Source organism: Glycine soja, chromosome 19, assembly GCF_004193775.1.
Source record: "Glycine soja cultivar W05 chromosome 19, ASM419377v2, whole genome shotgun sequence".
NCBI classification, from domain to species: Eukaryota; Viridiplantae; Streptophyta; class Magnoliopsida; order Fabales; family Fabaceae; genus Glycine; species Glycine soja.
The window spans coordinates 33,473,484-33,545,572 of NC_041020.1; the positions used below are offsets into that span (position 1 = coordinate 33,473,484).

General features: G+C 32.9%; 3 protein-coding genes across 3 annotated transcripts; 1 reads left to right on the plus strand and 2 right to left on the minus strand.

Moving 5' to 3' along the window:
* Nucleotides 1-16,065: 16,065 nt before the first annotated feature.
* On the minus strand, nucleotides 16,066-18,372 carry LOC114398760. Its single transcript, XM_028360914.1, has 2 exons — nucleotides 18,058-18,372; nucleotides 16,066-16,194 (listed from the first exon to the last, which is right to left on the minus strand). The coding sequence occupies exons 1-2, from the start codon at nucleotides 18,370-18,372 to the stop codon at nucleotides 16,066-16,068; spliced, it is 444 nt and encodes a 147-aa protein (XP_028216715.1).
* A 1,584-nt stretch (nucleotides 18,373-19,956) lies between these two features.
* Nucleotides 19,957-27,823, plus strand: LOC114398115 (probable metal-nicotianamine transporter YSL6). The gene is made up of 7 exons (XM_028360263.1): nucleotides 19,957-20,625; nucleotides 21,810-21,982; nucleotides 22,851-22,948; nucleotides 23,175-23,312; nucleotides 24,960-25,149; nucleotides 25,801-25,927; nucleotides 26,564-27,823. Exons 1-7 carry the CDS (start codon nucleotides 20,262-20,264, stop codon nucleotides 27,496-27,498), a joined length of 2,025 nt encoding a protein of 674 aa, XP_028216064.1. The 5' UTR covers nucleotides 19,957-20,261; the 3' UTR covers nucleotides 27,499-27,823.
* Nucleotides 27,824-50,763: 22,940 nt separating this feature from the next.
* LOC114398761 (replication protein A 70 kDa DNA-binding subunit A-like) lies at nucleotides 50,764-51,956 on the minus strand. Its single transcript, XM_028360915.1, has 5 exons — nucleotides 51,810-51,956; nucleotides 51,456-51,693; nucleotides 51,269-51,365; nucleotides 51,064-51,185; nucleotides 50,764-50,918 (listed from the first exon to the last, which is right to left on the minus strand). The coding sequence occupies exons 1-5, from the start codon at nucleotides 51,954-51,956 to the stop codon at nucleotides 50,764-50,766; spliced, it is 759 nt and encodes a 252-aa protein (XP_028216716.1).
* Between the last annotated feature and the right edge of the window lie 20,133 nt (nucleotides 51,957-72,089).

The following is a 72,089-nucleotide window of genomic DNA, read 5'->3' on the forward strand; positions in this document are numbered from 1 at the left end:
TTTGATGGTTGTTATGTTATTAGTTGTTCTCAATAAAAAAAATGTTCTCACATAAGTCGTATTGGTGATAGTAACAATAGCGACGATGACAACAAAGGTCATGGTGGTCATGGTGAAGGTGATAAGTTAACAATAATAGAGAGATTTTAGAACGTGATAATTGAAATCTTTTATAAATTTAATTTTTGTTTCGTGAATCTTTTAGAGATTTTATAGTTATATAATATTCTAATTTGAGTTTTTAAATATTTTAATCTAAGTGTCTATTATTTTTAATTTTTATTTGATGATTGTTATCTGTTGTTTTCATATTCTCAATAAAGAAGTATTCTCACAAAGTTATATTGACAATGGTGATCACAACGATGACGACAATGATGGTCATGGTGATGGTGATGTCGATAAGTTTGAGAGATTTTAGGACTTGATAAAATCTTTTTATAAATTTGATTTTTTTAAAATCTTTTAGAGATTTAATGATTTATATTCATGATTTTTAAAATCTGATTTGACCAGACCAGTCGGTCCAACCGCTTGACCTGGGAACCGGCTTGTCATCCGATCCCCAAGACCCTTGAAACCGTACATCACAAAAACTGATTTGGAAACCACAAAACTTCTTCTGTAGATCCTTTCAAAACCACAAAAAAAAACAAGTTGAACTAAGCTAAGTTTTGTTTTTGTAGCAGAAAAAAGACATCCAACGTTTTTTTTTTGGAATTCAAAATCTCATTTTGATGAAGATAATATTAACAAATATTATGAAAAATATTATCTAATGTTATTATTAATTGATTTTGATCAATTAATTTAATTAGAAATGATAAAATCATCTCATGTAGTTTGCTAATTAGTGTTTTTAAGTGAATTAGCCTTTAGATTGTTTAAATTGAGTGGTTAGATTTAGTGTAGGTCTAATGTTTTACACCTGAACACGGATATATATATATATATATATATATATATATATATATATATATATATATATATATATAGTTTTGCACTTGAGACAATTTTGCTACTATAAAAGAATTAAGTTTTTTCTCTGGATATTTAACGTAACTATGTACGTAAGACTCAAATTTTAAATTACTAGTTAAAAATAATATATAAATATTCTTCAATATTAATATTTATTTTATCTAAATAAAGATAAATAAATAAGAACTCCTTATTACATAAAGCTCTTTAGTACAACTCTTAAGCACAATTTGAGAAAAATCATAGTTGAATAGGCTCACTTTGGGCGATAAAGTTCCTCTTCCAAATATTTAATATAACTACATATAAAAGACTCAAATTTTAGACCACTAATTAAAAATAATATAATATAAAACACTCTTCAATATTAATATTTATTTTATCTAAATAAAAAAATAAGAACTCCATATTACATAAAGCTCTTCAATATGACTCTTAAACACAATTTGATAAAAATCAATGTAATGCCTTAAGCATACATGTAAAGGCAAATATAACAATAAGGAAGGTGTTGAATTGAGCCTTTAGTAATTTTTAAAGTCTTTTTCATGAAAAACAAACTCATTATCCAAAGAGAAACTTTGTAAGACAAATAACATATTTTTGCAAATACACTTTTAGACAATGAAATCAGATTTTGCAAAGCAAACAGAGTTTTCAAAATAAAATCAAATTCAAATCCTAGGTCAGTTTAAAGCAGAAGGGAAATGAAAACATATAAGACATAGAGATTTATACTGGTTTGTCTTGATCACTGATACTATGTCCAGCTATTGGCTAACCATCAAGTTCAACCAACTTCAATAAGTTACAAGTATTAATCACTACCACTTGTGGCTCTACAACTCTAGGTCTACCTAATGCTTGTTACAACCCAATATTCTTTGTTTTACCAAGCCACTACTATCTCTATACAAATTCAAAAAAAATTGTTGTTTGTTGCACAATGACTAACTCGTAATCGTCTTACAAACGAATATACAATCTTAAGTCTTTTCTCTCAAGGTGTTTTGAGAGATTTTTCGAACTTTACAATAATTTATAGAAAGCTTTTTACAAAAAGAATTTGAATGAAAGTGTGTAAGTTTGTAACCATGTCTTCAAAGCTTCAAGTATTTATAGGCCTTCTTCAAAAAGTGTTCGTTGTCTCTAAACGAATATATTTCTTCCCTTGAGCTTATGTCTGAAGAGTGTGGTCGTTGGAGCATTTAATGCTTGCATTAAATACACGTACTCCTTCATACTGAAAAACCTCTCTTGTGAGCTTTCATGTTGATCACTATAGTAGAAAACCACTTGCTTTAAGTCAAAGCATGTCTATCACTAGCAAAGCATGCCTGATGATGATGTTTGGCAACTTTCAGATCTTGAACTTCATTTATTCTTCATAGAATTCCACAAATCCTAGGAGAATCTCTTTGCAAAATGAATCCTAGACATGGAGCAATAAACGAAATCTTAAATTCCATCATTTTAATGTTGTATCAGATCATGACATGTCTCTTTTATTATCTGATAAAACAGACAGAATTATGAGGCATGGTCTGATATCGCATAGGATGCAACTTTTAACTTTTTATTTGCATCTAATCAAAATAATTAAGGGTCCTGATTCGTCTTAAGACACAAATGTCTTTTGACTTAATAATATCTTCCTTTTTTATGATGCCAAACAAATACAAAATTAAAAGTTGAAGACAAACTTACAAGATATATCAATAAGAGTTAGTTAGTCTTATTAGATGCAGAAGAAAGATATAACATGTGCATCATAAGACTTTGAGATAAAGTCTTATCATATCTACTAAAAACATCTCATTTTATTCATAAAGAATTTTTTCAGATCAAGGAGATATGTTTTTCATAGAGAATAAAATGTATCAAGGAAAAATAATAAAGGCATTTGGGCATAAATCTCTCTTTGAGATGATGTTTTCTTTATACTTTTGCTCCCCCTCAGATGATGCATCCAACTTCAGCTTTTACATTTTCTCCATCTTTTGTTTGATAGCTTCTTCATCAAGTTTCCTCAAAAACTCATCATCAGATGTGTAGGGAATACGAGACTACTTAAAGGAGTAAGAGTTCTTCGAGGATTCCATCCAATGATCTTCTTGTAAAAGTGAATAAGATGCCACTTCATAACTTCTTTATCAGCATAATTACAATCTTCAAGAGCCTATGGAAGTTCTTCCCTCGTCTTAAGTAGTTCAGCCTCTATTAATCTGACATATTCCCTTGAAGGAGGAGGATCATATACTTCTACAGCCATAGCTAGCATTAGGATCAATTGCAGCTTCAACATCAAAATCCAATTTTTCAATGATAGGTTGCACTTGATGATTGAAGATGAATATGGAATGGGGCTGATGCACAACAAATGAGAATGTGTGATTAGACTCAACAGAGAACTCCCTTGTCCATGGGTAGACCATGTTGAAAGGAGTTTCCTAAGTAAAGCATGAATGGTTCAGAGTTTGATAACAATGCCCTCTCTCATGATGAACTGCGTCTGCAATGGGCTTCTTATCAGGTTCCAGACTAGAGCAATGAGCTTTAAGTATGTAGAACCTTTTTATAGTAGACCAATCTAGACTCGTAAGCTTGGTCTTATTCATCAGAGCTTCAAGCTCATGCTTAAAGATCCTTTTCGGGCAAGCCTTCATATATCTAGTTGGTGGAGCATCTTCATCTTCTTCAATTAACAACTCTTTGCCTTTGTAGCAATTAACTTGGTATAAAATTGGCTTGTAAACTACTATTTAAAATCAAGTGTCTAGAGTAGCTAGGTAGGAGAATTGTGACCTAAGCATGAAAGGCATATGAGTGTTGAGTTTTTCGATCCTTTTGAATGAAGCTCTTCTTGATCTAATTTCTTCCTTATAAGCAGATAATTTCATTCTAAGCTAAGGGCCATAGTCTGATTGCTCCTAGTCATTAAAGCTTGGACTTTCCTTAGGTGCTTCTAGATTAATGTCCTCGGTCTGAAAAGTCTCACCAGAATTAGTATGATCCCAAGGAAGAACACCATTCAGGGCACAAATGAGACCCATCAATTGTTAAAGATCTAGGGGAGTAGAGAAGGACATCTCAAAATGTTATGCTTACCTACATTTCTAGACAATGGTGTTAGGAGGATATTCCTTTCTTGTTATTGACTTATGCTCAAAGACAAGATTGTTTGGGTTAGGAGCAACAATCTATCTAATGAGGAACTGTTGAAAAACTGGTTCTATTTTCCCGTAGCACCATAGAGCATCTACCTCTTCATCAAGGTGCTCTTCCCTAATGTAGTTGTAGGGATAATTGAAAGGACCTATCCCATGGAAGTCTTCTTTCCATAGGTTTAGCAGACTGAGCTTATCTAACTCCACTTCTTGCATTTTAGAATGCAGAATATGAGAACCAACCACTCCTTTTTCTTTCCAAACTTTGTTGCAAGTTTTCCATTCTAAGACTTTGTATCCTCTGAAACCATGATATAGTCTGGTGTTGAGGTTGGGATGTATAGATACACTTGGTTGAGTTTGAAAAGGAGGTCTTGAAGGCAAGATCCACTCTATTTCTTGTTGTTTAGTTGTCCTCAACAATCGTTTGTCAAGTATGGTGAGGAGATCTGTCAATTTGATTGGCTCCTTAGTGAGTTGTATAATCTTCCTCTGTTCTAGACTTACAATTATAGCCTCTATAGACATAGACTCTAGCACTACATAAGCTTTTTCCATGAGCCTGAGTATGTCTTCATCCAATACATCAGACTGTGTAGCATCAATGATCAACTCATCAACTTCAGTCACTTGTCTTGGATACACTTGTTATGCACCAAGGTTTGTATGTACTATATCATCATTAGCTCTTGCAAGAGATGCTTCAATAAGAGACTGAAGCATGGCCTCCTCAAAAGCATCCTTTCAGTAGGATCCATGTCTTCGGGAATAGTGACAACTTCCTTCTTCGTTAGTTTTTCTACAGCATATAAAGACAAAGTGCAATTACATGCTCCTTGGCAGATTGAACTCTTTTAAGTTCCTCCATCTCAACCCTTTTCAGCTCTTGCTCAGATTATGCTTGGATTGATTCAACAATTACAACTTCAAGCACTAGCTCACCATCTATATCCATCGTGGTGGCCCCCTCAGTAGATTTTCTTAAGGCTTCCTCTACAGATAAAGTCATCAAATATTCTAGAACAACCTGTGGAAGCAAAGCTTCATGATGAATCAAAAATGATTCAAAGGAGTTTTGATGATAACAATGATGACAACAAAAGATGATGACAAAGGTGATGAACAAAAAGCTCAAAAGATCAAAGAACAACTCAAGTGAATCAAAGAACAACTCAAGTGAATCAAAGAACATCTCAAGTAAATCAAGAACAAGTCAAGAGTTCAAGAATCAAGAAGAATTCAAGACTCAAGAAGAAAGCCTACAATCAAGAATCAAGGTTCAAGATTCAAGATCTCAAGAATCAAGATCAAGATTCAAGACTCAAGATTCAAGAATGAAGAAAAGACTCAATCAAGATAAGTATTAAAAAGTTTTTTCAAAACATTGAATAGCACATGAGTTTTTGACAAAACCTTTACCAAAGAGTTTTTACTCTCTGGTAATCAATTACCATAGTGTTGTAATCGATTACCAATAGCAAAATGAGTTTGAAAAAGTTTTCAAACTGAATTTACAACGTTCCAAATATTTTCAAAAGGCTGTAATCGATTACAATGTTTTGGTAATCGATTACCAGTGTCCTTGAACGTTGAAATTTAAATTTAAATGTGAAGAGTCACATTGTTTCACTCAAAAGCTTTGTGTAATCGATTACACTTATTTGGTAATTGATTACCAGTGTTTGTTTCTGAAAAATCTAAAGATGTAACTCTTCAAAAAGGTTTTGACTTTTTCAAATGGGTTTTAAGTTTTTCTAAAAGTTATAACTCTTCTGAATGTCCTTCTTGACCAGACATGAAGAGTCTATAAAAGCAAGGCTTTGTTTTGCATTTTCAATCAATCTCTTACAATCCTTTACAAGCCTTGAATCTCTTTAAACTTCTTCTTCTTCTTTGTACCAAAAGCTTTCTGAAGTTTTCTGGATTTCTAAACCTTGAAAACTTGTGTTATTCATCCTTTTCATTCTCTTCTCCCTTTGCCAAAAAGAATTCGCCAAGGACTAACCGCCTGAATTCTTTTTGTGTCTCTCTTCTCTCTTTTCCAAAAGAAGGAAGGACTAACCGCCTGAATTCTTTTGTGTCTCTCTTCTCCCTTGTCAAAGAATTCAAAATCACATAGTCTGAGAATTCTTTTGATTCTTCCCATTCCCTAATACAAAAGCGTTCAAAGGTTTAATCGCCTGAGAATTCTTTTGTATCCCCATTCACAAAGTATCAAAGGTGTAACAGCCTGAGATCTTTGTCTTAACACATTGGAGGGTACATCCTTTGTGGTACAAGTAGAGGGTACATCTACTTGGGTTTGACTGAGAACAAGAGAGGGGACATCTCTTGTGGATCAGTTCTAGTGAAGGGTACATCCACTAGGTTCAAAGAGAACAAGGGAGGGTACATCCCTTGTGGATCTTTGCTTGTAAAAGGTTTTTTACAAGGTTGAAAGAAATCTCAAGGACCGCAGGTCGCTTGGGGACTAGGGGTAGGCACGGGTTTGTGCTGAACCAGTATAAAAATTCTTGTGTGTTTGTTTTCTTCTTCCCTACTCTTTTACTTTCCGCTGTGCATTTAATTTTCGCTTTTACTTTCTGTTAAGTTTCTCTTCTACTCCTCATTCTCTTAACAATTTAGTAAAAGCCTTAAAAGAGTAATTTTAATTGGTAAAGTTTTAGGAATAATTAATTCAACCCCCCCCCCTTCTTAATTATTCTGAGGCCACTCGATCCAACACAACCTCTACTAGATTGTCTTTAGACTCCTTCCCTACTAAGGCAGCAAGTCTTTCTTCTTCTGCCAACTTTTTCTTATGCTTTTCAATAAACAAAGTTTTAATGGAGGCAAGGACACCTTCTAGTTCCAAGGCTTCCTTCCCTTCCAAAGTTTCATCCAACTTGACCTTATTACATGCTTCTTCCAGAGACTTCTTCTTAGCCTTAGCAAAGGCTTCAACTTTCTTTTTGTTAATGGGAGAAAGAGCAGGTTTAGGTTGGGTTTAAGGAGGTGGGGACTAAAGTGGAAGGGCTAGAGAGGGTGAGTGTTGAGTGAAGTACATGAAACACTAGAAAGAAGGGTTGAACAGTGTGATGGATAAAAACTCAGTCATTTAAAAACTTTGAAAGCTTTTCTCAAACATATATCAATGAATGACGGGTTTCATCCAAGTAACTTATAGAAAAGAACTAGTTATATAGAAGAAGTAAAAAAAACACAAAGGTGTTATACTGGTTCAACCCAACTCTTGGGCTTCAAAACATGAAAAGTTCCACTAATTAAATCTTTGATTACAACCAAGTATTCTCTATGCCACTTTTGGCTACAACGAGTAATCTCTACGCAACTCCTAGTACTGCCCTTAATCTCCCCCTGAGATTAAGACCTAAGTATTCATTGTCACTAAGCCACTCATAGCTTTCACAAATGATATATGTTTGATAGAAAATATATTATAATCACTCGAAGAGTGTTTACATAGTATGCTCGAATACAATAGAAACTTTCTAACTTAGCAGAGCTAAGGTTCACTCAATTCGCTCAAGTTTCTTTCGTCCAAGAAAACTAACAGAATTACTACACTTTATTCGTTTTGTCTCAAATGATTCTCTTGTTATTCAACAACATTAACACAATAATCTCCAAGCTTTATATAGACTTTAGAGCTTCAATCCATTGAGAGATCTCAGCTAGTCATTGTCTAATAGCTTAGGCGCATTACATCAAGTTGTTACTGTGCAGAAAGAGTATGGGGGCCACAAAATTTTTTTGCAACATATCTTCAGAGAAGTACAACTTGCCAGTGTCGCCTTGTGCTCAAAGCTAACTTTTAGCAGACATATCAAATATAATGTTAACAGCATAAGACAAAGTGAATTAAGAATGTCAAGACAAGACAATTTCAATTTTCCCTTTTGTGCGTTATGGCATGAATTGCTTATTGAACCTATGGTGTTACTTTTTGATGATTACTTTCAGTACTTGAGGATTGAATAAATATTACATTGCCTTTATACTATGTGCCAAGTGTTGAAGCACTTGTCTTCTTGGAACTGGGTGCAGAGGTAGTATCATCCAATGATTGATACTTTAGCTATCGTCCAAAGCATTTCTACTCATGCTTTCTGCTTGTATCTTATAGAGATATATAAACCTGTAGCTTAAGCATGAAGGGTTAACACATAAAATTTATACTTTGTTAACATCAAAAACTTAGGGATTTAATTGTTTAGTATAGTTCAATATAACTTGGACGCAACCAAACTTATCAATCTCCTTTTTTTTGGTGATGACAACCAGTATAAATTTTGATACCAAAGAAAATAAGATGAAGTGATTAAGATCAAGATAACATAAGTGTTTAGAGTGTACTATCTTTAACCACTTACCCTTTGTTTGTGTATCTGAAGAATATAAATTTGATGTACAACAAACTTGTTAAGCATCAAAGCATAAGGAGATCTTTCAAAGACGTTATTAGAGCAAATATGTTATTAGAATGCATAAGCAGATTACGTTGAGATAAATAGGGCACTCCTTGAGTTCATTAACTTATGCATGTATCAGATAATATGTATTAATCAGAGCATGCATAGCATATTTGTAGAGAAATTAAAAAGCATGAAAGCACATATATGTGACCACCAGAACACTTGTTTTATTAAAAAGGCAGGTAAATACAAGTGTTTACAAATCAAAATTCCTATTCTACTTTATCCCCTATTGTCATTATTAAAAGACTTGGGTTTGAAGAGAAAAAGGAAATGACTTGACCATCATCGTCAACCTTTAGTGGACAGAGGTTGAGGAATGGGAGGTGGTGACTTTGGTGGCAAATGCGGAGGCACGAGCACAAGATCAACAGTTATTGCAAGTGTAGGAACCTCAGGATGAGGTTGTACAATAGTAGTTGGTGGTGACGGGGGTGTTTGGATGAATGGAGGCAACCTTTGTTCCACCATCAAATTCATGTTAAAGAGCACAAAATCATTGAAGGATTTGAGTGAAGACTCCAAAGTGTTCTTAATCAGCAAATTAGTCTCCATGCATTAAGCTAAGGACCTTTTTTTCATGGTCTCTTCTAGGTTGTCCTGTTGAAGGCACACGAATTCTCTCTTCAGACAGACCAGTTGGAGCAAAGGTGGTCAAAGGAGTGATCTCGCGAGGTGTATTGGAAATGCTGATAGTTGCTAAGGTATCTTCAACAATTTGTGGAGGTTGTGAAGTAACTTCAGTCAGCGCAGGTTCAACAACATCGACCTGAGGTCCAAGATGTGCATGAAGAATTTTGAACAACTCTTCAAATTCAAGCTTTTCCTATTGCTGTTTGGCTTTAACCTCTTTTTGCATCTCCATCAATTGATAGTTTACTTTGTCTTGTTTCCTCTAAAGTTCAACCGCCATTCCTTGACCTAGAACCCAAGGGTTCTAATCAAGAAAGAATGGATGCTCTTTAAGTGTAGGAAACCTTGCCCAAGCAATGACAATGGCTTTTCTCATTGTAGCTTTAAAGTACTTATGAAAGTCAAAGACAAACCGAGAATGAATAGGAGGAGTATCTTGGATTAAGCATTGATAAAACTCATTGTCTCCTTGCCTCAGGAAGCACATCTACTAATCATTGAAGTGATAAATCTTGGCTGGATGCAAGATCGGCACCATACGCATTTGATTGAAGTTGTCTTCCTTATCATAATCTGATATGGACGCAAGACGATAGTTTTCATACATGTCTTTAAAATAAAAGAGCATGGCATTATTTTGATCAAACTCAACACTAGACTTTAATGCAATAGTCTTCGTAACAACATCCCTTGTAAAGTACTTGCTTTAATCATAAGGCAACATTGTCTTTTGGGCCTTGATGAGGCATAGGCTTGTTGTGAGGAGGAACCTCGCCTTTCTTCTTTGTGGGATCCAATGGTGGCAACCTCGGAGCTATTCGATCAGGCATGAACTTGATGGTGGTGGTGCGTCTGATGTGAATACCGGGAGGATAGCTTAGCCATTGATCAGTTAAGCCACATTGCATCATTGTCATCCTAACATTATATTCGTCCTTGGTGAGAGGGAGAACTTAATGGCCATAGGCTAATGGAATGAACTTGGACATAGGGGTGAATAGTTGGATGTGCTTTGGACGCAAAAAAAATGTGGCAGGAAATCATTAGAGGATGGATCAATTTGTTGCGCGTCAATCATGCGAAACCATCCAATGATGTCCTTGTCATGGCTCACCTTTTCTCTCCAGGCCCCAGAAGGAATCTTGTAGATATTTTTACGTTGAGCCATGATAGATGAAGGCTTGGATACCTTAGGGTGAAGTCGCTTCCACTTTGGTGGAGGAAGAACTTCGATCCTTGTAGGTGGACCCAGCTTAGTAATGGATGATGTAGCTTGAGAATCATGGTGTATAAACGGAGGGTAAGTGACTTCTTATTCTTCTTCTATTTCAAGAGGAAATTGTGTCCCATCAATTGTAGGTTGGAATTCCGCATCCAATTTTCTTTGAATGTTGTAGGCATTCTCAACAAGAAAGGCAATGGGAAAACGGAAACTGGTAATGTCTTCGGTAGTGGGGTTGAGGTCTACAGCAGGTGGGCGTTGATGTTGAAAGCGATCAAGGTGAATGGGAGATGGAGGTGTTTCATACTGAACTTCATCATCTATATCGATAGTGGATTCAGTTCTCTTCTTCTTCCTAAGATGGATTGTCTCAATTCTTCACAGGCTTCTCTCAAACTGTTGAACAATTAAAGTCTGTTGTCAAACTGATGGAATATCAGCTGGTGGAGGATTGTTGGTAGCATCAGTGGCAATGGAGGATTCTTCACCCTCTGGATGTTTAGGACACTGGGATTCTCACTTTTCTTGCTTGTTAGTACAAGGTTGAGTAGGATGGTGTAGGTTGAGGTTGAGGATGTTTGATCATAATGGTTGGCCTTTTGGTTGCAGATCTAGATTCTGATTCAGACTTAAATGTTAGAGCCTTCCTCTTTTGAGATGTTATAGGCTCTTACAACTTTGGGTCTAATGGAGTTGTTTCTTTGAATTTTTGGCTTGGTTAGAGGGTTTTAGTTCAGATAATTGATGTATAAAATATATTAGACATGCACACAAAGGCAAATGTACCTCACGCAATAGTAACAGTGGACTCAAGAGTCCGAATATCTAACCCAAAGGACCAGTTGTATTCCCAATTAGTAAGCTTATTAAACTAACAATATAATTGATTTAAAAAGAGGTTTGAAATACTTTTGTAGTTCTAGTTCTTATAATAAATTAGTTAAATGAATATAAAAAGAGATTTAAGTGATGATAAGAATGATCATGGGTTATGATTCACTAGTATCAATTTTTCCTCAATCCTAGTCCTAATGAAATTCCTTTCCATATTAATTACTAATTCCCAAAATTAACTAAAGTCTATTATCAAGGTCATAAGATGTTCTTTGCCTTAAGTCAATGCCCTAATGATTACGTATCTATCAATTTAAGTCAAAGGATAAGATCAATTCTAGGAATGATTAATTAAAGATTAACAGTGGACTCAAAAGTCCAAATATCTAACCCAAAGGATCAGTTGTATTCCTAATTAGCAAGCTTATTAAACTAACAATATAATTGATTTAAAAAAAGGTCTAAATTGTTGGATCAAGTGGCCTCAGAATAATTAAGAATGGGGGTTGAATTAATTATGAACGTGCCTTGACTAATTAAAAATTTATCCTTCTTAATGTTACTAGATTCAATTAGGCTTTACTACTAAGTTATGAGAAAGTAAAGAACAGAAACAATAACTTAGACAAAAGTAAAACGAAAATAAAAAGTGCACAGTGGAAAAATAAAGAGTGTATGGAAGAAGAAAGCAAACACAAGATTTATACTGGTTCGGCCACAACCCGTGCCTACGTTCAGTCCCCAAGCAACCACCGGTTCTTGAGATTTCCAATAACCTTGTAAAATCCTTTACAAGCAAGATCCACAAGGGATGTACCCTCCCTTGTTCTCTTTGAACAACCAAGTGGATCTACGCTCCACTTGAACTGATCCACAAGAGATGTACCCTCTCTTGTTCTCAGTATTACAACCCAAGTAGATGTACGCTCTACTTGTACCACAAAGGATGTAACGCTCCAATGTGTTAAGACAAAGAATTCTTAGGCGGTTAGTCCCTTGAATCTTTGTAAGGGGAAACAAAAGATATCTCAGGCGGTTAGTCCTTTGAAATCTTTTGTTCAGAGGGAAAAGGAAGAATCAAAAGAATTCTCAGGCGGTTAGTCCTTTGAATCTTTTGGCAAGAGGAAGAAGGAAGAATCAAAACAATTCTTAGGCGGTTAGTCCTTTGAATCTTTTGGCAAGAGGGAGAAGGAAGAAAAGATAGCACACTTTTGTTTTCGGCAGAATTTACACTTGCAAAAAAACAAAGTTTTGAAACCGAAGTTTAGAAATCTCTTTGGCAAGAGTTTTTGCAAAGAAAGACAATGGGCAATGGTCAAAAAAGATTTGAAAGAGATATGTGTTTTTTGGATCATTGTAAAATGCGTGCCAAGGTCTTGCTTTTATAGACTCTTCATGTCTGGTCAAAAAACCATTGGAAGAGTTATGACTTTTGAGAAAATCATGTTAAGAGTTATAACTCTTAAATTTTTCTTCAACACTATTCACCGTTAATCGATTACCACAATGGTGTAATCGATTACACAATGTATTTTATGAAAAGTTATGACTCTTCACAATTGGATTTGAATTCCAACGTTCAGATTCACTTGTAATCGATTACTAATATAGTGTAATCGATTACACTATTTGAAAATCATTTTGGAACATTACAAATCATTTTGAAAATATTTTGAAAACCAATTTGGTCACTGGTAATCGATTACTACTAACTGGTAATCGATTACCAGAGAGGAATCACTCTGGTAACTTAGAAAATTTGAGAAAATTCTTTTGTAAAACAAAACTGTGCTATTTGGTTTTTGAAAAATTCTTTTAATACTTATCCTATATGAAGTCTTGACTTGTTGCTTCTTGATTTCTTCTCTTGAATCTTGGATTGGATTCTTGATGCTTGATCTTGAAGTCTTGAATCAATCTTGAATCAATCACTTGGGCTTTTGGCATCATCAAAATTGTTTGGTTCGTCATCATGAAGCTTGCTTCTACATAAATATTTTTGTGGTTCTAGTTCTTATAATAAATTAGTTAAATGAATATAAAGAGAGATTTAAGTGATGATAAGAATGATCATGGGTTATGATTCACTAGTATCAATTTTTCCTCAATCTTAGTCCTAATGAAATTCCTTCCCCAATTAATTACAGATTCCAAAAATTAACTAAAGCCTATTATCAAGGTCAGAATATGTTCTTTGCCTTAAATCAATGTCCCAATGATTATAGATCTATCGATTTAAGTCAAAGGATAAGATCAATTCTAGGAATGATTAATTAAAGATTAACTAATCTATTGGAGATTACCCAAATTGTTTGATCATGCAATTTGGTGCAAAAACATTCTCTACCTAGGTCTACCAATTACATGCAGATGATTACTACTATGCAATTGATTGAGTATTACAATGGTCAGTTCCAAATAAACATTAAATTAAGGAAGAAAATTAATTACAATAAAAAAGGAGGAATTCCATTAAGAACAAGAAGAGGAGTGCATTTGGACAGTTACATCATAATCCCCGAAATAGGGGGTTTAGCCACTTATGATTAGAGAAAAACTAGCAATCCTATAAAGAGTAAACATAGACATACCGATAGGTAGGAACAATGATCATGATCCATCCTGTCGTAGCCTACCGTACGACGGGACGATGAAGGAAAATAAAAGAAGGTGTCTTCTAAAAAAGAAAACGAGTGGGAGTCACCATCAACATTTATTCAAGGAAAACATTAGAAAAAAACCAAAAGAGGTCTGCGGATTTTGAAAAGAAGGGTTCAGTAGTTGTTTATGTATAGGGAAGGTATTAGCACCCCACGCGCCCATCACAAGGGACGACAACCTTTAATCAAGTGTGTAAAAATATGACTTCAAAATTATTTATTTTTCCTCTTTTATTTATTATTTATTATTTTTTTTAATCGACAAGGGTGTTGCCCTAGCTCCTACGTATCCCCGGGTGCAATGAGGAAATCAGACATACGTAGTTCTTTAAGTCTGAACATTTGTGTGTTAAATTGATTTTATGTTTTTGAAAGATTTATTTTAATTGTGAGCAAAGATTTGTTAAGGCGTTGGACCTTGAAACGATCTCAAGTGATATTTGATAAAAAGAAGTTTGGTTTGTGAATTGATTTCCTTTTCATTTTATTTGTGTTTATTAGTTTCTAGTCTCATAAAAGAAAAGAAAATGATTTCACGGCACTGATGATCAGCTAGAATTAAGCTTTACAAACAAAATGAAATTACCAACGAAAAAAAGGAGAAGATGAATACATACATAATGTCAAAGAGGACCCATAAGGGCACATGGATTATATTCATCTCTTAAGAAAAGAAAAGAAAAAAATAACTAACCGACTGTTGCACAGGGTACAAGGCTAGCAAGAGAAATAGTGTAGGAAATGATCTACGGTTGCAATTCGATAGCGCATCGGCTTTGCTTTTTCCCTTTTTCTTTTTCTTCCTTCATTTTTCCTTCCTCCACAGATTTTCTCAACCCTTAAACCCCTCCCCCAGCATGGCTATTTATAGGAATAAGGCCATTTGGGGCAGGGGAAGCTCGCCCAGGCGAGCTGGTTACTTATGGTTGAAGGAATTAGCTCACCCAGGCAAGCTGATTGCTTAGGCTTGAAGGCATTTCATGGCCCAGGCGAGCCAAATGCTAGCCTGGGCGAGCTTGGGTCCAGAAAAATCCACAAAATGACCCTTTTGCCCCCTTTCCCTTGTATCTTTTTGTTTTCTTGATCAAAACCCAAAGTGATCCCTGGCTTTGCGCTCTAACCAGTGCCAAACACCATAATTCAACCGTCAATGATCAAAACATCACAGGTGAATGATAAAACATCATACCCGAATGAAATTAGGGTCTGACACATCCTAACGGTGTTTTCCATGCTCTCCAGCTTTCAAAAGCCATTAAGGTTCTCTCAAATTTGTAAAAGACAAGAATAAAATTGAATTCATCTTTTTACAAAGCACACTACGACCATGGTGAATTCACCACAGCCGTGGCCAAAAGTGACGTTGAAACCTTGGGTCAGTATGGATTGACCATGGTCCTCTTGGTTGACCACGACCCTCACGAATTGACCATGACCATTATCAATTGACCTATCTTGGTTGGCCATGGCTTTCATGAGTTAACCACGACCCTCATCAGTTGGCCACGACCCTTATTAGTTGACCACAAACCTCATCAGTTGACCATGGTCATTGTTGGATTTTGACATTATTTTGCAAGACTGTTATCACTTTATTGTGGTCGTGTTGATTACCATAGTCATGGTAAATGTACCACACCTGTAATCAAGTGTAGAGTCTTCAAATCTTCATAAATTTATGCAATCTCCATCTTTTTCACTCAATTGAGTGGTTGTGCTTTTGCAATACAAAACTAGTGTTAAAATGTGAGTTTTGTTGAGAATATACATGCAAAATGACACAATAACTAATACAAAATACCACTCATGAAGGGGTTTATCAATGTTAGTGAGGGTGGGTCTTTTCTTTTTATGGTAAGTTTGGGTCTGGGTTAGTTGGGTTTAGGTTAGGATTGGGCTTGCTCCCCCTACATTTGTTGAGATGTAGATCCAAACTCAAGATCATTAGATTGATCTTGAGTGCCCATCATTTGACTAACTGCAGATTGTGGTTCCTTCTTGGTTTCTTTCTTGAACTTTCTCTTAATATGCTTTTAAGCATACTCTGCGAAATTATCAATAATTCCTATCTTTACAGAGGTCGCACCTTTTAACTAAAAGGCTCCAGCAGACGGTGCTATCCCAAACACATTAACTCCAACATTCCTTATAATCTGAGTGAACAACATACCAAAGGGAATAAGGTTTTTCTTGAGTTCAGGGTTGAATCGATGCTTGAAGGCCTGCATTCAATAGATAAGAATGACTTTAGGAAGGTTCACCTTTTCACCAACCATCACCTTGTATATGTTGAACCTATCCTTGCCGCTAACATAGTTTTTAGGCCCAAGTCTAAGCATCATCATGTTAAATAGGAAACTATGGATGAGTTTGCACTTGTAGGTTAGGTTTGTAGTCCTTAGAAACTTGATCATAATAGCCCTATTGTTTAACGTCCATTTGAAAAAACTTTATATTTCTATAAGCAACGAAAGCAAGCATGATTCTTATAACTTCAAGTCTAGCAACATGAGCAAAAGTTTATGTGAAATCTATACTTTCTTGTTGGTTATAGCCTTGAGCTACTTAGACAACTTTGTTACTTATCACCTTACCTTGTTCATCCAATTTATTTTTGAATCAAACACATTACATTCTATTTGCTAAGGCCTATAAGATCAATCTCATACAAGTTGTTGTGTCGTCTGGCAATGAAGAATGACTTGCCATCTTTTGTCTTGATTATACATTGGTATTTTTGAAAGACACAATATAATCACTATCACAAAATTGACTTATGCTCAATAGATTATATTTTAGTCCTTCAACATATAAGACGTTGTATGTGGAGGCTAGATAAGGAATACCAATTTTACCTATACCAGTGATATTTCCTTTGCCTATGCCTCAAAAAGCAACAATTCCTTCTTCAATTGGTTTTAGGTCGAGGAACATAAGCCTTTCCTCTGTCATGTGTGGTGAGCAACCACTGTCCAAGTATCAGCTTAAACCCTAGTCTTTTCCTACCCAAATATTTTTGGGTCCAATAACATTAGTAACCTTAGACATTTGCTTCTTTTTATGGATGCATATGAAATTAGAGTGTCCAGACTTACCACAAAATTCACATTTGTCTAAATCAAACTATGACTTAGAGGGTGATGCCCCTTTCTCTATACCTAAACTAGACTTATCAAGGGGATGTTGATGAAATTTTAAAAACATGATTAATGTGTTTGAGCTTTCCAAAAACTTCCCAAAGTCTTTTGTAAGACAAGCTACTTCCTTTCTTAGTTTTTCTATTATAGTGGATTCATCTTATTGGCTTGAATCAGACTATCATCTAGAATATGGTTTTTATTTTCCAGAACTTCATTTGATTTCTTTAACTCAGTGTTTTAAAAAACAAATGTTTTATATTTTTCTTTATACTTTTTGCACTGAAGAGAAATCATATGATAGTTCTAAAGAAGGACATGATAGAGCATATATTCTCCATCATCTGATGAAGCACTAAAAGAGCTATCAAATTCAGAACAAGTTTCTACCTCAACTTTTTTGTTTGTATATGCCATTAGAAAAATGTTAACGTGTTCATCATCTAAAACGTTACTCTTCTCACTATCTGAGTCGTCCTAGGTGACCATCAAACTTTTCTTTTTCTTGTCACTAGAATATTTTTTCTTCTTTAGCTGGGACACTCAGCCTTCATATGTCTAGGTTTCCGACATTCGAAGTAGATGATCTCATTGCTTTCCTCCTTGTATTTCTTCTTGAATCTTGTGTCCTTTCTTTTGGAGGAGTGTTGAAACTTTCCTTTCTTTTTCATCATTTGTTTGAACTTTCTAGACATGAGAGTCATTTCATCATCTATGGAATCTCCATAACTATTGTTTGAACTAGCCATTTGCACTTTAAGATCTTTAGAGAAGCTCATCTTTTCTTTTCTTCTGGAGCTAGTCTCTTCATACTTAAGGGCAACATAATCTTTCTTTGGTAGATGATCTAAGTTCGGAAGATGGACTTCATGAACTCTTAGGAAGTTCATCCCATGCTAGATTTTTCATATTTCTAGCTTCTTGGATGGTTGTTTTTGGTTCCCATACCTTGGGAAAGCTATCTAGGATCTTCAGATTTATCCGAGCTTTGGTGAAGGTGTGCCTTAGAGCTTCAAGATCATTTAGAAGCACTTGAAGTCTTCTAAACATATCATCCACATGTTCTCCTTCTTTCATGGGGAAGCTCTCATAATGCCTTGTTAGTGTGACAATTTTTCTTAATTGAACATCTTTTGTCCCTTCATAATTGATGTTCAGTGAGTCCCAGATCTCTTTGGTTGTCTTTAGTCTACAGATCTTGTTATACTCATTGTTGGACAAAGCACATCTCAGAGTATAATGAGCTTTTGTATTTAGCTCCATTATAGCAAAGTCTGTATCTGTCCATTCTGCTTCTGGTTTAGGAATGAGTATGTCTCCATTTGTAATGATCAACCCGAGTCTGTATTAAGTGGACTTGATGTACACCTTCATTCTATCCTTCTAGTAAGGATAATCCTCTCCTATGAAGCTTGGTGGCCTCATGAAGGATGCTTCCTTAGTAATGAACTGATCGTTGTTGTTGTTATCTACCATTAGAATCTTTTCCTTTAGACCATATCAAGTGCTCAACCCTTAGAAGTTGAGCTTTGATACCAAACTATAAAGACAAATATCTCAAAAAGGAGGGATGAATTGTGATTTTAGAAATCTTTAAAGCCTTTTTTTGTGAAAAAACAAAGCTAGTTTCTGAAGAGAAACTTTGTAAGACAGATAACAAATTTTCGTATATACACTTTCAGATGTTGAAACGATTTTGCAAAGCAGACAAAGTTTTTTGAACAAAATTAACTCAAATCCTAGGTCAGTTTAAAGTAAACAAGAAATGAAAACATATAAGACACAAAGATTTATATTAGTTCATCTTGACCACTGTGACTATGCCCAGTTCTTGACTAACCAACAAGTATCACTAACTTCAATAAGTTACAAGTATTAATCATTGCCACTTCTGGCTCTATAACTCAAGCTCTACACCAAGTTTGTTACAATCTAATATTCTTTGTCCTACCAAGCTACAATTGGCTCTATACAAATCAAACATACTTGTTGTTTGTTTGCACCATGACTAATTGTTAATCGTCTTACAAATGGATATACAATCTTAGCACTTAGCCATTTCTATCAAGGTGTTTAAGTTGTTTTGAGAGCTTTTTTGAACTATACAAGAATTTACAGAAAGCTTTTTATCGAAAGAATTTGAGTGAAAGCATGTAGGTTCGTAACCATATCTTCAAAGCTTCTAGTATTGATAGACCTTCTTTAAAGTGTTTATTTTCTCTAAACAGATACATTTCTTCACTTGAGCTTGCGTCTAAAGAATGTGATCATTGGAACATTTAATGCATGTACTCTTCATGCTAGAAAACCTCTCTTGTGAGCTTTCATGTTGATCACTATAGCAGAAAACCACTTGCTTTAAGCCAACACTATACTTGTTTCTATGAGATTTGATAAAAATATACATGTTTTTCTTTTGTTTTCATACATTATTTTTATATCATTTTTGTCAACATTATACAACTTTATCTCTTTGTGTTGTCCTTAATGTGCCCTTCTCATTTAACACTTTTCTTCTTGTCAAAATATTAAACGATATTGATCAACCCGGGAAACACTATGTAACATTAGGTAAACATCAATTGAGTTTTTTTTTTTTTTTTTGTTATGTTTTGAAAATGGAGGAGGTATGTATGATTTCATCAAACCTTAGGAGATGTTTGTGTAATTTACTTTATTTTTAAATATATAAATTATATTTTAAATTTGTAATAAATAATTTATACTTTTTTAAAGTACAAATAATTATGCTTTTGTATTATTAAGAAAAAAATTGTAGCTCCACCGTACAAATTGGAAATCTTAACTTATGATATAACCAGACATTTTTATTAGACAAGTTGGCAAGTACAATAATCTAAGCAACATGGGTGTTAGGTTAGAGTCCCAAGATTAATCCGAACAAGTTGCGTGTACCTGCTGTCACTACTCCCTAAGGAAAACCAGAACAACACAGTTGTTCCTATTAGAAATACGCCCACATCAATCCACGCCACCCCTGTCAAAATCAATCCCCAGATACCATTCCCCTTCCTATAACAAACACAAAACAACCCAATCATTGTTTGTTCACATCCGAATCCACAACACACTGTTAATAATTATTCTGATTCACGAAAAACAGGAAAACCCCAAAACTCTCTTTGTTCACAATGGGCACAGAGACCTCATCGGTAGATATTTCGGAACCCCTGCTCTTGGATCCTCACGGGAACGAGGAAAAGGAAGAGTATTTGCGCGAAGAGGTTCCGGAGTGGAAGGAGCAGATAACGATAAGAGGGTTGGTGGTGAGTGCTGTGTTGGGGAGCTTGTTCTGCATCATCACCCACAAGCTAAATCTCACCGTTGGGATCATCCCTTCTCTTAATGTTGCTGCTGGCTTGTTGGGGTTCTTCTTTGTGAGGACCTGGACTGGGTTGTTGACCAAGATGGGATTTTTCACCAAGCCCTTTACTAGGCAAGAGAACACTGTTATTCAGACCTGTGTTGTTGCTTGCTATGGCCTTGCCTTCAGTGGTATCTCTCTCTCTCTCTCTCATTACCTGCTTGATTGTTTTGGATTCAATTGTTAAGCCTAGGATCAAGGTTTATTACCGGTCGCGTTGCGGTTGTGTGTTTGTTGATATTGCGGCAAATCGTGGACAAATGTGGCTGATGCGATCCCAATTGTGGTCGCGTTGCGGTTGTGGACAGTTAAAAGTCCTTGATGTTCCGGCCCATATCATGGTCGCGGACCATTTTATAAAACCTTGGTAGCAATCAAGGTTTTAAAAATGGTTCGCCACTACGTGGAGGCTTTTTTAGAGTCTTTGCTCAGTTTTTTTGCAATATATCAAGGTTGGGAAGTGAATCCTTGATGGGAATGTTCTTGTGGATTTTTTTCTGTTGAAGTCACTTTAGAACTTTCTTGGAAAAAGTTGGCTTTGTTTGTTTTCTGCTATTTGGATGTGCTTCTGTTTTCTTTAAGTGTTATGTGCTGTACGAGCTTGGTGCTTTGTTTGGAAGATATGTCTCAGCTTGGAGTTAGTTTTGTGAAGGTTAGAGGCTTACAGAGTTTTGTGGAAGAGATAGAGTGAATTGACAATGGAGTAGGAAATGAACATAGCTTCCTTCTACAGTCTAGAAGATTTAATTTGTATGTTTTTAGTTTTATTTTCTTAGAATAGTAATAAACTACATTGATAGCATGGATCAACTGGCTCAGTGTTGTTTCAATTTAATCCGTGGTCTTGAAATTGTGTCTTGGATATACAACTATGTTAAATACCCTTGAGGAAGACCTTTATTTCTCTTTCTCATAGTGATACTATCTAACTTAAACAAAATTGTTTCTTGTAGAAGATATCTTTGGCTTATACTAATACAGAATAATAGTAATAATAAACTAGCAAGATTTCATTTGTGTTCAAATTCATCTAATTTAACTGCCTTAGTAAAGAAATCTATTGAAAAGCTTTATAATAACACTGATAAATTCTCTCTGCCAAAGGGAAAAAAAAGTAGTGAATGTTGAAATGAAATGTGGTTATTTATTGTACATGGTAAAAGTATTTTGTTAGACACAATTTCTGTTGTTCTATTGCTGTCTCAACTCTAGTTAAGCAATTAAAATCACTTGGTCATGAGAGTTGCTTCTTATATTGGTGAGATCTTTTTCCCCATAAATTTCTCTAACGTACAAACTGTGATGTTGTTGACAGGGGGGTTTGGTTCATCCTTGATTGCCATGGATGAGAGAACATATGAACTCATAGGCCCTGATTACCCTGGTAATAGAGCTGAAGATGTTAAAGACCCAGGCTTGGGTTGGATGATGGGTTTTATGTTTGTTGTCAGTTTCCTTGGACTTTTTAGTCTTGTACCACTTCGTAAGGTAATCTATTTGGTTTGTTATTATTGTGTTAGATTTTCTTGAATTCTATTTCTTTCTTTGTTCCTTTTCTTTTTTATCATAAGGAAATTATATTTTAAGAGGAGATATCATATCATATAACACAAGCAGTAGAATGAAATAAGAAATGCAAGAATTTTGTCTCTTGTAATCTGGAAGATCAAATGATAAATTATAAAACATGGTCAATTGTTCTTTGGGTTTTGGAATTTGAACTATTGATATGATGAGTGTACCTTCTTCATGAACTTCCATGTTTTATTGCCAAATGTATGACATTCTATCCAAAAGCTTATTTATTTATTTATTTATTTATTTGTTGCCAAAACTATACAAAAGCTTTTTAGAGGATGTATTATCTTCCCATGTACTAAAAATAATGCTTCCATCATCCTGTTCATTTGTTGCTTTGGCTGAAAGCACAAACTTTGAAGGAGTCATATATGTAGTGCAAATTATATGAATTATTTATTTATTTTGGTGCAAAGTCACAAAGATATGAATATTTTCTCTGTTGAGAGGGATATAAAGTTTGTGTAAATATATGACTGTCCATGTTAGAAACTAAATAGAAAAGTTTACTTAAAGAGGAATTATTTAATTTAATGCCTTCAACTTTTCAAATGGTTTTTATCCCACAAAAATCAAATGGTGCCAATTTAGTAGTACATCTATAATGAGAAAAGTGAATATAATAAGAGTGGAACTGGAGGGAGTGCAAATTTGGTTATGGCTTTTCTACTCTCTCTCTATGAAGGTGTAGCTATAGCCTCTTTACTTCCATCTGTTGCCTATTTGATACATCATTTCCTTTGCCACTGTATCCTGATCTCCTTGAATGCAATTTCAGGTTATGGTCATGGATTATAAGCTTACATATCCCAGTGGGACAGCCACAGCTATGCTAATCAACAGTTTCCATACAAAAACTGGAGCAGAACTTGCAGAGTATGCATTACAAATTATGTTAATTTGACCACTCAGAAGCTTTTTATATCTTTCATTCTAATACAGGTCGTGCACATTGTTGATGAAACTTTCTGCTTATTAATCAAAGCATTGTGGAAACGCCTCAAAACTTTTAATCCCTCGTAATTTTTTATGCATTGATTATTTTGTTTCTATTTTCTTTCCTTTTATATTTATTAATTTATTGTCTATGAGAATCTTACAGGAACCAAGTTCGGCAGCTTGGGAAGTATCTAAGCATAAGTTTCTTGTGGAGTTGCTTTAAGTGGTTCTTCAGTGGTATTGGGGATTCATGTGGATTTGACAACTTCCCTAGCTTTGGTTTGACACTATTTAAGAACACGTAAGGCTCTTGTGGTTTTGATTTTCTCCGCACTTAGCTGAATTCACTTCTCACTCACCTTAAATTATATAGCAGCTGTTCTTGTGTATCACATATGTATATCTTTTCAATGAGACCTAATGATTATCAGAGCAGTTTGAGAGTTACATTGTACATGGGCCTAAGGCAGTATGTTGCTATTAAGAGACTTGGTGAATAACCAGTGGTAAATGTTTTTTGAAAAGCATATATAAATCTACTTTTGTATTTATATTTGTGATTGTGTCATTTCTATGATACCACTAGTGCTATAAGGTACAGTACAAGCAAGAACTTTTTGGATTTCATATGAGTCCATGAGCTAGTGCTAGGCTTTTGACTTGTTATAAGCTAACAGAAGGCATACTGACAAACTATAAGTCTATAACTTGTAACTTAGTGAACTCAATAAATAACAAAAGATGCTTTACCTCATGATGAATATCTCTTGTACTTGAGAATACCAGAACTCTATCATGATTATGATTACCAATATCTTAAGAAACTAATGGGATAGTGTCACAAATTTCAACTAGTTATTTCTGGCAAACTCCATCCTTAACTACCATATTACATGAATATCTCCCTGTACTTGGTAAATACCAAAACTCAATTATGACTATGACTACCAATACCTTCTTAAGAACTAATGGGGTAGTGTCACAAGCTTCAACTAGTTATTTATGAATTATGATAAATTTAACCCTTAACTACCATACAACTAACATGTGAGTTGAATTTCTGGAACTACATGAATGCTTGAGCATAATTGCAAGTATTAGTGACAAACTAAGAAAAAGATTATCTGACCCAAAGTTGTGCTGTGGTGCACACACACACACTCACTTTGGTTTGGACAATGTCTAGGCTTGTCTTAGACTGGTTAATTCCCTGGTTTTTGCACAGAAACATGGTAGGTAGGTAGAATTCAGAGGAAAAAAAAGAGATAGAGAGAAAGTGGCCACAAGTTAAGAAGTTAAAATTACTTTTAATATGAACGAGGATAATTACATTAATCTGTGGACTATTTTCTCAAATTGATTGATAAAAAGAAATGGAGCTAGCAATGAAATTGCTAGGTTTTCAATTTAGCCTTTAGTTTGTAGAGTTCTAGTGTTGTGGTCTTGCTGCTATTGATTGATTGGCTGTGGCTCTCCTGATTGCTTCGTTTTTTTTCTTCCTGAACTGGTTAAAGTTTTATTAATCAGCCTCTGGTACAATGTAACAGACAACACAAATAAATGACTGACATGCATAATTTTGATGCAACTCTATTGCCTATTTATTGTGATAATACAATTATACTAAGACCTTTACTGATATTACATTATAAGAGGCAACAACTTCCCCGAATAACCTAATAATCAATTTTCTTAATTTTTTAATAAATGTTTTAGGTTTTACTTTGTGGTGGTTTGTGTTTCTTAACTGCCCCACATGACGCAGCTTAAAACAAATATTTTTTCATTAATGGCTTGCCAAAATTTTGTAATAGTTATCAAATAAGTGATTAACATTTTATTCTTAACCGGTAACTGCTATGCTGAGGAATGAATGTGGAGGGTTCTGAGTACTCAAGTAATTGTCTAGATACTAACATAGCAACATGCCTTCTTCCTTTTTGTGCAGATTCTACTTTGACTTCAGTCCAACCTATGTTGGATGTGGTCTTATCTGTCCTCACCTAGTCAATTGTTCAGTTCTCCTTGGAGCTATTATATCATGGGGCTTTCTGTGGCCTTTCGTCTCTGAGCACGCTGGGGACTGGTATCCAGCTGACCTTGGTAGCAACGATTTCAAAGGTCTTTATGGATACAAGGTATGGCTAACCAAATATACTTGCAGGACATCACTTTATGTATCTTCATGAAAACAGTGCTTGTGATCTCTATGCCAACAATAAAGAAAAACAATGCCTTGATGTTTTATCTGAAGTGCAAGTGTAAATTTGAATACGACACGGGAAAGTCTTGATTACTCATAACTGGCGAACCAAGCTTGAGCCACTTACAATTTATCAATTTAAACTATCAAGCGTAATGCATGATATTTATCCTCCATGCGTCTTAACTTTCAAGTCCAAAAGAAAATAGTCAATAACATATAATGGGGAATATTAGATCATTATCAACATTCCAATTTTAAATTTTACTTTTAACTTCTTTTTGCTGAGCACAGTACAGTACATGTTTTTGTTTTCTATGTAGTGATCATTGTTTTGACTTGATAAGTTTTGCCTTATTTGCTCTGAAATATGCTGAGCCAGCCTGAACTTTAATTAGGGTTTTTCAAAAGCTTTAATGTCTTAAAAAAGGTTTGCATGTCTGATCAGCTTAACTTCTTTACATCCTTTATCCAAAGGCATTTTTTCTTGGAAAGTACTTCTAATAATTTCTTCTCATTGATTAGTTGCTTTATTCAGTTATAATTTTGTGTAAACCTTTTTTCTTACATATCATGTTTTGTGCAGGTATTCATATCTATTGCTCTGATTTTAGGGGATGGCATTTACAATCTGATAAAGATTATACTGATAACCATTACGGAGATGTGGAGGGCAAGCTCCAAACAGCTTCCTGTTGTGACAGAGGTTCAAGGTGAGTATGGTAAAATACTTTCTAAATACGTCTTACAACAGGCGTGGCTGCATTTTCTTTTTTTATTTTAATAAAGTTTTGTTTGGTATCTGCCTAGTCATTTCCCATGCAAGACGTATAAATATTGTCAACTTATCATGCGTGTGGATCTTATATTTTACCAATAAATTACCTTCATGTTGACATCAAATCTTGATCTGTATGGCAGCTTGCTTATGGATAATATAGAATTGGTTGCATTGTGGAAAACAACTGAACTGAATGGAGTTAATTAACTTCTGAAAATCATATCTGATTAAGTGATTATCTACTCCCAGTGTCATCCATTGAAACTTGAAAGTTGAAACTGGTGGTATTAAGGGTATAAATTGATGTTAACCTTCAGTACTGCTATTTTTTTTCATCCATAGTCAGAATTATCTATCACAATAAGTCATTATTATTATTTGAAAATGAATCATGTTGTATAGTTTGATGTGTCATCTGATATATAACCTGAATAAGCATGATTTCATCAATAGACAATGACAGGGAACCATAACTCGGAAGTCAGATCTGCATCTCTTGTCTTCCCTGACCTGGTCTGGTCTGGATCTGAGTGCAAGTCTATAATTTATAGAACTTAATTGTTTTCAGATGATGAGAGTTCTCAACTGCAATCAGAAGAAAAGAGGAGGGATGAAGTATTCTTGAAGGACAGGATACCCACCTGGTTTGCAGCCTCTGGATATGTGGGCTTGGCTGCGATATCCATAGCAACAATACCAATTATCTTCCCTCCTCTCAAATGGTACTTGGTTCTGTGCTCTTACATCCTCGCCCCCGCCCTTGCCTTCTGCAACTCTTACGGTACTGGCCTCACAGATTGGAGTCTGGCATCCACTTATGGAAAGATCGGTCTTTTCATCATTGCTGCAGCAGTAGGCCAAAATGGTGGTGTAATAGCTGGGGTGGCATCTTGTGCTGTGATGATGTCAATTGTCGCAACTGCTGCTGATCTCATGCAAGATTTCAAGACAGGTTACCTCACCCTCTCATCGGCAAAGTCCATGTTTGTGAGCCAATTGATCGGAACAGCGATGGGTTGTGTAATTGCTCCTCTCACATTCTGGATGTTTTGGACTGCCTTTGATATTGGCTCACCTGATGGCCCTTACAAAGCACCATACGCTGTTATATTCAGGGAAATGGCCATACTTGGTGTTCAGGGATTCTCAGAGCTTCCGAAGTACTGCCTGGAAATGTGTGGTGGTTTCTTTTTGGCAGCCTTAGTTATCAACCTTCTAAGGGATGTCACTCCTAAGAAATTCTCACAGTACATACCTATCCCAATGGCAATGGCAGTTCCTTTTTACATTGGTGCTTACTTTGCAGTTGATATGTTTGTTGGAACTGTGATATTGTTTGTATGGGAGAGGTTGAATAGAAAGGATGCAGAAGACTATGCTGGAGCAGTTGCTTCTGGACTGATATGCGGTGACGGGATATGGACAATTCCTTCTGCAATCCTTTCTATTTTGAGGATTGATCCCCCAATCTGTATGTACTTTGGCCCTTCCACAAGTAGCTGAAACCAGCAACTTTAGGTTGTCTTTAAAACTGCAATGTTTATTTATTTGCCTTGTGTCTGTAAATATGTGGATGTAAACATCACAGGCAATATCTGGCATTTCATTTCCTCTGTTTGTCTTTGCAATTTGTGTCCGTAAATATTTAGGGATATCATTCAGTTCCTTAACTGTCTCAGGGGAACCGGAAAACAGAAGAAAGGCATAAAGAGGGAAGGGGGTACCTTGATCCCATTTTCCTTTTGGTGCATTAATGTTTTCCACATTCTTTTCTTAAAGTTGTTTCAGTTCGAAACCAAAGTAATATGTTTAAGAAGTTAAATTAGAATGCATTGAGTGTGTAAATATAATATGCATTCATCAAATAATGAGTTATATTATGTAGGGTAAGATTGTTAATGTGTGATAATTACACTAGTAGTATATGTTTTAAAATAGGTGGTATTTTGAATTAAAAAAATATGAACAAGAAAATAGGTCTGAAGAAAAAAAAAAGGTGCAGATAGAATCACCCATTACTGAATTATTTATCTTAAACCGAAAATACTTAACATTGTATATTGTCTTACTTATTGGGCTTGTGCAAATATCTATATGTGGAGAATATCTATATCCATTATTAGCATATGTTAGTACTGAACCAAATCCTCTTTCCATAGATTAATTTGCTAGATCTTTGCACGCCATGAGCACTAATTGTGTGCTTGGAAGCATGGTGTGTCAAATTTTCACAACAGATATCCATGTCGAACGAGAAGCTGTATATTATTAACTTTCGATTTCCACATTTTTACGTTCTATGGTTTTAATTTAATGCAGAACCAAACACCAGGTTGACAGAATCACTTTTGATTGTGAATGTTTTGCTGCCCCTTTAGTTTCACTTCTAGCTCAGTGCCTTTAATTTTGTACTAGAGAAAAAGTGGTCAAATTAACAAGATTCAACACACAATTGATAGGGAGTTGATTTTCTTAAACATGCTAATAGATGTTCAATTTTCGAATATGAAAATGACTTTCAGATATTGTAGTAGGTTATTATTGTTTTTTATTATTTATATTAATGTTTAATAATTATATCATTCTTAAATCCTTGTGTTGGGCATTCAAAGAATGACATCTACTCCTAGTGCTTGAAAATGAGAGGGTGCCTAATATCAATTTTAGACATTCATGGTTCATTTGATTCACATAAATTTAAGGGACAAGACGACATAAAATTACTTGTTCTACGTTTGATTATAAAAAGATTTACCTTGACAACACATTGAAAATGTAAAATGTTGTTACCCACTAAACTATGATACAACTTTTTGTTCCATGTACAAGAAATGTAAAAGATAAATACTCATTATCTTTTATTATTCCCTCTCCCCACTTAACTTTTTGAAAAACGGCTTTTATCTTATTTTGTAATCTTGTATGGACCGTTATCATTTTTTCTCTCCAGAGGATCTTTTTATGATTACTGGTACTCTCTTTGTTCCTTATTATAAATCTCTTTTAACTAATTTATGTTTTTTTAAGAAAAGTAACTATTTTAGTTAATTAAATTAAATATTAAATTAAATATGTCAATTATTTATATTATCATTCTAAAATTATCCGTTTCTTATTTCTCTATTCACTTAATTACTTCTCATTAATTTGAGAAAAAATAATTAAGTAAGAATATATAAGAAAAAAATAATTAATACATTTAGAAATTAGAAATGACCTTATAAAAAGGGACAAATAAATTTTTGAAAAAGATCGTATAAAACTATAAACTTTTGTTTTATGTTAGATGGGTATGATATAATATTTTAGTATATATACATACATATATATAAATATATATATATATATATAATATTTACATATAGTATAATATTTGATATATATTATTTTTTATTATTATAGAATAGTAATAATAATAATATGAGTTCATTAAATTTTATTAGAACAATTAATAGTAAAAATGGTATAACAGTGAATTTGAAATTTTTTTACTTGTGTTGTTCATTATCCACTAAATAATGTACATAACAAAAAGTTTGCAAATAACTTAAATTAAACGATTGTTCTACATTGTTCTCTTTGTATGGTATCTAAATAGGTATTAAATGGACCTCAATATCTTTTTTTATTTTCTTTTCCTTTTTGATTCTTTTAAAGAAGCCCATGCATACATGATTGTACTTTCACTTGACATCTATCATTAATTAGAAATGACTCATCTCTGTGACACTTTCTATCTCATACTTATATGTATTAATAATAATAGGAATAAAAATTCAAATATTAATTAAAAGTATTTAAAACATTTTTTTTTAAATACAAGCCTTCCAAAAAGGTAAAAGGCTCACATTCACCTTTCTAACATCATACTAAAACTTGTCTAAATAAATAATAAATTCACTTTGGCTCAAAACAAGGTCGTTCAAAACTTTATACAATTAATATAGAACATATATCCTAATGTCACATCTTATCAGAGCATTGTATTCATGTGTCCTCTAGCATGAGGTTATTCATAGTCATTCACCTATTCATCTGCTCCCACGAACACAAGGTTCGAGATCATCACAGGATCCAAACACAAATAGCACACTGGGAGTGAGTTATCACATTCCTAACTAATGAAGAGTAACGATACAACATGTAAGTATAAATATCATAAAAACAAAATAAAACTTACTTAAACATAGCTCACGTCATTTCACCACTTTGTCATCCAACATCACATCATCACAAAACACATTTCATTCATTTTCACAACATTCACGTACTCAAAGATCAAAACACAATATCATCAAGTCAATCAATATCGATCAATACACAAGTGTTATGTAACATATACACTAAGACTCAATCTTATATGCAATATGGTACCATGTCAATGAAAAACCACGTCGGGCACCTAGGAGTACATGACAAGGCAAATCACACACTAGCAAGTCAGGTCACTCTCACTAAGTAAGATCATAGGGAGGCCAGTCAGGGTCACGGTGTTTTGCGAGAATTTTCCAACCATATGGGATCAACATAGGCTTAAAGGAGCATTCAAACCGGGTAACCCCCAAGGCCTACACTCCGAAGAGTCCGTCAAGGCCTCTCCCTCCTAATTCAGGTCAAACCTAAAAAATATTTTAGCATACAAACTCTATCTATGAACAGTACAAAACACACGACTCCTCAATTGTTCTCAAATAGTTTATCTCGTCGTCCTTAAAGAGTCTTAGCATTAACTCGTCGCCCTTAAAGGGACTTAGCATTAACTCGTCACCCTTAAAGGGACTTATAGTCATATGATTGTACAATTCATAGTTCACAACTCAATGCACATAACATCTCAATCACATACATACACAATTTATCACATACACTAGATCTCAATCACAATGGTATAATCTCAATTAACACGTTATCACACCTCATGAATCATATACACTTTACCTATGAACTATGCAATACACACAACTACTCAATTGTTTTCAAAATCATTTTAACTCGTCGGGTTCCCACAGTGGATCTCATCACAATACTCGTCCCCCTTAAAGGCTCTTACAATTGTGTGATTTCACAGTTCAGAGCTCATAGCCTAATACACACATCTCAATACACATCTATTTCACCATTAATCACAGGTTCAAATTATCACATACTCACAATTTGAATCACCATTTCATAATCTTAATATAATAATTGATACAAAATTTTTATCACAACATGGGGAGTAAAACCCCTCAAATAATTTCACACAATTATACCAAAATCAATTAATCAAAATTATAGATATAAAAAAAATAAAAACACCAAGATCACTCTGTTTTATCAACCAATTTGCAATAAGACATCAATATTGTATTTATAATAATAAAGGAAAAATTATAATTTAATAAACATCCCAAAATAAACCCAATTTAATTTTCTAAGGATCCCTAAATATATTCATTCTAACCCCAATTGCGATAAACTCATCTCTTACCTCTAAGCGGGTTCACGTGTCTTCCGACAGTGATAGAGGCATCTCTAGCAAGTTCCTGAGATTCCTCAATTTTTTTCTCTGATTGCTCTGATAGGGTTCCCAAACGTTAGAGAGAAGAAGGGATTGAAGCCTCCATTTTATACTGTCTTCGAGCGATTTTGTTTTCTCTCTCCATGGATATTATTTCGTAAATCCCAACGGTGAAGGTGAGCAAAATTGAATCACGAACCACATATTAAAACTTTACGACAATCCAACGGCTAACGAATCCAGGATCGTAGTTTTACAGAGACAGCTATGGATTTCTGTGGGAAAAGAAAAGACTACGATGCGAAATGTATTTCTCTCAGCTCCAACATGATTTCAAAATTCCCAATGGTGAAAAGACTCTTAATTAAGTTTCAAACCTGATGCTTAAATTTCATGACGATCCAACAGTGAATAAGTCTAAGATCGTCATTTTTCTAAGACATGTTTGGTGGTTTGCGGGAAAAAGAGAGGATTTTGGGAGAAGAGAGAAAATTGAAAATGAGAAGATGAGGCATCGTCGGTCTAAAAACTGACCTAGCATATCGCTATTTATATCTAGGGTACTCACAACTTATTATTTACTCTATTTATTTATTTTTATTATTTTACATAAATGAACTCTATTTTATTTCCTATCAAATGAATAAATCAAATATATATATATATATATATATATATATATATATATATATATATATATAGTTTTCAAAGCATTATTTTATTACAACTATTTTTTATTTATTTAATTAATTATAAAAACCTCACCATTCTCTAAAACTTTGTTTATTTATTTATTTTTATTAAAAAGTCTTTTTAATTTATTTATGAAAAATGGGATGTTACAATCTCGTCATGACCTTCTCTGGAATTCTCGAAACTTCTTTGACTCCATCTCCATTGGACAGAGAACCCATCATTGTCTTGACTGTGCTACGTTATTTTTTCCAATTTTTTTGTTTGTTCTTGTTTTAAATTCTTTTCAAATCTCATCTCTCTTTTTATTCCTTTTGGGTTCAATTCTTCGTCTATTTATTACAATGGGGAAATATTGTTTAGTGTGAAAAATGGTAGAGGAAACTAAATATGAATCCATCATCATGATTTGTGTCAAACGCCCAAATCTATCTTTTCCTTTTTAGTTTTTGAATAACTAATAAAACATGTCCACATATATTCGTGAGTTTCGTGCAATTTCTTTTCGTAAGAAATAAGAACACTATGAAAATATAAAAAATAAAATGAAAATGAGAAAATTAATAATTAAAACTTAAACAAATTTGAAAAAAAATATTTATTTTTTACCATCACAAAATATAATGTTTTAAGGAAAAATTTAATGAAATAATTTAATTGAAAGACTTAATTTCTCTATAAAAAAAAAAAACTTCTAACATAAAAAACATTTGGCACGATTGCCTAAATGCAACTAGGTGCTATGATGGTAGTGTAGTCATAGATACAACTATGACTATATGTATAGGTTCTAATACAAAACAAAAATGTGATTTCGTTATGTATTTGTGAAATCAAATACCTAGCGAAATCACATTTCTACTGTCCAATTATCTTTGGATTTTCATTTCCATTGAATCTGAATGCACAAAAATGTAAAACTCACAAGTGGCAAAGAGGAAAACAAACACGTGAAATGATCAAACAAGATGAAGAATGTGGTGGCACAAAGCTACAACATATTCAATTAAACTTGGGGGGGTGGGGGGTGGGGGGAGAGAATGAAAAGCTAAAATTGAAAATTGGTGAGTGGATAAAAAAGATGAGGGATACAATGAAAAAAAACATAGAAGAGGGTGATGGGTATTGGAAACATTGGCAAGGGTAAAATTGACTTTTAAATTATTTTTGTAAAAGCATTAGGTGGGAAGAGTAAAAACATAAGTGTGAAAAGCATCCCCCTCCTCGATCATACTCTCTTTGTTGGACACTTGGACTAACATGGACACATCCATTCTCTAATGGTAGTTGCTATGTTGACTCTCGTTCTTTGCTCATCCATTCCCCTTTTCAATTTGATTTCCAAAAATGTCATCTTTTAAAAAATACACTCCCATGTGACAATTTTGAGAAAATCATCCACCCTCTAACAAAACCTCACGTAACCCCCAATTTTTGCAATTAACCATAGCTTCAGAGACTTTCAAGATTCTGGTGACAATGGTGGCCTTCTTCTTCTTCTTGAAAGAATTCGTCACCATCGGTGAAACCTTAAGTTCACCGGACAACCTCCTCCTGGGAGAAAACAAAGCCCTTTGCAAACTTGGCGATGGTTGATTCCTCCTAGTCAGAAAGATTGTTGGTAGAGGACAATATGATAATCATCTGCTCCCTAGAAACCTTCCAGTTCTCCTCCCGTGCCGAGACGAGGCTCAGAACCACACATTTTGGCGACCCGCAAAAGGCTCTGCAGAGATTTGTTCTTTGTTGTCTTTGTATTGTTTTTGGTCTTTATGGATAGGGTTAGGGTTAGGGTTAGGGATTGGGGATTTGTTGTGGTTGTTTTTTAAGGGAGAGAACGAGGCGGCCTTGGAGGTTGAGCCACCGCTTGTAAACCAGAGAGTTGGAGTTTTGCCAAGCGAAGGAGAAGTGGAAGCAGTTGACGTGGACGAATTGGTCGAGTTGGAGATAGTGGGAAAAAAGGACGTAGGTGGACTAGAGGTCAGAGCTGGTGAGGGCGGGGACAATGTCGATGTCCTAGTTGGGGAGTGGGTGGTTTTTTTAGAACAGTCAACAAAAGAGTGTATCTTTTTGAAAGAGGACATTTTTGGAAAATAAATTGAAAAGAGTGGTGGATAAGCAAAGAAGAGGAGTTGATAAAGCAAGTCCTTCTATAATTTACACCAATGGGTACACTCTTATTTTTTAACCAAAGAATCCCATGTATATCTGTTTTGGGTATATATTACAAATATTTTTCATTAGAGACAATCTAGTTTTAGTTAGATAAAACCACCATAAGTAATAAAACTCTTTTTTCAAATATTTAATGCAAGTAAATGTTCAAAACTTAAACTCAAGAGCTCTAATTAATCTTGAACAACCATGCATATGTATTTAGTATGCAAATTTAAGTGGAAATATATCTAGTTAGCAAATTATTCTAAATATTGTTACTCTATTAGTGCAAATATTGACTCAAGTATCATATTGTCTGTATATACCTTCGACTATGACCAGCAGAATATCAACAATCTAGATTATTCATGCGAGATAGAAGCTCCAACGATCTCCTGCATGTGCTTTATGTTTTCTATTTTATTCACACACTAAATTGGATTTTAATTTTAAGGGAAATAAAAAGTTCAAGCCATATACTTTTTTCGTCTTAATTCTAGTTTTTTGGCATTAAAGTAGATTGAACAGTGACTAATAGTCAAGATGACAAATACATGACATTGATTCATATTCCAATTTCCATTTTGGATGAAACATGTTAGTCACAGTCAAAGACTTAAAGCATCATAAACACACACAATAGGTGTGTTTATCTTTCAGTTTGTGTTGTTATAGAACTTGTGTTGAAATGCATCTGCATACTGCTTAATTGTTTGCATGTGAAAATTTTGGGGATTTTTAGGCTTTATATTTCATGACCTTCAGAGTTTATGATTTACTTGTCCACTAGTTGCCACCTTTGAGCCTAGAATCTTTCTTTGTTACCCTGGAATTCATGAATTATGTATGGTAACCTTTGTAGGTAAGAAAAGAGGCAATTTGTGAAATAAGATCTTCTCTCAAGAAATTAAAGTCCCTTGTGCCAATTAAGAGGAACTTTGACTCCTTTCATTCTCTAACTAAAAAAAGAAAAAGGAAAAGTGCCTAATAAAATGAATTTGGTACTAAATCAATAAAATGAGAGAAGGAAGAAAAGGAAGAGCAATGAAAAGTGATAAAAATGTGCAGAGGGAAAAGGGATGAAACAATTGAGATTGAGGGAAGACCAATGCGCCTAAGAGGTTACCTTATTTTGTTTGTGTTGAGCCTTTTGTTATATCTATTTTTTCCATATGATCCATATGACATATGAGCCTTGTCCTTATTACATTTCATGATTTCCCATATTTTTTGCATGATTGTTAATTTTGTGGTGTAATTTAATTGAAGTACAAGTCTATGAAACATACTTTCTAATGTACATAGCGTTTATTCTCTTTACATGTAAACACTGAGAGGTGTGAGTTGCGAGTAACCATGTTCTCAAGAGTTGATTTTTAAATACTTAAGTCTAATTGAGCATCTAGGTGAACATTATCCTTGGTGAGGTTGCTTCCTTTGTATCTCTGAAAAATATATTAATTGTCATTCTTGAATAAAATGAGTGATCTCATGAATATATCTTTTTAATTTTGTGAGCCAGAATAACTAGCACTCAATGGATCTATCTCAACGGATATATTCACAAGTGCAAGCTAGCTAACAGTGGAGAAGAACAAAGAAGAAAAAGACAACTCAATGAGATGTAAAGGAAGGGGTTGAATGTGTACAGAATGACTAGCTACAAGAACTTGACCAGCTCATGCAACATTTGAAAGTTGAATTCAACCTCCAACATCCACAACAACAACTAACTCCAAGATCACTCTACAAATTGATCAAATTCGATGGAGCAACTTGCAAGGAAGAATTGCCAAAAAGAGAGGGTAAGGTCAGGTGAACTCACCCCTTAGAAACTTTTTAGCCATACACTCTAGGTGGAGTCAGTAGAGATAAATTCGAAGGAGTGTAAAACACCTTCATAAGTGGATCCTCAGTAGAAGGCGACCTATAAGGTGTGGAGTCTATCCCCTAGAATTAGCAGGATAGAACTTAGAAGAGTGGTCAAGGGGCTACTACTTTTGAAGTTCGGTGTTAACACAATAGGTGTTGTGTGATTCCAATAATAGTTGCTACTACGGGTGTGAAACCTAAAGAATATTTTTGAAAGAACACTTGAAAGTAGCCTAAAGAGGCTTTGTGAAAGAATACTTGGGGTGAAGCCTATAAAGGCTTAGAAAATATTGGTTGTTAGGAACCTCTGGATGCTTCAAGAAAGAAAGAATACCCCGGTTGGGTGCTTAGTCATAGTGGATAAAGCTTACATGTGTAGGTACTGGATAAAGGTGTAAGTGGCCCAAGTTGGGTTGAGTTTTGTTTATTTTTCAACCAAATCCAATTAAACTTAATTAGGTTGGGTTGGGTTTATCTTTCTTTCTTCTTTTCTTTTTTTTGCAACCCAATCCAACTATAATTGGACTGGGTAGGGTTGGTCATCAGGTTGAGCCATTAAAAAATTATCACCTCTTTAAATCTTGAAAAAATAAAATAAAAAATCATCAAATAAAAAATATTAAGGGATATTTTTAAAAATCAGTATTTATAAAATATTATACTATCCATATGATAAATAGGAAAATATAAATTATATATACCCAGAGTAGTATTTATAACACATTGTATTCATACTAGTTTTAGAGCCCGTGAAATGCACATGCATACTGATTTATTGTAAACTATCATGAATTGTAATTATTATATGATTTAATTTAAAGAAAAAATAATTTTACATTGTATTGTTGCGTTGCAGCCGAGACTACTAACCCTGATTCAAAAACATGCTTCTTCCATACTATTATGTATTGTTGCATTGGGGAAGGAGGGTTTGCTGGTGGTGGAGGGACTGCTGGTGGAAGGACCACCGATAGTGCATCTAGAGCAACTCGGGCCCTAACCTTCCTTGGCCCTGGGAAGATGATGGAAGGGTCTGCTGGATTTCAGCAGTTCTTCTGGATATAGGCCAAGTTGATCATGGGACTCAGCGACTCAAAGGTCAGGGTGTCAGAAGTGACCCCCTTTGCATCACAAAGTGTCGTGATCAATATGGGAAAACCAAGCCAGGAGGTGCTAGACTGGGCGATCTGTGTGATCTGTCCTGATATCATGCTGCCCAGGTCCATGTTCATCTGCGTCACCAACCCGTAGATGAGTTGAGCCCGATTGACGTTGAGGTCGGAGGTGTGAGAAGTGGGAGCAAGGTTGAAGTAGCTCAGAACGCTCCATGTCTGGGCCAATGTGGTGAGGTCATTCCATAGAAGCTTTCTCAGAGCCCCATCAACGTTCAACATGAACTATCCTGCCAGTGTGCAGAGCTTGGTCGCGACAGTCTGGTGGTCAGGGGACGTGTGGAGGTGCTGGGAGTAAATGGGGTACTCTTCCTCCTTTGGAATGATGACGGGGGTCTCCAGAAAGTCATTCAATGTCTCAGCATTGAATCAAATGACTTTCCCCTAAACCCGGCAATGCTTGGACAAGCCGTCCTCTGGATCATAGGCATTTGCATAGAACTCCCTCACCAGAGCGATATCAATCCTCTTCTCTAGGAGGCGTGTAAGCCGGCGATGCCACTGCCTTCGCTGAAGCTTGCCGTAGAACTCGTCGTACATGGTGGGGGCAAGCTCCACGTTTCTCTCCAGAAGGATGTTCCGAAGGTGAACGTTGTTCTGGTATCTGTGTCAGGCGGTCTCTGATGTGAATCTGGAGGAGTCCCATGTGGGCTCCCCCTCCTGAGGCTGGCTCGGGACTGCTCGGCATTTCCTTTAAGTCATCTACAAAATAAAAGAACAAGACCAATATTAGTAAATAATTAAAACTAGGAAAAGAAAAGGAAACAAAATTTAGAAATCATGCATTGTGATTATTATATGATTTTATAGTCTTCTTTTAAACTTGATTTGTTTAGAAAGGGTGTTGCTAAGAGAACTTAGGAGGTTGAGTTTGTTGATCTTGCACATTTTGTTGAGCTTCCAATTCCAAAAATCTTGCATGGATTATAAGTACCATGATCTTGTTATTTCATCTGATATTTGATATATTACTTTGAATTTAAGCTTCTTTGTACAAATTACATACAAATTCAGTTGTTGTATTAACTTGTTTTACAAAATTTGTGCTTATACTCCAAAAATACAAAATAAGAATTCAATCTATGTAAAACTATTTTGGATAATTGAAGTATTAATACATGAGTAATATAATTTACCAATTGAAGATCAGAGTTAACCTGATTGTTGAGGTTGTATTTCATATTTCGCACTATGAAAATTGTATCTATAGTTGACATATTTCTCCCCATAAATTAAGTATAAATTTTCTTACTTGCTTTAAACATAAATTTCATATTTTTAATTGTATATGTTATTTCTATCTTTAAGAAAAATGTTCATCTCCACAAATTAAGTATATATTTTATTACTTGTCTTAAAAATATCATTTTCATATTTTTTACATAATTCAATGGGAGAAGAAGAGAAAAGAAAAACCCCACCTCATAATATTACATATAAATTTTAGACATTAATTTTACTTATACTTGGCATTTTAAATATAATAAAATATTCAATGAATTGGTTAAGTGAAAAGAAAATAAGCAAGAAATAAACCAAAAAAACATTTACATTAATGTCATTAGTTATATTTTATTAATATTCTCCCGTAAAAAAATAATTTATCTGTATACTCCATATTAAGTCAAACAAAGTATTCAAAAAATTAGTTTAAGTAAAAAAAGAGAACTTATATGAGTAAGAAGATAGTAAATAAGAAATATATCATTTGCCTATAATTTGATTTTATATATTTATTTTATTTATATACTTTCTATGTTAAATAAAATAAGATATTCAATAAATTAGTTAAGTGATAAGATAATAAGCAAGAAAGAAAAAAAATATTTACATAGTTCCCATTCCTTATATTTTATTCATGTTCTCTATAATAAACAACAAAGTTTTCGAAAAATTAGTTAATCTAAAAAAAGAAAGAAAATGAATTTATATTAACATAATTTCATTAATTCAAATTTCTCTTAGTTTTGTAATTAAATATATAATAATTAGGAAAAAATTTACTCCTCACAAATTAAATAGTTTTTTTTCTTTAAAAAAATCATTTTTGTCTTTTTTATTTTATATATAATTTCTATCTTTGGAAAAAAAAATTATTCTCGTATATTAAGTAATGATATTATTGCTAGCTTTTAAAAATCATTTTTATATTTATTTTTTATGTTTAGTAAAAAAATTACTCCCCTTAAATTAAGTATAAATTTTGTTACTTGCTTTTAAAAAAATCATTTTTAGGATAGTATATGAGTTCGACAAAAATAATTTTCAATCAGACTTTATTTATCTTAGTTGAACTCCAGATTAGTCAAGGCTCAATTCCTATGATGAATTGGAGGATTAAGACCAGATAAAAAAGACCTTAATATTTTATATTTGAATATATAATTTCTATCTTTAGTTGAAATATTCCTCCCCATAAATTAAGCATAAATTTTCTTACTTCCTTTAAAAATAAATTTCATATTTTTTATTTTATATGTTATTTCTATCTTTAAGAAAAATGTTCATCTCCACAAATTAAGTATAGATTTTGTTATTTGTCTTCTTAAAAATATCATTTTCATATTATTTACATAATTTGTTGGAAGAAGAAGAGGAAAGAAAAACCCCACCTCATTTTACATACAAATTTTTAGACATTAATTTTACTTACACTTGGTATTTTAAATAAAATCCAATATTCAATGAATTAGTTAAGTGAAAAGACAATGAGCAAGAAATAAACCAAAAAAACATTTACATTAATTACATTAATTATATTTTATTCATATTCTTTTGTAAAAAAAATGATTTATTTGTATTCTTCATATTAAGTAAAACAAAGTATTCAAAAAATTAGTTAAATAAAAAAAAGAACTTATAACCATAAGAAGATAATAAATAAAAAATACATTATTTGCCTATAATTTGATTTTATATATTAATTTTATTTATACTTTCTATGTTAAATAAAATAAGATATTCAATAAATTAGTTAAGTGATAAGATAATAAGCAAGAAAGAAAAAAAATATTTACACAATTCTCATCCATTATATTTTATTCATGTTCTCTATAATAAATAACACAAAGTATTTGAAAAATTAGTTAAACTTAAAAAAGAAAGGACAAAATATTTATATTATCATAATTTCATTGATTTAAATTTCTCTTAGCTTTGTAATTAAATATATAATAATTAGAAAAAAATTTACTCCTATTTATTTTTTGTGTTTAGAGAATGTTATGACAATTACTTTACAGGCCTTTAAGGCCATCTGTTGCGAATAGTTAGAAGTTATAAATTTCAAATCATGTTTGCATTTAGGATCGGTAGTACTTGGCAGTAATGAGTGACATTTGTTAGTTTTATTGACTTTGACAATTAATTGACCCTAATTTTTAGCATAAATTTATAGACAATCATGTTTATACAAAATGAATACTCTGTTTTGACCAAGTCAGAATATTTTTCCGGTCTTGATGAATGTATTGCCCAATTTGGATTTTTGTTGGCTAATGTTCTTTGGAGTTTTCCACAGGATATGGAACCATGAGAAGGCTACACTGCTTAACAGTTTTGATAATCATGATTTTCCCAACAAAGAAATTTCTAAGCTCTGCCTTGTAAATGAGCTTGATGATAGCTTGCTTCTTGCTGCTTCATGTACTTTTCTCTACTATTTAATATTATTCATTTTATTCTCAAATTATTATTAGAGTATTTAATATTAGCGAATCTTATGATGCAGCTGATGGAAACATTCGGATTTGGAAGGACTATACTCTGAAGGGTAAACAAAAACTTGCCACTCCATTCTCTTCAATTCATGGTCATAAAGCTGGTGTGAGGAGTCTGAATGCAGTTGTTGATTGGCAACAGCAATGCGGTTATCTGGTAGGTGGTTGCTCTTTGTTTATTCTTGGGAATGTGGGATATCTCCCTCAACCCCAATGTCCTAAAATAGACACTCTAATTGTTTCCTCATATTGTGATGTTAATGATTTTTTTATTGTGTTCCATGTTACATTTATACATATACCCGCATTAACTTGCTGCATCTAACTTAAAATTTCATGTTAAATAACCTGTAGAGACTTTAATTATTTTTTTACTCTTGGTTCGTTAAACTTTGTTCTATTTCCTGTGCTCTTTTACAAAGAGGTTGTTATTCAAATGACAAATGTATTTTCCTTTCTAGATTTGTTTGGAATTCCAAAATCAAGCTCTTTCCCAGAGGACAACGTAGTTCTTAATTGATAGAGGACAACGTAGTTCTTAATTGATAAATGCCAATGATAGATCAGTAGTGCCACCATCAAATTGCACAAAGGCGAAACATGCATTAACTTGCTGCAACTAATTTAAAATTTCAAGTTAAATAACCTGTAAAAACATAATTATTTTCTAACTCTTGGTTTGTTAGACTTTGTTCTTTTTCCTGTGCTCTATTACAAAGAGATGGCTGTTATTAAAATGACAGATGTATTTTCCTCTCTGGATTTGTTTGAAAAACCTAAAAAAAAGAGAGAGAGAACATGCAAGGTGTTATGGCATATTTCTAGTCAACATAGAAAGATAAAGTATTTGAAGAGATGTGAAAAGAAGATTAACCTATCTGAACTACCTTATAGTCTAGTTACATCGATCTTCTTCCTTTCCATGTTCTTCTCACACTTATATATATATATATATATATATATATATATATATATATATATATATATATATATATATATATATAGACAAATCCATATGCTAGTATCTCATCTCATCCATTTAATAAAAAAGTGAATTATAATTACTAATCACCAAGTGTCTCAAAACATCATAAGTTCTTTCTCATCATAGCTACAAGAGAGAATCATTTACATCCCAAAATACAAGAATTCTCTCTAAATCTCTTACTACCCTGGCCCCTATAGCTGCATTATACTGGAGTTATAACCAAAATATCCATCAGACACAATGCAGACCTACCAAAAAAAAGATAATCAAGTTCCTGGGTATGTCAGCAAATCCCAGGAAATCGGTTACTCCACTACTGGGTATCTGAGAAAAGAAGTAACAAAAAGGGATAAGTCACAAGGACTTAGTGAGAGCATAATATACTAAGCAGACATGAGAGAGCACCACTTAACATGAATCCTTCCATTTCAAAAGATATTAAAATGACATTTCAATAAATAATGAATGAAAGATACACTTGCTTTTAGAAATTCATGTACGCAAAGAATATACATTTCAGAATTTCTCATAATCTGGTATTCAAAATAATTACTTTAAAAAAAATCAAGCATTTATTCAACTATGTGCACATAGACCACATTATCTCTTCGTTGTGGTGAACGGTAATTATATAACTACGACATTTAGCTCGTAGGCTACATTATCTCTTCGTTGCAGTGAACGAAACATATAAATATACTATGAGAATTCAACTCACAGGCTACATTATCTCTTCGTTGTAGCAAACGGAAATATCATTATACTATGAGAATTCAACTCATAGGCTACATTATCTCTTCGTTGTAGCAAATGGCATATCATTCATGATCTCAACATAAATAAAATTAAACAAACAGTTCAACATTCATCCTTATATATATTATCAAGATCTCACAATAAATTTCAAAGCTTACCAAAAATATATATGTTCGAAAGTATACTTGCTTCTTCATAAATGATCTTTAAGAAAATCGCTAAGTATATTAGCTACTCACCTAAATAACGCAATCAATGACTTCTACCGCTGTTAGGAAGGTCAACCGCTATATTTTCCACAGAACCTAAGCATTCAAATAATAGAACAAGAGATTAGACAAAATCCCCAATTTTAGCAAACCTAGGGTTTTGAGAAAATCACAATAATCTCTAATACTTAGTTTCTAACTCTTTTTCTCACAGCCCAAGACTAATCAGTGTTATAACATACTCATCTAACATAATGGGTCATAAACATTTTACCTTAAAGAGATCAAATAGAAAAGCCTAGGAAATGCGTAGTGTTTTCCATTTTCTCCAGTCACCTTCTTGTGCTTGGAAAAGCCCAAAGATGTAAAAAGCTTGCAATTTTTGGAACCATGGGAGGAGATGAGCGAAAGGTTGAAGGATTAAGTCTTTGGGGAAGAAGGGGTTAGAGAGGGGGTGGGCTGCTGCACAAAAAGAAAATGGAAGTTTCGGGAAAGGGGGAGAAAGGTCTCGGGATTTTTTTTTAAAATCGCAGGGGAGTGGCTTGTGTTATTTTAACTTTTGTTATTTAATATTATATTATTATTTAAGTGAAATAGTGCGTTACATTCTTCCCCCCTTAAAAAAATTCGTCCTCGAATTTTGATCAATGACTAATCTTGAGTCTCAAACAAGTGAGGATACTTCTCACGCATAATGGTTTCTGGTTCCCAAGTCATCTCCTCTCTTGCTGGTCCTCTCCAAGCCACTTTCACTGATACAACATCCTTAGAACGTAAATGTTTCACACGTTTGTCCATTATAGTCACTGGTTGTTCTGTATAACTGAGATTCTCATCAAGTTGCACTGACTGAAGTTGAATAATGTGAGAAGGGTCATGAACATATTTTCGAAGCATCGACACATGAAATACTGGGTGAACACTCGATAGATTTGGCGGGAGGGCTAAACGATAAGCCACCTGCCCCACCCTTTCTAGAATCTCAAAAGGACCAATAAACCTGAGGCAAAGCTTACCTTTCCGACCAAAACGTAAGATACCTTTCATGGGAGACACACGCAAAAATACATGTTCTCCTACACTAAACTCTAAAGGTCGACGTCTCTGATCTGAATAGGACTTTTGTCTACTTTGAGCAGTCAGTAAGTGATCTCGAATCATCTTGACCTTCTCAACAACTTCTTGAATTAAATCCGGGCCTACTAACCTATGCTCTCCAACTTCAAACCATCCAATCGGTGATCTACAGCGCCTCCCATACAAGGCCTCAAAAGGTGCCATATGAATACTAGATTGATAACTGTTATTATAAGCAAACTCTGCCAAAGGCAAGTATTGATCCCAACTACCTCCAAAATCAAGCATGCAAGCACGCAACATATCTTCCAGGATTTGTATCGTTCTTTCTGATTGACCATCAGTCTAAGGGTGAAAAGCAGTACTCAAATCTAATCTAGTCCCTAAGGCCAGTTGGAAAGATTTCCAAAATCGAGCTATGAACTGAGGGCCCCGATCTGATATGATGGACAATGGCACTCCATGCAAGGACACTATCCTCTCTAAATAAATCTTGGCATATTGAGTTGCTGAGTAGGTAGTTTTCACAGGCAAAAAGTGCGCTGACTTAGTCAATCGATCTACAACCACCCAAACTGAGTCATAACCCTTTGAGGTTTTAGGTAACCCCGTCACAAAATCCATAGTAATCCTTTCCCACTTCCATTCAGGTATATCAATTCGCTGAAACAAACCTGCGGGCTTTTGATGCTCTGCTTTAACTTGTTGACATACTAGACATCTAGATACAAATTCAGCTATATTCTTTTTCATCCCTTCCCACCTAAAGAACTCTTTCATGTCTTGATACATTTTAGTAGAACCTGGGTGAATAGTATAAGAGGAATAATGAACTTCCTCCATAATCTTTCTCAAGTGAGGGTCTTCACTTTGAGTGACCTTAATGGTATCCACTAAAGTGGAACGAGCATGAACATGGGCTAAAAGTGATTCGGTGCCCGTGACCTCAAACCTTACTCCACTAGCTATAAGATCTTGAAACTCCTTCACTACTGGTCTCCTAACTTCAACAATGTGAGCTAAGCTACCCATAGACTTTCTACTCAAAGCATCAGCAACTACATTAGCTTTACCTGGATGATATAAGATCGTGCAATCATAGTCTTTTAAGAGCTCCATCCACCTCCTTTGCCTCAAATTCAAGTCCTTCTGCTGAAATATGTACTTAAGACTCTTATGATCCGTGTAGATTTCACTAGTCTCACCATATAGGTAATGCCTCCAAATTTTAAGAGCAAAGATTACTGTTGCCATCTCTAGATCATGTGTAGGATAGTTTTGTTCATGCCTCTTGAGTTGTCTAGAAGCATAAGCAATCAACCTTCCATGTTGCATCAAGACACACCCCAGTCCAATCCTCGATGCATCACAATAAACCACATAACCTCCACCACCCGAAGGTAAGGCTAAGACAAGTGCGGATGTCAAGCAATCCTTTAGCTGTCGAAAACATTGCTCACATGCATCATTCCATTGGAATGCCACTTGCTTTTGTGTTAGTCTAGTTAGAGGAGCTGCAAGTCTCAAAAAATCCTTAATGAACCGACGGTAGTATCCAGCAAGTCCAAGGAAACTATGAATTTCTGACACTGATGTAGGCCTAGGCCAACTTTGAATTGCTTCCACTTTCTTCATATCTACGCTTATACCATCCTTAGATACCACATGACCTAAAAAGGCCACACTATCCAACGAGAATTCACATTTAGAGAACTTTGCATACAACTTATGCTCCCTCAAGTGTTGCTCATGTTCCTCTTTACTTTTAGAATACACCAAAATATCATCAATGAAAACTATCACAAAGTGGTCCAAGAATGACTTGAAGACTCAATTCATCAAGTCCATAAAAACTGCAGGAGCATTAGTTAATCCAAAAGACATCACCAAAAACTCATAATGTCCAAATCAAGTGCGGAAAGTTGTCTTAGGAATATCCTCTGCCTTTATCTTCAACTGGTGATATCCAGCTCTCAAGTCAATCTTTGAGAAACATTGAGATCCTTGAAGTTGATCAAACAAATAATCAATACGGGGTAGAGGATATTTATTCTTCACAGTCACCTTGTTTAATTGTCGATAGTCGACACACAAACGAAGTGAACCATCTTTCTTCTTGACAAACAAGACGGGTGCACCCCAAGGGGAGCAACTAGGACGAATGAAACCTTTGTCAAAAAGATCCTTCAATTTCTCCCTTAACTCATTAAGTTCAGCTGGAGCCATCCGATATGGAGGTATAGATATGGGTTGAGTTCCTGGAAGCAAATCAATGCCAAACTCTACTTCCCTATCTAGCGGTATGCCAGGTAACTCCTCAGGAAAAACATCAGGGTACTCATATACCACCGGGACCTGCCCCAACTCTGCTACTGGCACATTGACATCTTTTACCATCGCCAGGTAACCTTGACAACCCTTCCTCAACAACCTGTGAGCTTTTACCGCTGAAATCAAATTACTTGATGACCAATTTTGATCACCCTGAAACACAACGGTCAGTTCCTCCGGCACATCCAACTTCACTACTTTATTATGACAATCTAAAGTAACATGGCAAGCAGCCAACCAATCCATACCTAATATGACATCAAAGTCTACCATATCCAGCTCTATAAGATCTGCCTTAAATGATTTTCCTTCTAACAAAATTTCACAAGATTTGTACACTGAATTTGCTAATAAAGAGTGACCCATGGGGGTAGCCACTATCAGAAATTCACTCAGAGGTGATGGGTCTTCCTAAAGTAGTTGCAAAGAAAGGAGATATAAAGGAGTGTGTAGCTCCAGAATCAAACAAAACACGTGCATCCTGAGAATTTATGGAAAGTATACCTGTCACAACGGCATTGGATGCTTGAGCATCCTAGCGAGTCAAGGTGAACACACAAGCTTGCCCTCCACTCGTCTGCCCCTGTCCTCTGCCTCCTGATCCTCTGCCACCTCGATATGATCCATTTGTTCCACGTGATCCTGAACCACTAGATTGTCCCATCTGGACCATAGGTGTTGCCACTCCACTAAAAAATGGCTGAAAAGGTGACATAGGATAGCTCCTAGCAAAATGTCCAACTTGCCCACATCGATAGCAACCTATTGACCCTTGCCTGCAAGGTCCGGTATGTGCCTTTCCACATGTAGCACAAGTAATAGGGGTCCCAACAGAAGTCGCACGATGATGTGCAACACCCCGACTATGAGCTGTACTAGCTACCTGACTAACTTGAGTGACTTGTGGCAGATGACCTCCCTGTTGACCTTGCCAAGGCTGACTTGTATCAACTCTAAAACCTCCCCCACCATGGCCCTGATGGCCACCACGAGATGTATTTGAGTGAAACCTCTTGCGTGAGTCACGAGGATTTCCACCCCTGTCTCTGTTTCCTCGCTTAATAGTTAAAGCCCTATTCAGAGCCTCATAAGTAATGTCACCATGTCCTGCAATTGCCCTGAACAAATAACTCTTCAAACCTTCCAAGAACCTATGAACTCGTAACTTCTCAGTAGCCACCAAGTGTGGTGCATATCTAGAAAGTCGCATGAATTGGATATTATACTCCATCACTGACATCTGCTCGGTTTGCACAAGAGTCTCAAACTCACGTGCTCTACTGTCTCTAACACTTTGAGGCAAAAAGTGAGCTAAGAACAACTCAATAAACTCATCCCATGCTAAAAGAGGTGATCCTACTGGTCTTGCAAGGAGCATAGTCTCATACCATCCCCTTGCTACATCACGCAAACGAAAAGCTGCAAACTGTACCATCCGAGTAGGGGAACAACCTAATCCTTGACATATCCATGACACCTCATCTACAAATGTCTGAGGATCCTCATGAATGTCTGAGCCGCTGAAATTCGGTGGATTAAGCTTTGTAAATGCACTCAAGGGAACCTCCGCAATAGTGGGCTGAACCAAGGGCTGTTCATGCTGCACACCCTCTTGACCAATCTCAGAAATCGGTTGTTGTTGCCCTACCTATTGTTGTCTGCGTTCCCCAACCACATCAACTAGTCGTCCTAATATCTCTTGCATATTTTGCATATTAGCCGTCAACTGAGCTAGTGTTGGGTTCCCACGTGTAGCCCAAGGAACCTCAACCTCTGGCATTCCACCACCCCTACCAAGTCTTCCCCGTCCACGACCACGACCACGTCCACGGCCTCTTGGGGCTACACCTTGGGGTTGAGCAGAAGCCTCGTCAGAAATTGACTCATTAACGCGTCTATTCCTGGGTGGCATCTTGACCAAAGACAATAGTAAAGGTCAAAGATTTAATTACGAGGAAGAACTAGAGAAGCACTCGGAATCACATACACTAAGACAATAAATCCAGTTTAACATGGATTGTCATAGCCTCTTGCATGTAATTTGGGCCCGAGTACACAAGTTACAAACAAGATTCCATAACAAACCAAACAATGCAGCTATCTGACCTATCAACCTGGGCTCTAATACCAACTTTGTCACGACCCACTGTTGGGACATGACCGGCGCACAGACTATGACTTCCTTAGTCTGGCCAGCCTATCCTATACAACATAACCTGTAAAAGCACACCATATATATATATATATATATATATATATATATATATATATATATATATATATATATATATAGACAAATCCATATGCTAGTATCTCATCTCATCCATTTAATAACAAAGTGAATTATAATTACTAATCACCAAGTGTCTCAAAACATCATAAGTTCATTCTCATCATAGCTACAAGAGAGAATCATTTACATCCCAAAATACAAGAATTCTCTCTAAATCTCTTACTACCCTGGCCCCTATAGCTGCGTTATACTGGAGTTATAACCAAAATATCCATCAGACACAATGCGGACCTACCAAAAAAAAGATAATCAAGTTCCTGGGTGTGTCAGCAAATCCCAGGAAATCGGTTACTCCACTACTGGGTATCTGAGAAAAGAAGTAACAAAAAGGGGTAAGTCACAAGGACTTAGTGAGAGCATAATATACTAAGCAGACATGAGAGAGCACCACTTAACATGAATCCTTCCATTTCAAAAGATATGAAAATGACATTTCAATAAATAATGAATGAAAGATACACTTGCTTTTAGAAATCCATGTACGCAAATAATATACATTTCAGAATTTCTCATAATCTGGTATTCAAAATAATTACTTTAAAAAAATCAAGCATTTATTCAATTATGTGCACATAGACCACATTATCTCTTCGTTGTGGTGAACGGTAATTATATAACTACGGCATTTAGCTCGTAGGCTGCATTATCTCTTCGTTGCAGCGAACGGAACACATAAATATACTATGAGAATTCAACTCATAGGCTACATTATCTCTTCGTTGTAGCAAACGGAAATATCATTATACTATGAGAATTCAACTCATAGGCTACATTATCTCTTCGTTGTAGCAAACAGAAATATCATTATACTATGAGAATTCAACTCATAGGCTACATTATCTCTTCGTTGTAGCAAACGACATATCATTCATGATCTCAACATAAATAAAATTAAACAAACAGTTCAACATTCATCCTTATATATATTATCAAGATCTCACAATAAATTTCAATGCTTACCAAAAATATATATGTTCGAAAGTATACTTGCTTCTTCATAAATGATCTTTAAGAAAATCGCTAAGTATATTAGCTACTCACCTAAATAACGCAATCACTGACTTCTACTGTTGTTAGGAAGGTCAACCGCTATATTTTCCACAGAACCTAAGCATTCAAATAATAGAACAAGGGATTAGACAAAATCCTCAATTTTAGCAAACCTAGGGTTTTGAGAAAATTACAATAATCTCTAATACTTAGTTTCTAACTCTTTTTCTCACAGCCCATGACTAATCAGTGCTATAACATACTCATCTAACATAATGGGTCATAAACATTTACCTTAAAGAGATCAAATAGAAAAACCTAGGAAATGCGTAGTGTTTTCCGTTTTCTCCAGTCACCTTCTCGTGCTTGGAAAAGCCCAAAGATTTAAAAAGCTTGCAATTTTTGGAACCATGGGAGGATATGAGCGAAAGGTTGAAGGATTAAGTCTTTGGGGAAGAAGGGATAGGGTTAGAGAGGGGCTGGGCTGCTGCACAAAAAGAAAATGGAAGTTTCGGGAAAGGGGGAGAAAGGTCTCGGGATTTTATTTTTTTTTAAACTGCAGGGGAGTGGCTTGTGTTATTTTAACTTTTGTTATTTAATATTATATTATTATTTAAGTGAAACGGTGCGTTACAATATATATATAAAATATGCTGAACCATGTTACTTTTCAGGTTGTGAAGCAAGTGATTGTATGCAATGCTTTTCACCTTTGGAATAATGTTTCCTTTTTAGGGTCATTGCATGGTGATTATATCCACATTTTGTGGATGTGACATGTTTCAACTTTCAAGTACATATAATTTTGTAGTCCTAAGAATTTTAATATTTATTGTGTTGTCATGTTCAGGGACAATTAATCAACATGAGAGGAGAGAAGCCTCTAAAGATACAAAAGGTGATCTAAAAGCCTTACCCAAAAAGAGGCAAGTATACTTAATGCAAATTGCTTATAGTCACTGATCTTTTTGTTTTGATATATACACACACACACACACACTGCACATTATATCACATTATTACCTCCTTGCAATCTTTAATCCGTTCAATCTTTTTCTTTGGTGTAACTTCAAGAAAATCAACCTCCGCACTAACTGCATCATTACTAAGTTGACTCAAACTTACACATGGTGAATTCATATCCTGAAGCATCCTACAACATAAGGCTAATTAATACAAATCACATCACAATCAATACAAAATTGCATTTTAATATTCAACAATAGAGTTATATTTGTTAGCCATTTTTTTCAAAATAAAAAAATAACAGAGTGTATTTCTAACGCAAATGGGAATACAATATTCAAATACCTTGGAAACACTTCACTTTGGCTAGATGAACTATTACAACAACATTTTCAACTACTCCAAATGCAAGAAATGCATTAAGTTCATCCACAAATGGACCAAACAAAGTACACTCTCTGTTAAACCTGTTTTTAAAAAAACATGATAAACAACAAATACTTATTACTTAATAGAAAGAGTAAAATACAAACAATATAATACCACTTACCCATCATCCTTTATTTCGATGACATTCATCTTTGTTCTCATTGCGTTTCTTTCATTTTCTCTTTCAGTCCCAACACTTGTCAAAATACCCATGACATCTATGCAAATGAAACATTTAATTTATTTTTTTAAAATTGACAACAACTGAAAATAACAATCTAAATGTTTGCATTCAATGAAAACCTTACCAACTAAATAATCAGTGTCATAACCACCACAAACAATGTCTCTTATAGGTATAAAATCATACACAGAGTCTGGAACACTTGCATTGTCCACCAATGCAACCTTAGTGGAGTACTGAAACATAATTTTGTACTTGTGGAGGATGATTCTATATATACCTCCATTGTCAACAACACCAAAAAATTGAATAGAGTATACTTTCCCTTCTTGTAAGGTTTTGTCAAACTTATAAATGAGAGTCTGCTTCACAAAACCATGGACTTTATCTCCTTACATTCAAAACAGTGATTAAAAATTTGACAATATTATAAAATATCACAAACGAAATAAATTATAAATTTTTTAAATGAACTAACCTTTGAGTCCACCAGCACCGTCTCCATGGATAATGGTATTTTGCTGCTAAATGTTTGTTTGGTAGTTGAAACATTAGATATCATCCACAAATGAACAACCCTAACCATGATTCTCCAACTCTCTTTCTTAGCATTGATCTCAGTCATTGAGTTGAATTTGTTAGTCATTTTCTAAAATAAAAAACAACTAAGTAAAAAACTAAATCATAGTATATTTATAATGCAAATCGATTTTCAGCAAATGCAACATAAATCATACCGACATCTATTTTACATTTTACATTATTTATACACGAACATAGAAGAGAAGAATAGGCTTAGACTTCGGTGAGAAGACAAACGAATTTGAATTTCAAATTCAAATTTGAAGATGTGTAGATTTGAAGTATTCAACATTTCCTTCTTCGATGAAACATATAAAGGTTGCAAAAAAAGATTAAGCTATACTGACCTACATCATACCTGAAACACTTTGACTCTCCTACATTTCCAAAACTTTTGGGCTGTCCTCCCAAAAATTTCCATTTGTTGTGTGGTGTTACTCTGCTACACACAGAGTATCATCTGCATGCAAGTTGTTTATGTGTTGTGGTCGTTGTTTATGTTCTGTGGACATGCTTAGCTCATTTTTTGTGCATTTTGTGCAATGGTGCAACCGGAAAGCTTACCCTGGTTGTTTTAGCTTGAAACCATGTTCCTTAAATGGTGCAACCGGAAAGGCTTACTTTGTTCATTTGTAACTGTGTAGTTAATTCCAGAAGAAGCAAAATAGTTGCATTGCTTTTTTCTCCAAATACCCCACATGCTGACACGAGTCTTGTTTTTTCCAAAAGGAGCAATTATTGGATCCTCAAATGTTACTATTATAGATGATAAACTAAAAAGGATAAACCATAAACAAGTAATAATAAGTAACTCATCCATAATGATAAAATATAAAATTAGGTATGAGTGCTTACTTTAGAATTTTCTATATTAGTAATTTACTACTTAGTATACAATTAGTATTTTGTTATGTTGGTTTACTATATGCACGTTGGATTGGCTTTTAGTCAAGTTCAAAACTCTAAACTTGTTACTTAATTCAATTTTAATTGGGTACACTAAAATAAAACTAATCTAACCCACAAAAATCTAATTGGGTTGGGTTGAATTGGACAAGTTCATGGAATGCATGCAATCCACTCACACACCCCTAGTAGTGGATGTAGCCCAAGTTAGGGTGAACCAATATAATTCCTTAGTATGTTGTTTCCTTCTTTATTGCTTCTTGTTTATCTTCATTTCTATATCCTTAAAGTTTGTTTTTGAAAAATGTTGTTGTGAAAATTATAACTCTAATTTTTAATCAAATTTTTTTCATAAAACAATTTTATTATTCAAAAGCAACACCTACTCTAAGCAACAAACATCAAAACAAGAATTAGTCATTTAATAGAATAAGAGATTTTAAGAGCATGTTCTAAAGTAGTAAAATAGAAGTTTACTTGGAAGATCTTATCTTAAAATATTCTTTTATCCTAGTACTTGTGAAGAAAAGGTTCATTGATCTAAGTCTTTTGATTTCCAAGCAAGAAGCTTGAGAAGAAAAATTACAAGCATAGTGTAATCGTGCGAAAAATAGTCTGATCAACTTTGGTATCACTATTCAACCCCTCTTTTAGTGACCAATTGATTCACTTCACCAAGTCGGGTTGAGAATTAGAATTTTAGGTTTGACTTGTTAAAAAAATGAATGACTCAAGCTTGACTCATTTATTTAAATGAGCCTAATTAAAAACTTATGTTTGACTTGTTTAAAAAAAATTAAAGCTTGAACTTGTCTTCTTTAGCTCATTTATAACTTAATTACTTTTTAATATGTAAAAAAAATATTAAATATTTTTTAACTTTATGAATTTAGTATTTAATAAAATATTTTAATACTAAATAATAACCTATAGATAGAAATATGGTTAAACATGTGATATGGTATTCTGGATTCTATATGTGTATACAAGCTATTAATGCCGAGCTTGTAAAACTTGAGTTTGACTTATTTAAATAATTGAGTCAAATCTCAAGCTCAAATTTTCTTATTTAATTAAACAAATAATCTTGATCGAATAGTTAATTAGTTAAACTTGAACAATTCACAAATATCTTAGTCCATTTACACCCCTGACTAAAACCAGTAAAAAAAAAATAAAGTACAAGAACTAAAAAGAATTTCTCAAAAAGTTTAACCCTCGTTTGAGGTGATTTTGAGTTTTCAAATGTAATTTAAAAAGAAATTCCCAAAGGTACCAGCCACACTTTACACATAGGCATAAAACAGAGGTCATGGAGCTCTATATAACCATGGAGGCAGGGTGAAGAGGAAAACGATAATGTAGAATCTGTACTTTGATTCAAAGAACATGAAGAGCCATAATAAAGGCTCTTGTGAGTAAGGATATTCTGGAGGCAAGATCTGCTACTGTTGTTGCTCGACTACAACAATTGCCAATAGAAGGAGGAGGCCTGGTGCTGGTGGAATCCAATGCTATTGCAGGTGTTTTTGATTTCCAAGTAAGATGTCGCATTGCACAACACTCCTGTTGTTCCATCCTTTCTCTTTTATAGGAAAAAAAAGAAGGAGGAATTTCACATAAAGAAATCAATTGATTGCATTAATTTTTGGGTAAATAATCACTTTTATCTCTCAATGTGTAATTCACTAATAAATGCATCCCTAAAAGATGAAAATATAAATTTTAGTCCCTGAAAGTGTAAAAAGTGCAACAAATATATCCAGCCGTTAACTTTCGTTCGTCACCGTTAATAAAATAGTCTACGTGGCACAAAGGGACAAATTTGTCACTGAAATGATTGTCAACGTGAATTGCCAGCATAAGGGCATATTTGTCATAATATTTTGTTTTTACCTTTCGTCTTCCCACCCGTCGACAAATGCGTCCCTGAAAGATAAAAATGTAAAATTTAGTCCCCGAAAGTATAAAAAATGCAACAAATATATCCAAACATTAATAATGAATTGTATATGAGAGAAGTTAGAAAAAAAGGGATTAAAAAAATGGTAAAATACAGCTTAAGATTTGAACTCTTATACTTTGATTATCTATCTATTTATCCATCTATCAAATTGTTAATTAGTTTTTTAATTAATCAATATAACTACTTATTTTCCAAAATAAAATAAATTTATTTAGTTTTATGATTAAAAAAAATAAGTTACCATTTAAAAAAAGGAAAGTCTTTTATTTCTTGAAATTTTTTTGTTTCTTCAATTAATTATTAATCTTTATTACGTACTCTATCACGATATGTCAAATGTAATACAAGGTCACTCCAGCTCCTAAATCAGCTAGAGATACAACTATACGTCCCAAAGACAAAGAATAAATCTCTGTATTAGTTTTTTTTGTTTTATTTTAAAGTTAACCTTTGTATTAGTTTAAGTATTATTGTATTTTTATTTAAATTTATTTGAATTCTTTATTTGTTAGTAACTATTTTTATTTCATTCATATTATATATAATAAGTGTTGTCTTGAATGAAAATATATATGGTTTATCCAAGGGATTCTTTCATATTTGAGGTATATATATATATATATATATATATATATATATATATATATATATATATATACATTTTATTGATTAAGGGAAAAAACTTATAATTCCACTTTACCTTTATCTAGTTTAAATTTTGTGAGATTTTTTAAAAAAAAATAGTTGATTAAATTCTTTTTTTAAAATAAATAAATAAATAAATATGATCCTACGGTTGGTTATGTTTTTTCTACTCAAAACTTTCGACATGTTATTTTCAATCTAAATATAAGGGTACTTAAGTTGGAATTGAGATATGAAATAATTTTAAAGATTAAAAGTGAGAAATTTAGTAGAAATTTGATAAAATTATAAGATATAAGATAAAGTTTTTTTTAATAGCAAAGATTAAGGTTTGAGAAGGAAATTAAAATAATATATATATATATATATTAAAAGGAAATTTAAAAAATATATTCCATAAATACTAAACGAATAGGAGTAGTAAATTATAAATAATAATAATAATAATAATAAGTCACAATCTATTGTTAACGTTCAGATATATTTGTCACACATTTTTATACTTTGTGGACTAAATTTTATATTTTCATCTTTCAGGGACACATTTGTCAACGGAGTGGGAAGAAGAAAAGTAAAAAAAAATATTATGACAAATATGTCTCTATGCTGACAATCTATGTTGTCAATCATTTCAGTGACAAATTTGTCCCTCCATGCCACGTAGGCTATTTTATTAATGGTGACAGATGGAAGTTAACGGCTAGATATATTTGTCGCACTTTTTACACTTTTAGGGACTAAATTTTGTATTTTCATCTTTTAGGGACTAAATTTTGTATTTTCATCTTTTAGGGACATATTTGTCAGCGAATTACACATTGAGGGATAAAAGTGGCTATTTACCCTTAATTTTTACTAATTCCATAATTTATTTCGGAAAGGGATTTCACACATATTAAGAATTAAGTGGGTCATGGATGCGTTGTTTGTGATTAAAAGGTTGTACTTTTGGATGAGAAAGAGGAAGAGTAAATAGTTATTTTTGTTTTTGAATGTGTAATTCGATGATAAATATGTTCCTAAAGATGAAAATATAAAATTTTAGTCCCCAAAAATATAAAAAGTACAACAAATATATATGACCGTTAACTTCCATCTGTCACCGTTAATAACATAGCTTACGTAACACATAAGGACGAAATTATCACTGAAATAATTGCTAACGTGATCATGTCGACTAGATTGAACAAAAATGTTAGTAAGATATCATTTTTGAACGTAAATGCTAGAAATTTTTTGTTGGACTAAAATGTCAATATTTTTTTTTGGAGAAAAATGTCAATAATTTTTTTTTACCTAAATGTCAATATGTTCCATTGGATCAAAATGTTAATAAATTATCATTATTAGACAAAAATGTCAATAATTTTTTATTGGATCTACATATTTGTATGTTTCTATTAGACTAATATGTTAGACCTGAAAATTCATTTCATTTAAGGATAAAATATAATTTTAGGGTAAATTTTCGTCATTTTTTTATCGTTAAAAACATAAGATTACAATAATCAATTAAAAAAATATATTGATAAACATAATTTAAAACAAATAAAATAATAACGATAATATTGATTATCAACCATAATGTGTCTATCACAATAGAAATTATTCAAAATAAACATTATATCGGTTTACCAAAATAAACATTGTAATAGTGTATCAAACATTACAAATTTTTTCAAATTATAATAATTAGTCACAATCTGCTATAAATAAAGGATAAATATATTTCACATTTTGCTTCTTTGAATCTTGGCTATTTTATTAACAGTGATGGAAGGAAGTTAACGGCCGAATATATTTTTGAACTTTTTATACTTTCGGGGACTAAATTTTGTATTTTCATTTTTCAGGGATACATTTATCAGCGAATTACATATTTAAGTACAAAAGCAACTATTTACCCTATTCCTATTCACAGCGAGTGGGAAGACGAAAAGTCAATGAAATATTATATGACAAATATGTCTCTATGTTGACAATTAGAGATAGTCACATTGACAATCATTTTAGTGACAAATTCGTTCTTATGTGCTAAGTATGTTATTTTATTAACAGAAAGAAGTTAACGATCGAATATAGTTATCACACTTTTTACACTATTGGGGATAATTTTGTACTTTTATCTTTAATGGACGCATTTATCAGTAATTTACACATTTAGAGACAAAAATAATTATTTACCCATAAAATAAAGAGATTTATTTTAAAAATTGGAAAAAATAAATTGAAAATTAAAAATTAAAACTAGATTTAGTTTTTAAACAAGACCTTAAGAATTAAAAATATTATTTTTTTCAACATATGTGTCCAATATTCATAACTTTGTCTATAATTAATTTTTTATTGAATAGTGTGACTTATCACCTTTAACGGAATAAAAAATAATAAAATCAAAGAATTATATCTAATTAATTTTGAGATGGCCCCTAACTTTTTTTACAACTCTAACTTCTTTTCTGAATAGTATTTGATTCCCCTTTGTTTATATATATATATATATATATATATATATATATGTGTGTGTGTGTGTGTGTAAAATTCGTTTTTGCCTAAACATGTCACTTCCATTTTGTTTTTAATTTTACTATAAATTTTTGTTTTTTTTTTGCTTTCTTTTTTTTCTTTACTTTTTATGCTAGTATTATTTTAATATCTTGTTGACGTGTTTGGCTTATTTCAATGTATTTTTTTATCTGGTATTTTTATTTGAATCGAATGCTTGTACTTATGTTTGCATTAGAAAAAGACTAGGTAGCATAAAAAAGAAAAAAAAATCTCTTCAACAGTTTGGTACATATTTGTGTTTTATTTGCATACTTATAAGGATAATTATAAAAAATAAAAATTATAGAAATAATAAGTAAAATATAAAAACCCAAAGTGTCCCATTTCATCTAATTAATAATTCAAATGAAATCAACAAATTACATTTTTTTTCACCCTTTATTTTCTATTTTTTTGCATACATTTAGAAAAAAAAAACATTTTAAATAGCAACACCTTTTTTTTTTCTCCCTTTAAATGTGATTAAGATAGAAACAACATTTTTTAAAAAGAATTCTTCAAAATGGTGTTAAAAGCGATTACATTTTCAATGATACGTAATCTTTCATAAAAAAATAAAAAAAATAATGCAAGTGGTTAGATGTCTTTAATTAAAAAATTGCGACGCTAAAAGTTGGTTTAAGACTTTTGGAGTCAATATGGTGTTGTATAAGATTAATCCCTTGGATGCATGAATTCTTTTGGTGTGTGCGACAGTTATTGGGATTCTCATAAGATGCATTTTTGTTTCATATTAAAGATAATTAAAAATAACGTGTTTGTAGTTCTTAGCTTGCTCGATCATCTATTTTGCTTATAATTTCTTAATTATATTTAGGCTGTTTTTTAGACAATAGTTCAGGTGGCGGATTTACAATATGGTTTTGGTTTTAGGTGAAGAAGCTTTATATTTTAATGGCAGCTATTTAAATTTAACATACTTATGCTAATGTTGTCTTATTTTGAAAGAATTTTTTCTATATATGCCAGTAAAAATTGATGTAATAAATTAAAAGATCTCAAGAATTAAAAAATTAGAGAAAAAGACACATTGAAATTTTATGGGAAAATCAATATTATTTATAGATGATAAACAATGAATGTTATAAATAAGAAAAAAAATGTCAAACTATATTTAATGTCATCAGAATAATCTCAAACATAAATTCTATAAAAGCAAGCTTGCAAACTTGAAATGTTTTATTTTATTGTATATAAAGAGATCTCACATTTTAGTTTCTTTTTATAGTTGAGACTTACCCATAGACCGGATCTAACTCCTAAATTTTTATAGAAAACCAAAACATTCTCTTTAATTACTGTAAATTATATCATAAAGAAAACATCAACGAAACATCTTCCCTCTAATTATGCTTCTTTCTTTCTTTATTTCTTTTTCTTTCTAAAGTCACACACAAATCTTTCTCTCTCTTAACAATTGTTAAATCTAGTGTCTAAATTCCTTTATCCATCACCTCTTTTTCTTCTAACACCCATTTTTTCATACTACTATTGACTCTTCCTTTTACCAAAACGATCACCCTCAAATAAGACATGTGGTTGACCCGCATTCTTGTTTCTTTTTTTGTCTTAAACCTTGTGATCGAACCCCATCTATCCCCGATCGATTCTCTTAGAAAATAAAATTACTATATTGAAATTATTAAAAATAAGCTCTTTTTAGTAAACTCTCCTTTTATAAGGATTAACAAAAAGTATTTCTTTTACATAATAATTATATATCTAAATATAATTTTGCTTGAAAATGTGTTTTGTCCTCGATAATTTTTCAAATTTTGTTTTAATGCCTAATAATTTTTTTAAAAAAATTTAGTCTCTAATAAAAAAATTGTCCCTAAATTTATTTAGATAACACTTTAGGGACAAAAACAAAACAAAAAATTTATTAAGAACAAAAGGTTAAAAAAATATTAGGAACCAAAAATAAAATTAAAAAACTTATTAATGATAAAAATATATTTAAACCTTATAATTTTATTTCATACTAATATTTCTAAATTAAGTTGAAGTCTTTAAAAAAGTGTAAAAGTATGTCTTGGAAAATTTTCAAAGGCATTTATCCCTATTTAATTGGTGACATGGAAGGATTAGGTAGCTATCAAATGAATTGTTGCATGGCTCACGATTCTTTATTGACGCAGATCGAGTTGAATGACTTTATTTTGTGTTGGCAATTTAAAATTTACTGTGACTAGTGGCTACCTAATTGTGTAGTTTTGAGGGAGTGTGATCCTAAATGTTAGTTTGAGGCTTCGTGGTGACTTTTGGAGACAAGATGGTGCTGTATGAGATTTGTAACTATGAAGTCTCAAATAAGTTTTAGTATCACACTCCCAAAAACACGCAATATTGACTAGTCAAAACAAATTTTTGAACCACAGCACAAAATAAAATCATCCCACCTTTGGATTAAAAAAGAACCATGGTCTATGCAATAATCCAACTTATAATCCTTCCCTGCCACTACTATAAATAGGGATAAAAGTCATTTTAAAATTATTCAAGACATAAATTAACAATTTTTAAAAAACTTTTAAACTTAATTTAGAAATATTGATACGGAATAAACTTATATTTGGATGTAATAACTCTTTATAAAAGGAGAGTTTACTCATAAATTTAACTATATGATGGTTATTGAAAAATATAAAAAGAGATTAATTTTAATAAATTTAAGATAGTAGTTTTGATGTTAAAGAGAGTCGAGATAGATGGGATTCACAAGTATGGTTCTAATATATAAAAAAATGTGGATCAGCCACATTTCTTATTTGAGGTTGGTGATTGTTGGTGAAAGGAATAATCGATAGTGGTATGAGAGGAGTGGTCGTTAGAGGAAGAGGAAATGGATGAGGAGAATAAGCAAATTAAGGAAGAGTTTTATTTTTATTTTTATTTTTATTTTTTAAAGTTTGCCCCATCACTCACATGCCTTAATGCATGTCCATTTATATGTCATATCATAATAGCTAATATGTGAAGTTACTTCCATTAAATGAGATAATTAAGATGAAGGGATTAATTTGAAAGAAACTTGAGGCCCTCAATTGGTTGAATTGAAACTCAAGGAACTAAAATGCAGCATATTTGGAAGACTAAAAAAATACAAATAAGCCTAAAAATATTACTTTTTTTATGTTTTGAGGAGTAGGTTAGTAACACACCTTTAACTTTAAACAGAACCTCATGCTTTTTTGTTCTTTCAGAAGACTTTACAATAATTAATAGTTGTCATTTTATTTTAAAAATAATATCATTCATCAAGAAAGAAAGAAAAATCACACAGTTTAATAAAGAGGGAGAAAACTAAATGCCCGCGTTGAAGAAAAATATAGAAATATAATTTACATGGAAGTAAAAATTTTGAATTTTTTAATTTATTACTAAATCTAATTATTTATTTGTTGTTAGGAAAAAAAAATAATATTAAAGAAAACCCCATCACAAAAGCATAATATTTGCAAAAATTGGGATAAAGAGTTACGAAGACATCATCCATATATGTGCTGAAAATTCAGATATTAATAATCTAGATATATTTTGAAGAATTAAAAGTATTAAGAGGAATATTAAAAGATGAAGTTAACACACCAATAAAAATATTAAATTATATAAAAGGATTAGAGTCTTTTTTAAATATATGTATTATTTATAGAATATTATTAATAATATCGGTAACATTTGTTACTATCGAAAAAAGTTTTTCAAAATTAAAATTACTTAAATCTTATTTAAGATCAATAATGTTAAAAATTTGAAATTTACAATTCACTATTTATTTTATAAAATTTTCCTTGGGCCCAAATTTATGTAGGCACAACCTGCATTACTTTTTGTCAAACTGTTATTATTAGTTATAAAATTCGAAAAAAATAATTATTTTTTATAAAAAAATATATGCATAAAAAAATTACAGGAAAATACTCGTCTCCAATTACAACAAACGAATAACAATCTTCTCTACCTACAAATATTTTTACAAATACCCGGAAAAGTTAAGTCTATTTGTCATCCCCAGGTGATGCAATACTTAAAGGATGGTAAATATAAGAGAATTTGTCTAGCAATTAGTGGTTGCAACTTCTAATTTCGTCATTTATATTGATGGAGTGAAGCTAATTTTCTCTTTTTCTATAATTCTTCAAAATTTAGAACACAGTACAACAAAAGCCAATAAATAACTTTACGTCGCGCCAAGACACATTTATCCGGTTCCTATTAAGGATTTTTATACGTTTATTTTATACTATTATTTTTTTAAATATAAGTTACATAGCTAAATAATTTAAATAATAATAATAATAATTAAATAACAATCTTAAAATTTGTAACTAAAAATATAATTTATTTATTAATTTTTAATTTTAATTATTTTTTATTTATTAGTTATTATATTATTTGAATTTTTATATAATTAATAAATTAATATATAATTTATTTTAAAAAAGTATAAGAAAATCAAAATTATAAAAAGATGATGTAATGGGTTGTTCACATACTTTTCTAAACCCGAAAAATTTAATGGAGATGAGTTAAGTTTTAAATTTTAAATTCAAACTCAATGCACCCTGCCTTTTACAAGAAGAGAGATGAGAAGTACCAAATTCATCTTCGACTTATCCAATTGTCGTGCCTAAATAGAAGTTGTTACCACTGGCTTGAACGGTTGGACTTCAGACTTTATGCTACCCTCATAATTTGGTATCTCGTATAGTCGATTAACTGTTACCGGTAACATTATAGAGGATACTACCTTTAGACGTACATTTTGAAATGTATTTTTTTATTATAAATTTTAAATGTATTACATTCAATCCTTAACTTTAAGATAGTGTTTTTACAAGACTAAAAAAATATTTAGATAACACTTAAAACAAAAACATATATTTCAAAATTAGAGAATCAAAATGATACAAAAGGTTTATAAAAACCAAACTTGAACGTTAATAATCTTAAAGGGATTTAAAACATAATTTATACTTAAAATTAATTATACTTAATTTTAAAACCACAAAATTTTGAATGAACTCAAAAAATCATCCCTCTAATATTATTCTCTCCTGAGTATCGTTCAAAACTAATAATATTATTAACTGAGTTTGATTCCCGGAATATATTTTTGGAGGGATAAGATTAAAACTTATAAAAATAGGAATAATTTGAAACATCACTGAGAGTCTAAAATCTTAATTACAACCAAAAGTTTAGAGGCTAATTTTAATAATAAAAAAAATCTTTTAGTACTTGAGAGGTTATTTAACATGATTTTTAATATATATATATATATATATATATATATATTCAAGTGTTTCATGACCTGAAGCATTGGAAGGGAAAATCTTTCTATGGGAATGTGTTATACCAAAACAAATTTAATTCTTAAAAAAGACGGAAGATGATAATTAAGCATCAATCATTACTAAAGTGATTAAGACAAACTTAGATTCAAGCTTATCCCTTGTGGAAGTGAGTCTCATAAACATGAAAAGAATAAAAATTAAAAAAATGAAAAGCAAGAGATCAGAGCAAAAGAAAGAAAACCCAGCGGAAAAAGGAAGATCTACCCATTCAAGTTTTGAACTCTTGTGATTATGATATTGGGTATGAAATTTCAACAGCTAGCTTTGAAAGAGGGGTCTCCCTTGTCTGCATGGTGGGAGACACATGTGACCCGCAATGCAATCACCAACACACATCTAGCCACACCTACCATTATTATCATCACACAAAAACGGAGGAATTGATCATTCTACACAAAGGCACACAAAATCTAAAATTTTATATTCAAACAAGAAGAATACTGATTAATACTATAAGGATATTAATTAAGAAATTAACAATAAAATATAAAAAGTGTAATATTGAATGTATTTTCATTGTAATTCAATTCTTAATAAAAACTTTCTATTTATTAGTTTTTAAAACAATGTACTTAGGGTTTATAAAATTTTAAAGAAAAAAAGAGTACGTTTATTCTCCCTTTTGAAACACGCTAAAAAAAACATTGAAGAAAACTTCTGTAGGTTTCTATTCATGATTTTTATAAGTAACCTAAAGCTAAGTATTCCAGTACTTCATCGAATAATTAATAACAAGAGATGCATAAGGAAAGGAAATGGAAATGTATAGGGAACGTTAGTCTCACTATGATATAGTAGCATATATATGTGATTATATTTTTCTATCATATTGAGTGGATCATTTGACTGTATTGATTGTTTTCTTCCTCGAGAGTCTCATAACCTTTGAGAGAGCTTGGAAATCATTGTTTTCAACATAGCATGGTTTTATTTATTTATTTATTTTTTGCAAAGAGGTATCTAATAGACTCATTTTTCTTCTCCTTGATGAATAGTGCAAAGGAAATATATACAATCATATCAGTTTGTTTTTACTTTTGAAATTTGATGATTAAAGTAACTTTGGATCAATTATTGGACTAACCAATTTCTATGAATAAATTCTTGAACATAATTGAGAATCAAATGCTTGAATAAGCTTCAAAACTTACATTAGACAAACATAATTTGTTCAAACTAATATACCAGATTAAGTAAACACATACACACACACACACACATATATATATATATATATATATATATATATATATATATATATATATATATATATATATATATATATATATATATATATATATATATATATATATATATATATATATGAATGATGTCTATGTGAAAAATTTTAAAAAATTGTTACTATATATTAATAACTAAATGATAGAGTAAATTTCATTACTAAATGAACGAAAATAATTTGTTGGAACGAATTTATGGCTGTCCGTACCTGAAATTTTGTTTGGACAACTACTAAATGCACTTACTTATTTTCTAAATGCACCTCCTTTATGCAATTTATTTTATCAAAATTATCCCTTTCTAGAAACTAAATTCTAGAAAGTATTCAAATTATGATACTTCTGTAAACTACTTTCTGGAAGTGTTATAATGTTTTCTATAATTTACTTTCCCATGCAAAAAAAAAAAAAAATGGGTTGTAACTTGTAAGGATTTGTCAAGAGAAACACTAAGAAGGACTCCCTAAACGTTGTCGTCTCGAAGTTTTACCTCTACACTCCCATAAGGCACTTCCCCTCAATGTCAATCCTACCCCCACTACACCTCTACTTCCAACGAATCCCTCCATCACATGTGATAATTCAAAGTGTAGGAACCTAATCTCTTTTTTACTATGCAGGTGTCAACAATGAAGAAGAACACCAGAGCATAGTGGCGGCGTCAGTCACAAAGTGGTACTCCTATGGTATGCTGTGAGGAAGGGTTCATCGGAGATGGAGGTGTAATGGAGGGAAGTGATTGTGCTGGATCTAGATCTTGGTAGCAAAGTTGAAGGTGCATAAAAGGGTTGAGGATGAGTTGATGGTGCTGGATCTAGATCTTGGTAGCAAATTGGTGCATAGGAGGAGGGACTAGTATTGAGGATAAGTGCTTTATGAAAGTATAAAGGGTGAGCTCCAAAACAAGAATGTTTAGGGAGTCCTGCTTTGTGTCTCTCATGACATATCCTTAAACCCTTATTTTTGCTTCCAAAAATTAAATTCCAGAAAGCCTTATAACACTTTTGAAAAGTAATTTATGAAAGTGTTAAAATTTTAATACTTTTATTTTCAAGAAAGGGTAATTTTGAGAAAGAAAAAAACTCAAAAATATATAAGGATGTATTTAGCAAATAGGAAAGATGCTTTTAGTAGTTTCTTTTGTTTGACCCAAACTTAACCCAATCAATATCCAATAACATATATTTAAAGATAAGATTGGATCAACCCAATTTGGTATGTACATATCAATATTATCAATATTAGCATTGTGTATAATCAAATCATAGAATAAAAATATATATAACTTAAATTAAGGTGTATTTTATAATATATATTTCAAAATAAATAATATGATTATGAATATAATATTATGTTATATAAAATATTTTCTATTAAATAAAAAATATTATTAATATATAATTTTAAAAAAAACTTAATTATACTTTTTAAAAACTATAGGAATTAGGACATTGTATCGGATTAGAATAACCTGAACCATATCCACACAAACCCGTCCTCAAAATACACAAACTCTAATTCCCAAAATTCAAACCCATCAAAATCAACTTTAGGCTAGATCGTGTTAGTGGGAGGAGGTATCCTGCTACCAAAACAGTAACATTATTTACTTATAATATATAAACTTTAGATGCTCACTATCATGTTGCCAAACTTATGCTAAAAAGTAGGTGATAAGTTAATTTCTATATGCAACCATGTTTTGTCTTTACTAATGGCTTGGTAGAATTTTTTTATGAAATTTATCCAAGACCCAATTGTCATGAAAAATGGAAAATATTCAACAATTTTTATTTTCGTAAAATTATAATAATTTTAAATTTCAATTATAAGTAAATATTAGTTTAGATTATGTTATTGTTAGATTTAAATTAAGTTCTTTTATTTTAATGACAACAAACAAAAGTAAAAGAATGTGTAATAAGTGGTAAAGACTAATCGTTATTGTAGTATTCCTACCAAGTTAATATTATTTGAAGTATAGAAGGATCATTTGTCTTACGGCTTGTGTCCAAGTTTTTTTCATCTCTTTCTTATTTGCTATAAGCCAAGAAACTTATATGAGAAGATTCAACGCTTCATCTTTCAAGAAAAGAAGACAAACTTAGAAGATTTCTTTTTCATATATCAAAAGACATCAAAAGCATATATAACATAAGTATAGGGACAAAACAGTGTGACAATGGAGACAAGGTACTTGGTTCAAAAAAAGAAAGGAAGTATATATGCTATATGACACAAGTATTAAAAAAAAAAAGTAGAGTGCTTTATCAACTCTTACATGGCAAGTTGGTCAAAACATTTTGCCGGAACCAAAAACATGAATAATGTGAAGCCCCTAAAAATTTCATAGTTCTAATGATAATAAAAGATATTAAACTTTGGTGAATTGATAAAGTTTATTGAACTACGCAAGCTAAACATGCGTCCAAGGAAGTAATAGGTATATTCTTGTAACTTAACTTAGATGCATAAAAATGGGTTTTCAAGCATTGCTTCCAACACACTATTTATATAAGCATCCATAACTTATATGAAAATCCAATGTCCAAACGTTATTTTAAAGTGGTAAATTTACTGTAGAGGGTCACCTTTACAAACTATTTACGTAAAGGGGTCTCTTTTCTAAGTATTTACAGAGGGGGTCTGTTTTACCATGGATGTCGCCAGCAGTACTGGCGAGAAACGCGTGCCGCCATTGTCAATGGCGAGAAGCTTGGTGACGTGGAGGGTGTCACCATTGTCAATGGCGAGACAGTTGACGTGGACACTGTCTCGCTGCTCCCACTGGCGAGAAGCATGCTGTCTCGCTGCTCCCAATGGCGAGAAACCTTCCACATAAGCAATGTCGCCATTGCTTCCTGCGAGACACCTTCACGCCATGCTGAAGATGCCACAGTTCTGAAGATGGCAGTGTTGGCTTGCAATGTTTAGGGTTAGGGTTTGCAGTGTTATGAAAAGGTTAGGATTATTTGCAGGTGAACGTTAAGCTTTTGAACGTTGCTTGTTTACGTTTTCACCTATAAAAAAAATGCTCATCAACGTAAATGGATGTACATTTCTCCTTCAAGTTGCTGAGCTCTCTTTCTCTTTCATCTTGAGTGTGAGCTTCTTGTGCTTGCTGTGCTTCCTTCCTTCAAGTTTGGTGTGTACCCTTATCCTCCATAAATTCCTAGTAAGTGTTTTCAAAGTAAATAAAATTTATATATTCTGTTAATAATATTATAAAAATAGTAGGTTAGTTAGTATTAATAGATATTCTAAGTTTAAGTTAGTTAGTATTAGTAGGTATTGTGTTGTTAATTTTTATGTATTAATAGATATTCCAACGTTAGGTTACTTAGTATGAAAATATTATTTGGTTAGTTTGAATGAAAATTTTATTTAGTTGTTGTATATATTCTTAGATATTATATGTGTGATATATATATATATATATATATATATATATATATATATATATATATATATATATATATATATATGAAAATATTATTTGGTTAATTAGTATGAAAATATTATTTAGTTGTTGTATATATTCTTAAATTTTATATATGTGATATTAGCTTTTGTAGTATTAGGTATATATTTACACGCATGATACTTTAGCCAAATAAATATATATACACACATGATACTTTAGTCAAGGCACACGTAATATTAGCTTTTGTAGTATTAGGCACAAGTTAATATTAACTTTAGGTATATATTTGTAAATTTTAGGCACATGTAAATTTTTAGTTTTTGTAATATTAAATACTTCACACATAAATAAATAATTGTAATATTAGACACTTCACACACGTAAATTTATCTTTTTAGTATTATAATTTTGTATGTTATATAAAGATAATACAATTTTAAATAAATGAGTTGACAAGTTAATATTATTTGAGTTAATTATTTTTAGTTGGAATGCTATATATATTATTTGTTAGTTTTAGTTTGTAGGTTAATATTATTTGTTTTAGAAAATTTACGTGATTAAATATATGATACATTGTACATTATTATTATTTTTGTATTACACGTTATTTAAATAATTTTTTGCATTTCAATATTTGTTTATATTTTAATTTATTTGGTAGTCCATATTTTATTTAATTATTTATTTGTTAATTGTAGAATATATTATGTTATTTATTTAAATTTGTCTATGTGTATGTATTTGAAAGTATTTGTAGAATATATTTAAATTTTATTATTTGTATAATATATTTTGTTATCAAATAAACATATTTTGTTATTTATTTAAATTTGTCTTCGCATGTATTTTAATTTATCTATAGAATATATTCAAAATTATCCATTTTTATTTATTACAAATTTATTTATATATATATTTAATAACGTTTTTATAAATGTGCGTAGTTTTATTTATATTATCTACAAATAATGTATAAATTTTTTTGTGAATTTATTGTATTATATTTTATTTTGCAATATCAATGACATCTTCATCGTCATGTCCATCACATATTAAAATTAAGTCTGACCCGATCGATAGTGATGTGTTATGGATGCAACCTAAGCATGTTTCAGAACATGTTTGGAATGGGGAAGAAGATCGGAAATTACATATCAGACGAGTTGTCCCCACGTATCAAGGGGAAGAAGAAATTTCAGAGCAAATTTTTCCTTTTCGTCGACAATCTGGTTTTTACTGGATTATGAAGATGGGATACTTAAAAATAAATGCCTCATTAATTAGTGCTTTGATAGAAAGATGAAGGCCGTAAGCACATACGTTTCACATGAGATGCGGAGAGTGTACTATTACTCTCCAAGACGTCTCTGTATTGTTAGGTCTACGTGTGGATGGTTTACCATTAATCGGTCCAATAAATCTTAATTGGGCTGATTTATGTGAGGAATTATTGGGAGTCAGACCACAAGAAGGTGAAATTAAAGGTAGTGTAGTTAAATTAAGTTAGCTGGCTCACCATTCTGCACAAATAAATAACCACGACGACGAAGAACAAGTACGAAGGTTTGCTCGTGCATGGATACTAAGATTCATTGGATGTGTCTTGTTCGTTGACAAAAGCAGTAACAAAGTTTCGCTAAGGTACCTTCAATTTTTGCGTGACTTTGAAGACTGTAGCACATATGCATGGGGACCTGCCGTACTTGCTTTTCTATATAGAGAGATGTGCAGTGCCACCGATTATAAAACTAAATCAATCGAAGGTATGTGCATCTTACTACAAATGTAGGCATGAGAACAATGTCCAACCTTGGCTCCAAAGAGGACTCCTTCCCAAGTAGAAAATAAACCACTGAGGCACAGGTTAGTCATTTTTAAAAGCGTCTTTCATTTCAAAAGAATAAATGGTTTTAGGATATATTAAATTTTAATCTTTGTAGGTGGTTGCGACGTGGAAACCAACATATCGACAATGATGATGTGAGAGTTTTTCGTCGCAAGTTGGATATTATGAAACGTCATGAGGTAAGAACATGGTATTGTATTTGTAAAATAAAAAAATGATATGTGTTATTTAGCTAAAATGCTGACAATTATGTTGTTATATGCAGTTTGTGTGGGAGCCTTACACAACAACTGTTATATCATTGTTGCCTCCCATTTGTGTAGTCGGAAGTGTCGCGTGGTGCGCGGTGGTGCCACTAATTTGTTTCCAAGTTATTGAGTGGCACTAACCGGATAGAGTATTGAGACAATTTGGAATGCAACAACCAATTCCAAAGTCTCCTTCGCAACCCTTGAACATTCATGGCATAACACTAAAAGGGAAACATGACGAAAATTGGGGGCAATTGTTTGCCCCAATGATTGATCAGTGGAACAATCGCCATCCTTTTAGGGTCGACGCTTATCCCCGACAAGAGGGCCTATTGAGCTTTAACTCAGACTACATGGTCTGGTATAGGCGAAAGACAAAGATGTTTGTTGACCCACAAAATGCAAACACGACTACATTGGTATTTTTTAGTTTTTTTGAATATTTAACTTTAACATTTTTTTAATGATGCCCATTAATTTTCTGACCTTAATAATTGCAGGCTGAAGTTGTGGAGACATTACAATACATGGTGTCTCCTCAAGGGAGGAATACATGGACAGTTGATGATCTCGTGCCTTATGTGGAGAAAATTAAAATTTTATCTGAAGAGCAAGAGAGAATCACTAAGCCTGTGGCACATGGTCCTGCATCAGAGCGTCAATTTCCAACACAAGAACTTCACATTCTTCAGTCAAGTGTTGAAACTCAGGGCATAGGCAGACGAAGGGAGGCTGTTGAAGCGGAAGAATATTCCCAACAAATGGCGGAGCGTGGCCATGGAATGTATTACACGCCACAAACATTTGCTCAGTATCCGACACAGATGTATCAGTATCCTTTTCAGGGTCATCACACTAATACTTCTGCAAGCCAGCATTCGTACGGTGGTGTTGCGGAAAAACAACCTCATTTTTCATGGCCCACTATTGATGCAATCCTACCCCGCAAAGGCATTGGATAGAAAAACTCCAAGTAGATTGGGCCAGAGATGCAAGAGAAGGCCCTAGGGTTCTTATGAGCCTTAGGGTAGATTTCGGGCCCATGGGCTAAGTACGAGCCCACTTATCTTTATAAATATTAGATTAAGGTTTCATTATTTTTGGGCCTTGTGTTTAGGGCTCCATAATGTAGGTAGGGTACCCTAGAAATATAGGATTTTTCAGCCCTTGTATTTTGGGGCGCCTAGACTAGTTTTTGTATTAGGGGTAGTTTTGTAATTTCACATGCACTAAGTGGATATTTGATGTGTGTGGTTGGAAATAAATTTAATTGAATTGGTAGAAGCCCAATCCAATTAAATTTTAGAGGGGGAGGTGAGCATTTGCTTACTACACCCCATTGCCACATCATATAGTCACACTTTGTGCATGTCCTTCATTCTTTTCATGCCTCATGACACCTAAGCACACTTAGTGGAGAATCTTGGAATTGATCTTGGATTAGTGGGCTGAACCATAACTAAAATTCACTAATCATAATTAGTGAAATTTTGGCTCCAATGCTTGGCTCCACAAATTCAATTTCAAATTCAAGTGAAATTTGAATTTCCCTCCAATTTTGTGTGACACTTAGGCTATAAATAGAGGTCATGTGTGTGCATTTTTTTCAACTTTGATGATTTGAATATTAAACTTCAGATTTCAAAGCTCATTTAGAGCACAAAATTTCGTGCTCTTCTCTCCCTCTCCCTTCATTCATCTCCTTCTTCCTCCAAGCTCTTATCCATGGCCTCCTATGGTGGTGAGCTTCTTCTAGACTCATCTTCTCCTTGAAGAGGCGTCTCCTCTCTCTCTCTCCCTTTCTCCATTCCGCTGCCATTCATCTTCCAAGAAGCAAAGGAATCCATTGATGAAGAAGATCCTAGGCCTACAAGCTCCAATGGAGCTTGCATCAACTATGACCCCTTCACAACAATATCATGGCCCAATTCCAACACCTAATGCCCCATTAGGAACACAATGGAAT

Bases quoted from the DNA above. Each gene is read 5' to 3' on its own strand.
- LOC114398115 (XM_028360263.1), top strand. From the start codon at position 20,262: ATGGGCACAGAGACCTCATCGGTAGATATTTCGGAACCCCTGCTCTTG. The intron at 22,949-23,174 runs GTATGCATTACA...AGAATCTTACAG, and splicing joins ACTGGAGCAGAACTTGCAGA to GAACCAAGTTCGGCAGCTTG. The intron at 23,313-24,959 runs GTAAGGCTCTTG...CTTTTTGTGCAG, and splicing joins TTGACACTATTTAAGAACAC to ATTCTACTTTGACTTCAGTC.
- LOC114398761 (XM_028360915.1), bottom strand. From the start codon at position 51,956: ATGACTGAGATCAATGCTAAGAAAGAGAGTTGGAGAATCATGGTTAGG. The intron at 51,366-51,455 runs GTAAGGTTTTCA...TCATTTGCATAG, and splicing joins TGACACTGATTATTTAGTTG to ATGTCATGGGTATTTTGACA. The intron at 50,919-51,063 runs GTATTTGAATAT...TGTATTAATTAG, and splicing joins CAAAGTGAAGTGTTTCCAAG to CCTTATGTTGTAGGATGCTT.
- LOC114398760 (XM_028360914.1), bottom strand. From the start codon at position 18,372: ATGGAGCTAAATACAAAAGCTCATTATACTCTGAGATGTGCTTTGTCC. The intron at 16,195-18,057 runs GTATGGGAACCA...TATTGAATGCAG, and splicing joins TCCTAGATAGCTTTCCCAAG to GCCTTCAAGCATCGATTCAA.